Genomic DNA, 72,089 nt, shown 5'->3' on the forward strand with positions numbered 1-72,089 from the left:
GGAACGAAACCAAAAAAAGATTTCCTCATGGTGTTTGGTTACACTGATAAGGAAAACATCCATTCATGCTTGGGTGACGAGAGTTCATTTAGATACAGACAACAAGATAGCCGAGCACTTTGGTGAAGCACAAGGTTAGGGTTAGGTTAGGGTCTTGTTGTCTGCTTATTTACATACTGTAGATACTGTGGAATAACTTTTTTAAACGGAGTTTTCTATAGGCAAAACAGCTGTGTTTACAGACTGACCTCATTTATACCATTAAACTAAAAACTCCACAAACAAGTGGCTACTACTGTTAGTCCCTCAGCTCTAACCACTAGACCCCACTGCCTCCCAGTCCCTCAGCTCTAACCACTAGACCACACTGCCTCCCAGTCCCTCAGCTCTAACCACTAGACCACACTGCTTCCCAGTCCCTCGGTTTTTCTAAAATTGCCACGTATAAATTAATTACTTAATAAATACTTCCAATATTCCCCTGATAATATAATGAATTCACAGCCCTCTCCATTTTACTTTTACAGTACCAGCAATCCTAATCCAAATTGGGACTCCATCAGTGCCAGTTAGGATTGCAGGCTGGCAGAACTCAATCTCTCCACACTGATGGGGGGAAGTTACCTTATGAGTGTCCAGTGTGGAGGACGTGAGAGGCAGGTTTGAAATGTTATATATATATATATATATATATATATATATATATATATATATATATATATATATATAAGTGCGTAGCGTTTTTTACTTTTCTGTAGTTGCAGATTGCAGACTTGTTTCATGGTGCAGATGGAAATGCTTCAGTATACAAAGGAACACTACTCCTTTAAAACCCCAGCGGTGAGGAACAGGATGTTTTACCGTGACATGCCACAGTCACGTGACTAACTTGACACGGTGCAGCAAGCTTCTCAGAAAGCAAAGGACCGGCTGTTACTGTTAGCAGGGTTATTTAGTGACTCTGCCTGCCTTAATGTTAGCACTCTGTTAAACTCAACAAGACTACTGGACATTTCAGAAAGTGAGTGGTACTTTATAAAATCTGCCTCTACTGTTGTTTCTGATTGCTGCCACTGGGAACTTTGTCAAACTTTTTTTTTTAATTTCCTCTAAGGAAGAGAAGTTATTGGAATTCTTTCTGTTTGATTTCTGTTGCAATAATTCCACAGTTAGAGAAATTAGACAAACTTTTAATTATTGATAAAAGTGTAAATATGTTAGAAACAAGTTTTTAAAGACTGATTTAACCGAGTCTCATTAAATCCATGTATTGGGTTACAATGATCACTTTATTGTGCTGATAATCTTTTACTCCTTCACTTGTTATTTAAGATTAGTCTTGTGCACTGCTTAGATAAACTGCTTCATCCTGGTCTTGTGCTGGCATGGTCTGACTGGAGCTAGACTACTGACTTTGAACTACAAACCGCTTATCCAATTGTCATTAAACTTGGTATTAACAGTATTTGGCATTATTGATAAGATCAGATTCTGGGGACATAGGGGGTGTCTGTCTGTCGTATATCTGTCCATCTGTATGCCACTCCTAAATTTTTGCATTTATATGGAGAATCTCTTATCCACTATGCCAGAGAGCCAGGCTCGCCTGCAGGGGTGGTTCTAGAGTTTTTCCCTCAACCCACTGACGGGTCAGAATCTGTAACAGCAGCGCAACACCTAACCCTGTCTGCTACACTCCGCTAAACACAGGCTTACTGATTTTATTATACTCATTTATAAGAGTTCAACATTAGTTATCAAATAATGTCACTCAGTATGCCATTTAATTTAATGACACAAAAGAAAAAATCAAATAATGTCACTCAGTATGCCATTTAATTTAATGACACAAAACAAAAACAAAAAACTACAGTAAATAATACAGCAATAAAAAACGGGTAATAAATTCCCTCTGTTTGTTTAACTAAGTTTACTAATACTAGTGCTAGTGCATGTAGTCACAGCACAGCTGCTGAAATGTACTTAGAAGCTTCCTGTGATGTGGCTTGGAGCTAAATGATGGATTTATAGGTTTGTTATTCCAGAGCCTCATCGTATAGGGAGAGGGGAGCGGTGCTCATCACAGCTCTGCTTTACGGAGCGCACACACTCTCAGATGATTAGCGCTGGGTTTGTGGCGTGTTTTGGGGAACAGTATAAAATCTGTTTTGTTCCCCATTGTTATAAAACATTCACATTTTCAGATCAATCCAACAAGGCGTTCTGAAGTTAAAAGGGTCACAAACAAACAGCAAACAGACATAACAAGAACACACCTGTAAGCAGTGCTGTATGTTCTGGCAAAGCGTCCTCCTGGGTGTATTTTAAGGTCTGAGTGACTCACAAGGACAGTATCAGCAGTATCAGCAGTTGTTTGTTCCAGCCTAAGTGCTTTTTCTAAGTGTGTCTATTGCAGATGCACTACTGCACTCACACAATGTCTACTACAAGGAGTAAGTGGCTTTTAGTTTGCTTTTCCTTTTGATATGAGCGATTTCACATAATGAGACTTGATCTATTTGAGGCACAAACATATTTCTGGGGACTGTTAGCTATGTGCAAAGCATTACACATTTCACAGTAATTGCATCAGAAGAGCCAATGCTTTTTCATTTAAAATGGTAGTGTTTTCACAAAATTGTGTTTTTTTTTCTGTTTCTACTTTTAAAGTTTAATGTATACAGCTATGGCCAAAATTTTTGCATCACCCTAGAATTTTAGTATTGAGACATAATTTTTTAAAAAAATGTATATGAACATAACTTAGATATTTTATTTAACATCCTTATGAAGTGCAATGATGGCTGAGCGTGTTCTGAAGTTACACAATCTATGTAAAATCATGCTTATAGCTTAAATCTACTCGTTACCACTTCTAATTGTCACCTTTTGATTACTTCTAACTGAGAACCACTGGAAGATTTGTGACGTCTTTATGGAAATTGTGTGTTTTTCATATTAGATTTCAAATTCACTTTTTCATTAAGTATATGGAAAACTACAAAGTGGTATGTAATTGCATATGTTAACGTGACATTATTCAGCAGGTTTCGTTCGACTTTATAAGGCAAAATTAAATCATTCTTGGGTGATGCAAAACTTTTGACCATAGCTGTATTTATTGTTGCTTGGTGTTCACTTACCAGTTTCAATTTAAAGTAATTGTAGCTGAGAAAATAATTCCATACCTGTGGATCTGGTAACCAGGACCAGGGGGCTCCATTGGGAATGAAGTGGAGACAGACTCAGGCCAGAGGGAAGGAGACACACACACATAGTGTGAGGGGATGAAATGTGTTATCTCATGTTAATGATGATGAATCATTGGGACGCTTTAAAAAATGACTTGACAAACTTCTGGATTCAATCTTCAATGATGGGCTGAATAGTCTCCTCTCGTTCGTAAATGTTCTTATGTTCTTAAAATGACCTGCGTTGCTGTTCAGACGAAAAAGAAATTAAGCGTCTGTAGACATGGTTAAAATCAAACAATCCTCGCAATTAGAAACAAAAAACACTTTGTTAAATTCTGTGTGATAAATATGGGTCACATTTAGTTAATTATAAAGCACCTTTCAAACAATGAACCACTTAAAAATGTTCTGTTGTGAACATGTATTCTTATACTTTGAAGACATTTTTTGGTATAAGAACAAATGTTCCCCATAAAGCTAGATTAAATCAAACCTATGGCAGCGTCTTAAGTTTGGCTCAATATATGGCTCAGTGAGTTCCACAACATGTCTCTGTTTGATTTCGAGGTAAAGTATCAAGGTTCACAGTGGGCTCTAAAAGCCTGTAATGAGAGATAGTTGTCTTTGGCAGAAGCAGGCACAGTGGCTCTACCGTTTTGCCCTCCAATTAAAATTATATTTGTTTCCCTTCTCTATAATGATGTGTACTTTTTAACTGAATACAAAATGCTCGCTGTGACTCCGAGCGTCCACCTGCATTCAGGTTGTTGCTGGGAAAAAGGATTGTCTTCATTCAGAAAGCTCTTTTTCATATTTAATAAGCTGTTTTATTGTTGTGCTGCTTATTCATGATGTTAAAGCACAGAAGGGTTTTACACAAACAGACAAAACCTCATAGCTGGAAATAGCTAGCAGCATTGAATCAACAGGCTGAAAGCTGCTTTATTCCTTTTAGTTTAGAGAAAGGACAAGCAGGTACTTTGAAAGAAGATGTCTTTTATGCGAGAATGTGGCCTGATTGGTTGACCAATCAATTATGTAGTTTAGCTCACTTATCTAGCTGCATATAAAAGGCTAAAGAAGGCTTGCTTACACTGTAAGCTGTTTTGGCCCAGCAGTGTTGAGACTTTGTGTAGCTGGACCAGGGAAAGTGGGGTCTTCCCTTAAAAATATCATTTTTATTTGACTTTGATTTACCAACAATAAAAGGTATGCTTAAATCTATTATTTTGTGTGACTGCTGATTTTCATCTGCTCCACCATATCTTGTCCCAGGCAGGTATACACAAGAGTTAGCGGTGGTTTGACACAAGAGTTAGCTGTGGTTTGACAGGGCACCCACATGTTCTTGGAACTTATGAAAAACATGAAAATGAAACGCTTTTTCAAAGAAAACCCGGTTAAACTGTTCATAATGAAAAGTGGGTTCAGGGGTCTCAGTCGTGTCGGAGTGTTTCTTAACTGTGTTTCTCTGCTTGTAGGTTTGTATTGATCTCCTCACCCTCGTGGAGATGACAGATACCATCTTTGGCAATGGGACCGACCAATGGGTTTGTCCCAATGACAGACAGCTTGCACTGCGAGCCAAGTAAGTATCTAAAGACGAGGACAGTAACAGCTGTCTAATCCAGCCCCTCTACATACCGGCATCTTGTATAATTCGGCATGATTTCTGAATCCCAAACAAATCCCTGTGTGATTGGTGTGATACCCTCTGAAATGGAATACAGCTATGCATTACGTAATATATAAAAGATGCATCTCCCTGTTTCAGTGACAGCAGTGCTTCTGTATACTGCAGAAATGATTCTCAGATTAGAGAGGGTAATCACTGAGGGATGGTATCCAGCCTCTTAAAGTGGTTGTATCAGACTGAGTACTCTTATAAAGTCTTGCCTGTCAAACAAACTCACTATATAAGCCTTAAATGTGCCGTTTTGAAACAAATACTGTACATGATAGTGTATCACACACTTCTGTTTCCATGTAAACCCCCTGGTACTACATCAGGTGCATGCACATGTTTACTTTACTTGTTAGAAATGTATGGAATTATTGTGATCGCTACAATCCCTTTAGCAGTGTGACAGGGGTTCTGTTATTGTGATCGCTACAATCCCTTTAGCAGTGTGACTGGGGTTCTGTTATTGTGTTCTCTACAATCCCTTTAGCAGTGTGACAGGGGTTCTGTTATTGTGATCGCTACAATCCCTTTAGCAGTGTGACAGGGGTTCTGTTATTGTGTTCTCTACAATTTCTTTAGCAGTGTGACAGGGGTTCTGTTATTGTGTTCTCTACAATCCCTTTAGCAGTGTGACAGGGGTTCTGTTATTCTGTTCTCTACAATTTCTTTAGCAGTGTGACAGGGGTTCTGTTATTGTGTTCTCTACAATCCCTTTAGCAGTGTGACAGGGGTTCTGTTATTGTGTTCTCTACAATCCCTTTAGCAGTGTGACAGGGGTTCTGTTATTGTGTTCTCTACAATCCCTTTAGCAGTGTGACAGGGGTTCTGTTATTGTGTTCTCTACAATCCCTTTAGCAGTGTGACAGGGTGTGGAAGGGTGGTGGGTAATTCACTGACACAGGACACAGAGAGATGAGTCTGAAAACACCGCACAGGTGCCCAGTTTTATTAGAAGCTGATTCTGGGTTCAGCCCGCAGAGGGCGCTGTTGTCTGTGGCTTGCCGTACCAGCTATGGTAGCGACAGAGCCACAACTATACCAGAGCGGTACAGGGTACAGAGGTTAAAACAAAACAAAACACTAATCAAAAGGCGAAAGGAACAGGGAAAACAAAACACAGTAAACAAAACTACAAAATAAAGAGTGCTGCGCTCGGCAGCTTCACCCCGACCGTCGCTACCCGCACGGTCCGGGTCTCCGTCCTACTCTAGCAGCTCCCTCAGCCTGCTATACACTTTATCGGGGTCTGCCCAAGAGTTCTCCCCGCTACCGCTAGTTCTTTGGTTTCTGTCTTTTATTATTTCTTTATCTTGCTGGGATTTTTCCTCCCGGCTAATTGTCCTCCAGCGCTTCCGCACGCCGGTTACATCTCCGTGGGCAGACCTGAGGGAACAGCAGAATAAAACTTATAGGGTCAGCAATTCTCCCAAGACCCGCCTCCCAGCCACTCGGAGAGAAGGAAAGTTCGCACACCCACTCTCCCCCCTCTCCGTGTCACCGCCATGCCTGACAGGCGGATATTGACGAGCTGCTGCCCTCTCCCTGCAGCACTATGAACACGCCAGACGAGTCAGCACAGATCTCCCCTGTTACATATCCTCCCCCTTAGAATGGCACCACCGGTCCATTCGAAAATCCTACACCCCCATGCCTTCCCGAGAGAAAAAATCTGCGTTTTGATGCAGCTTTCCTGCTCGGTGGACAACCCTGAAGGCATAGGGCTGCAGGGCCAAGTACCACCGCGTGATTCTGGCGTTGTTATCCTTCATCCGGTGAAGCCATGCCAAGGGGGCATGATCTGTAACCAGGGTGAAGTGTCGCCCCAGGAGGTAGTACCGGAGTGACTCGACTGCCCATTTTACCGCGAGACACTCCTTCTCGATGGTACTATAGTTCTTTTCGCGGGGAAGGAGCTTCCTGCTGATATACAGGACCGGGTGCTCGCTTCCCCGCACCTCCTGGGACAACACTGCCCCGAGACCTGTCTCTGACGCATCCGTCTGCAGGGTAAACCTCTTACCGAAATCCGGGCTGCATAGCACTGGCTTGCTACACAACCTCCGCTTCAAAGCGAGAAAGGCCCTCTGGCACGGCTCCGTCCACTGAACCGTATTTGGGGCAGCCTTCCGGGTGAGGTCTGTCAAGGGAGCAGCGAGCGTGGCGAAGCTCGGGATGAACTTCCTGTAATAGCCCGCTAGTCCCAAGAAAGAGCGCACCTGGGTTTTGGTTGTAGGGACCGGCCAGTCAGCCAAGGCTTTCACCTTAGCAATCAGCGGTCTGATCTGGCCACCCCCTACTCGATACCCCAAATACTCCGACTCACTCTTCCCAATGGCACATTTCTTTGGGTTAGCAGTGAGCCCAGCCTCCCACAAGGATTGCAATACTGCCGCTACCTTACACAGATGACTCGGCCAATCCTCACTGTGGATAACCACGTCATCTATGTAAGCAGCGGCGTACTGCTGATGGGGCCGCAAAATGCGATCCATCATCCGCTGGAAAGTGGCTGGTGCTCCGTGCAACCCAAAGGGCATGGTCCTAAATTGGTATAATCCGAAGGGAGTCGAAAACGCCGTCCTCTCTCTGGATTCCGGGGTCAGGGGTATCTGCCAGTACCCCTTCGTTAAATCCAGTGTCGTCATAAAATGAGCCGTGCCTAGACGCTCCAGCAATTCATCTACCCGGGGCATGGGATAAGCGTCAAATTTCGATTTTTCATTAACTCGCCTGAAGTCAATGCAAAATCGAGTTGACCCGTCCGGCTTATCCACTAAAACAATTGGACTATTCCAGTCACTTTGGGACTCTTCTATTACCCCCAGTCTCAGCATTTCATCAATCTCTGTTTTTATTACCTGTCTTTTACGTTCAGGTACACGGTATGGCCTCTGGCGAACTAGCGCCCCCGGCTCAACTTCAATGTGATGATGGGCTACCCGAGTCTGCCCCGGGACGGGAGAAAACACATCAGGAAATTCCGTCACCAGCGCCCGAGCCTGACATTTCTGTGTAGGTGTCAGATTCTCTGCAATCTGTACCGACCCTGTTTTCGCCAACACAGAAAGATCAGGTCCCAGGTCGGTGACGTCATCTGCCTGCGCCACTACCAATGCCTCCGGTTGCAGCCAGGGCTTCAGGAGGTTAACATGATAAATGTGTTTCTCTCTCCGTCGCTCCGGCTGGCAGATCTCATAATCCACCGCCCCAACCCGGCGTGTAACCTCAAAGGGTCCTTGCCACTTAGCCAGGAGTTTTGACTCAGAACTGGGTAATAATAGAAGCACTTTATCCCCCGGCTGAAATGTGCGCAACCGGGCTCCTCTATTGTATTGGGTCTCCTGTCTGTGTTGTGCCTGCTGCAAATTGTCATGCGCCCATTTCCCCACAGACTCAAGACGTTTGCGCAGGTCCAACACATACCGGACTGCATTAGTCGAATTATCCTGCTGTTCCTCCCACATCTCTCTGACCAGATCGAGCACACACCGGGGTCTTCGCCCATACAGCAGCTCGAATGGCGAAAATCCCGTGGAAGCCTGGGGTACCTCTCTGATCGCAAAGAGAAGGGGAGGAATCAGCTGGTCCCAGTAACGCACATCACTGCTAATAAATCTGCGCAACATGCTCTTAAGGGTCTTATTAAAGCGCTCCACAAGACCATCGGTCTGAGGATGAAACACCGAGGTCCTAATGGTCTTAATCCCCAAAAGCTTACATGTTCCGCGGATTAGCCGGGACATAAAGTTGGTGCCTTGGTCGGTCAGTATCTCCCTGGAGATCCCCACCGGGAGAAAACCTTCACGAGCTCGTTGGCAACAGACTTAGCGGACATAGATCGGAGGGGAATGGCCTCTGGATAACGCGTCGCGTAATCCAAAATGACCAATAGGTGTGTGTATCCCGCCGCACTCCTTTCCAATGGCCCGACTATGTCCATCCCAATACGCTCAAACGGAGCTTCCACTAGGGGCAACGGCACCAGTGGTGCTCGTGGGACGGCTCTAGGGCTAGCTTTCTGACACTCCCCACACCGTTCACAAAACCGTCTGACGTCACCATCCAGCCCCAGCCAATAGAACCGTGTCACAAGCCTCGCTTTGGTTTTGTCCCTACCTAAGTGACCAGACAGGGGAATAGCGTGAGCAAGCTGCAACAAATCCTCCTTAAAGGGTTGAGGAATGAGCAACTGATGACGCACCTCCCCCGTCTGGGGTAATTTGTCAACACGGTACAGCAGGTCTCGATTAATTTCAAAGTGAGGGTACGTGGCGGCGCGTCTGGGCTCGACCACCCGACCATTAACCACCGCTGCTTGGTCAAAGAGCCTGCCCAGCACGTCGTCACGCCCTTGCTCGAGTCGGAAGTCACGGGAACGAGCTAAAAAATCAGCTCCCATGGCTTCCAGCTCTGGGTCGGGTCGGTCCGGAGCGGAGGCAGCCGAGCAAGACCCCCGTGCCGGCTCCGCAGCCTCCCCCCCCCGACTCTTCACCAACCGCCCCCACCTGAAACCTCTCGGACTCCTTCCATCGCCAGCCCTCATTCTTAGCGGCCCGACGTTCCCGTTTAGTTTTTCGGGGTCTAAATCTATGGCAAAACAAATTCGGGTCACAGAAGGGGAAGATCTCTCCAATTACTTCCTCCTTCTTGGCCAATAGGGTGGGCGGGGCTGTCAGAGCAGCTAACCAATCCTTAAACTGCCCACAGTCCCGCCCCAGAACTACTGGTACTGGCAATCGAGGACATAACCCTACATGCACCTGCGTCCCCTGCTGGCCAATCGTTATATTCACACTTATTTTAGGGTAGGAGCGTACATCCCCATGAATACATTTAATATGCACCTGTCCCAATAATCGTTTATGCCCCAGTGAGATTAGGCTATCCTGTATTAGGGACTGACCACACCCTGAATCCAGGAGCGCCTGGGTTTTTGTACCATCCACTGTCACAGGAATAACAAAACCCGTCTGCTGAAGTGACTGAGGTAATTGAACAGGCTTACCTGGTCGGCTGAGGTCACACTCCATCACGGGGCAATCCCGCGCGAGGTGTCCCACCTCCCGGCACGTCCAACACCGCAGTGGGCTAGTTTCTCGCCCTGGAGCCTCGGCAAGAGGTGGAAACACCGGAGCCATCAAAGGGGCTCGACGGTAAGGGAACCGTGCGAGACCCCGGTCCGACCCCGCAGCAGCCCGCGGGGAACCCCACGCTGCCCCGGTCCCCGGGCCGGGAGCTCGCACAGCCCCCCCCCCCGTCCAAAACCTTGTACACCCCTTCCCCCCAGTCCCTTCGCCCTATCCGGGGCCGGTGGGGCAGATGATGCCGCAGTGCTTCTCCCCGGCAGCCTGGCTGGCGTTGGTTCGGCTGCCCGGTACTGCTCTGCCAGTGCGACCGCCTGATCCAGGGTGGCGGGTGCCTGCCGCTGTACCCACAGCCGTGGTTCCGGAGCTAGACACTCCAGAAAGCGCTCCACCACAATCACCTCCACCAGCCTGGCTTTCGTGGTCGCATCCGGCCTCAACCACCCCATGGCATACTCGTTCAGGCGATGGGCAATGGTTCTGGGGTGCTCCTCGGGCGGGAAGCGCTCCTCTCGAAACCTCCTCCGATAGCCCTCCGGTGTGGCCCCCACGCGATTCAGGATGGTAGCTTTTAGTGTGGGGTAGTCCATCATCCGGTCGGGCGACAGCGTCCTCGCTGCTGCCTGCGCCTCCCCCGTTAACTGGGGCAAGAGGTAACTGGCCCATTGGGCCTGATCCCACCCGGCAGAGGTCGCCAGCGCCTCGAACACCTCCAGGTAGGCTTCGGGTCGATCCTCTGCCGTCATCTTGGTGGGTCTCATCAACCGGGGGTCAGGTCCCGCCGGTCTAGCCGCCCCTTGCACCGCTGCCGTCAGGGTCTGGCGCAGGAGATTCATCATCTCCGCAAACTGGGAGGCATCCATGCTGGTGCGCACTGCTTGAAGGGGGCAGTGCCAGTGAATCCCACTTCTGACACCACGTGTGGAAGGGTGGTGGGTAATTCACTGACACAGGACACAGAGAGATGAGTCTGAAAACACCGCACAGGTGCCCAGTTTTATTAGAAGCTGATTCTGGGTTCAGCCCGCAGAGGGCGCTGTTGTCTGTGGCTTGCCGTACCAGCTATGGTAGCGACAGAGCCACAACTATACCAGAGCGGTACAGGGTACAGAGGTTAAAACAAAACAAAACACTAATCAAAAGGCGAAAGGAACAGGGAAAACAAAACACAGTAAACAAAACTACAAAATAAAGAGTGCTGCGCTCGGCAGCTTCACCCCGACCGTCGCTACCCGCACGGTCCGGGTCTCCGTCCTACTCTAGCAGCTCCCTCAGCCTGCTATACACTTTATCGGGGCCTGCCCAAGAGTTCTCCCCGCTACCGCTAGTTCTTTGGTTTCTGTCTTTTATTATTTCTTTATCTTGCTGGGATTTTTCCTCCCGGCTAATTGTCCTCCAGCGCTTCCGCACGCCGGTTACATCTCCGTGGGCAGACCTGAGGGAACAGCAGAATAAAACTTATAGGGTCAGCAATTCTCCCAAGACCCGCCTCCCAGCCACTCGGAGAGAAGGAAAGTTCGCACACCCACTCTCCCCCCTCTCCGTGTCACCGCCATGCCTGACAGGCGGATATTGACGAGCTGCTGCCCTCTCCCTGCAGCACTATGAACACGCCAGACGAGTCAGCACAGATCTCCCCTGTTACACAGGGGTTCTGTTATTGTGTTCTCTACAATCCCTTTAGCAGTGTGACAGGGGTTCTGTTATTGTGATCGCTACAATCCCTTTAGCAGTGTGACAGGGGTTCTGTTATTGTGTTCTCTACAATCCCTTTAGCAGTGTGACAGGGATTCTGTTATTGTGATCGCTACAATCCCTTTAGCAGTGTGACAGGGGTTCTGTTATTGTGTTCTCTACAATCCCTTTAGCAGTGTGACAGGGGTTCTGTTATTGTGTTCTCTACAATCCCTTTAGCAGTGTGACAGGGGTTCTGTTATTGTGATCGCTACAATCCCTTTAGCAGTGTGACAGGGATTCTGTTATTGTGATCGCTACAATCCCTTTAGCAGTGTGACAGGGGTTCTGTTATTGTGTTCTCTACAATCCCTTCAGCAGTGTGACAGGGGTTCTGTTATTGTGTTCTCTACAATTTCTTTAGCAGTGTGACAGGGGTTCTGTTATTGTGTTCTCTACAATCCCTTTAGCAGTGTGACAGGGGTTCTGTTATTGTGTTCTCTACAATCCCTTTAGCAGTGTGACAGGGATTCTGTTATTGTGATCGCTACAATCCCTTTAGCAGTGTGACAGAGGTTCTGTTATTGTGTTCTCTGCAATCCCTTCAGCAGTGTGACAGGGATTCTGTTATTGTGTTCTCTACAATCCCTTTAGCAGTGTGACAGGGGTTCTGTTATTGTGTTCTCTACAATCCCTTTAGCAATGTGACAGGGGTTCTGTTATTGTGTTCTCTGCAATCCCTTCAGCAGTGTGACAGGGGTTCTGTTATTGTGTTCTCTACAATTTCTTTAGCAGTGTGACAGGGGTTCTGTTATTGTGTTCTCTACAATCCCTTTAGCAATGTGACAGGGGTTCTGTTATTGTGTTCTCTGCAAGGTCGTACTGTCCGAAACGATAAAGTCTACCAAAAGATTTCACACGAATTGAGAAATATGTATTTGTTTTTCACTTGGTGATGAATGCAAATGCAAACTGAATAATTTCATTTAATATTATTAAAGTTAGATTAAATACTACTAATAATAACTTTAAAAAGTTAGATACATATATAAAAAAGGTCAGTAAACACTGTATTTAAAGTAGGCCTATTAAAAACAAAATCTAAATGTAACATTAAAGACATTTTTCTTTACAACTTGTTTTTACATGCAATGTGTGTGTTTGTGTTTAAGGCTGCAGACAGGCTGGTCTGTCCATACTTTCCGGACAGAGAAACAACGGAAGAGTCAGAGTTTAAATTACAACGAGTTGGAGATTATTCTGAGAGTCATAAAGAGAGCTGAAAGACTGGAGCAGAACGAACAGCTCCGCATTGGGTAAGTACAGACTGTCCAAAAACATTTGACATGTACAGAACAGCCAAGAATAAAGGGACCAGCCATAAGTAGGGCTAGCACCGAATAGATCACTAGTCAAATAGAAGGTGACATTCGGCCTCAGAAACTGAAAGTCGACTTTCGCATGCCACATGATTGTGATCTCATTCTGAATCCTGTGGTTTAGATTGTGAAGTCATTCTGAATCCTGTGGTTTAGATTGTGATGTCATTCTGAATCCTGTGGTTTAGATTGTGATGTCATTCTGAATCCTGTGGTTTAGATTGTGATGTCATTCTGAATCCTGTGGTTTAGATAGAGAAGTCATTCTGAATCCTGTGGTTTAGATTGTGAAGTCATTCTGAATCCTGTGGTTTAGACTGTGATGTCATTCTGAATCCTGTGATTTAGACTGTGATGTCATTCTGAATCCTGTGATTTAGACTGTGATGTCATTCTGAATCCTGTGGTTTGGATGGATGGCAGTGCTTTTACAAAAAATAACAATATAGTGCACAAAAAAGTGTAATGAAACATTCACGAACAGCACCAGACATTATCAAGTACATGACCAATATATATATATATATATATATAGTAAAGGATCTACCTCTTCCGGGTTCTTTCAGCAGCGTTTACGACCACACAGACACACAGAATTGAAGTTTGAGCGCTATCGCAAACTTTTACTTTTCAAAACAAAATAAACAAACAAAACCCAAGCTCTGTTCGAGCACTAACTAAAACTCACTGGAACGCCCTTCCTGGCACGGGACGGATACCCCGTTTACTCGTAAAAACAAACACACGTTTTACAACACTAAACACAGCACTTACACAAATGACTGCTCGGACACAGTGTACCACTTCCCATGTCCTTCTACTCAGCAGTCACAAGTAGACTGACTGCTGCCTTTTTATTACTGTCAGCTGGCTTCAATTTACAATAATTGCCAGCTGAAATTAATTAACAAATAATAAAGCAATTAACAAATACTACTGTGAAAAAGTATTTGCCCTGTCTAATTTTCTGCATTTTTGCATATTTTTGACACTGAATGTTATCAGATCGTCAACAAAAACCTAATATTAGATAAAAGGGACCCTGAGTGAACAAATAACACAAAAAATTGATACATATTTAATTTATTTATTAAAGAAAGTTATGTAACTCCCAATGCCCTGTGTGAAAAAGTAATCGCCCCCTTAGATTCAATAACTGGTTACACCACCTTTAGCAGCAATAACTGCAACCAAACGCTTCCTGTAGTTATTGATTAGTCTCTCACAGCGCCGTGGAGGAATTTTGGCCCACTCCTCCATGCAGAACTGCTTCAACTCAGTGACATTTGTGGGTTCTCGAGCATGAATTGCTTGTTTCAGGTCCTGCCACAACATCTCAATGGGGTTTAGGTCTGGACTTTGACTAGACCATTCCCAAACTTTAAATGTCTTGTTCTTCAACCATTCTGATGTAGACTTGCTTGTGTGTTTCGGATCATTGTCTTGCTGCATGACCTAGCTGCGCTTCAGCTTCAGCTCACGGACGGATGGCCTGACATTTTCTGATACAGAGAAGAATTCATGGTTCCTTCAATGATGGCAATTCGTCCAGGTCCTGATGCAGCAAAGCATTCCTAAACCATGACACTACCACCATGCTTGACCATTGGTATGAAGTTCTTACTGTGGAATGCAAACAAAACATACACAAAGAAAAGGGCTGTCTGGCCAAACCAAAATAAACACAAATAAACACAATTCCAATTACTTTAAGCACACGAATACCTTGTTCGCTGGCTGGTAACATTCGTTCTTAATGCCTTACTTTTCACAACTCTCTCAGCAATAGCCAAGGCAGTCTCTTTTTTATAATGTGGCTGGGGCCTTAACTACCCATTGATCAAACAATTACCTTATTAAGGCTCCAGCCACAATCTCCTGTGTTTATTTGCCAAATAATAATAATAATGACGGCTTTTTGCCAGCCACAAATAATAAACAATAACGTTGTCCGTCCACACACAAATACAATTATAATAATAATAACAATACTAATTATGATAATAATACAACACAAATACATAAATAGTAAAAGGGGGGGGGGGGGGCATCTTGCCACACTGGTACAACACCAACTTTCTGAGTGAAGACAGCAGTCCACCTGAAAAAAAATACAAATAAAATAAGGGCACCGGCAAGAGTAGACACATAACAGGAGATGAGGAACAGCTAAATGAAACAGAAGAAAACAAAGATTGAAAAAACACACACAAAAAGAAAACTACAGCGTGGGCTGTTAATGAACTTAAAGACTGGTTTAAAGAAAAATATGGACATTCATTTTAAGGAAATAAGTAAAAAAAAAATCTTAACAACATAAGGGGATTTTATGCCATTGCAAAAAGTTCAACTGGGGACCAGTATTCAGTCTCCAGTGTTATAACGCTGAGCTGGATTAAATAGATATTTTAACAGTAGAAGTTTTAACATATCTGCTTACCGCAGGTTTAAACCCAACAAGAACATATTCCTGTCAGTCATGAAAACTTTGAAAGGAGGTAAAGACAAGGCCAGACACCACCCCCTGACTTACCAGCCTGGATTTGAAGCGTCTGCGGGAAAGTGAGGCACTGTCCCCTGACACCGCGGTTGGCTTGGTGCGTAAAGTCTGTTGTGATCGTCGACTTAATCTGGCACAACTTGAACGCGAGGGTGTCCAACAACTAACAAACACATCTTTTGAGATCCGAAAGGATGAAAACAGACTTGAATATGTGTGCCTTGCATATAACGAGGACACAAACTCACCTGAAGATGCAGCTTCAGCATCCATGGGAGCTTTTCCCTACTTCCTCGGTGTATATATATTTCCAGACATTATCACGTACATGATTAATACAGGCCAACTTCACTATAACGAACCCCCCTGGGACCTGGAGAAATGTTTGTTATATCAGGTTGTTCACTATAATAGGGTTTGGCATTTTTCTGTATCAGAATAATGACAAAACGGAAAATTTTAATTGAACATAATATATAGTATTTTTATGTAGATTCCTTCAAATCGATCAACATTTAAACGGTATTGTAACAAGGTACTCGTGTCACAGACAGAGGAGTTGGAGTTGAAACGCCAGCACAGGTGCGCAAGATTTATTAAACACAAAACAGAAAGTAAACAAACGGGTCATGTGACACTGATGGTAACGCACAGAGGACAGGCAGCAAGTCTCAATTGAGCGCCCGTCTGTAAACAATCATTTGATCAAACATAACTCCAAAAAGCACACAAAACAAACCTGTTTCCACACATAATTTACACCGACACTAATTCCCCCCACAGGTATGTTTAAAAGAAAACAGTAAAGAAATGAAAAAGGAAAGAATGTACACTTACATGCTGAATACATTAACTACATGTCCTTTCTCTTGAAAAAACTATTCAGCGTAGTTTGCTCCTCACGCCTGTTGCCTGGTTGCAGTTTGTGTGAAGATGACTGACAGGCAACGATTGCATTCGTCATGCATGATTCGTACTATAATAGGTCATCTTTGAATTAGCGTTGTCTTTGAATTAGTCAACCATGGTATTTGTTTTCACAGAGAATAACACATTTGACACTGGAGAAAGTTCAGTGTCAGTCATTACTGAGATTGTTGTATCCGAGTCGATCCTGTACGTGATCGTTCTAATAGGGCTAATTTGCATTGAAAAAATCTGTTCTTGCTGTTGGGATTGTTTAAAATGGGTGTTCATTATAGTGGAGTTAGCCTGTATATGTGTATACAGTATATATATAATGTCGACCTGTTTGACTATTTTTACCTCAGCTTTGTCAATTGAGTCCTTCTATCCCTAATGTAAAGATATGATATCTACAAAGGGGGCACGTTAGAGACAATCAATATGAGCCCTATGTAGAGCTAATGTAACAGTGATCTAATGTTAAAAAAAGACACCATTGGGGCAAACTTGCCCCCCCATTTATTTTCCATAATCCTTTACAGTGGTGCAGAGGTCTCAGATATGCAGTTTTGAAAGGAAGACACTTAGTAAACATGTATTTAAATCATGAAATGTGGCACTACACCGGTTCGATAAAGTCCTCTCAGAAAGCCTGTTGCTGTTTCACTTCCCAGGTCATGTCACCTCAGCAGTGTCTTCTAAGTCATGTTACTGTCTGAAAGCTTGTCACTCATTACAGGAATCAGTTGATTGGTTATTTACAGGAGAGAAGCTGTTGGGGACACTCTTCAGGTTACCGAGAAAGTGCACCACTGCTTGCAATCATGACTTACTCAGTTAACCTAGCGGTGTATCAGGGTTACAATTAAAATGTGTTGAATTTGCTTGCTCACCTGGAGGGTAAAATTGTCACCCCCTTCAATGGCTTCTTTCTTGTCATTAACCAACCAGCTGGATCCCATACTGGCTGTCATGCTTTCAGCCAGCTTTGACCCAGAAGACACTGCTGAGGTGAAATGACTCAGGAATTGCAAACAGATAACCTGAGAATGAGGCATAGAAACTGAGAGCTACCTACAGAAGTATCAGATACCATGTTTTAAAATGTTTTTAAAATGGAAATACTGTGTTTCTTTCAAAACTGTGCATTTGAGACGTTTTATAGTGAATGAAAGTGCAGGACAGGGGAGATTTATGTTGTGTGATACACTGCCGTTACAGATTCTGTCCTGTCCCCTGTCGATGAGATGAGATGAGGGTAAAAGCTCTAAAACCATGAATGCAGACGAGCCTGACTCTTTTGCATTGTGGTTAAGGTGCTTGTTTGTGATGCGCAAGGTCATCAGATTGCACCCAGCCTCCGTCCTGTTACATTATTAGTGTTGTGTTAGCTACAGTCCCTTTCAGGAAGCTGTTCTGGCTGTGTTGCAGGAGGCTAGTGGAGCGTCTTGAGAACATGAGGAAGAATGTGATGGGGAACGGCCTGTCTCAGTGCCTGCTGTGCGGGGAGCTCCTGGGCTTGCTGGGGACCCCCTCTGTGTTCTGTCAGGACTGCACCCAGGTAAGCAGAATATAAGAAAAGCAAAAATATAAGAAAAGTTACGAAAGCTAACTGATTCCAAAGCTACATGGCTGAAATCGTGGTGCACACAGGAAGGCTTCACCTTTCTTGAACATTGGAGCACTTTCTACAACAAGGACTATCTATACAGGTGGGACGGACTGCACTTAAACAGAAAGGGAACCAATCTACTCGGAGAAAGGATCCTTCAGGCGGTACAGAAGCATTTAAACTAGAAAGGAAGGGGGGAGAAAACAAAAAAACAGAAGGGAGACTACATCAAAACAAGAGCAACAACTCAGGTAAGACCACTATTAAATGTATTTATCTTAATGCTAGAAGTCTCAGAAACAAAATGTTAGAACTTGAAGCTACTGCACTAACAAGCAACTACGATGTGATAGGTGTTACAGAAACTTGGTTGTCTGAGAGTGATGGAGACGAATATAATATTAGTGGGTACACACTGTATAGGAAAGACAGGCAGGACAGAAGAGGCGGAGGGGTAGCGCTATACATAAGAAATAGCCTTGAAGCCCAGGTGTTAAATCGGGACAAAGAAAACAATGCAGAATCAATATGGGTCAGAATAATGGACACAAATTCAAAGGGCATAATAATAGGAGCATGCTATAGACCGCCAAATTCAGACGCTGAGCAAAATAATCTGTTATACAATGACATTCGAAATGCGTGTAGAAAAGGTGAAGCCATACTAATGGGGGATTTCAACTTCCCCTGTATAAAATGGGAAAACCCAATGGGGGGCACGACGGACGAAATTGAAATGGTGGAAATGACTGCTTCCTAACGCAATTTGTCAAGGCACCGACTAGAGGGGAGGCATGCCTTGACTTAGTCTTTTCAAATAATGAAGACAGAATAACTAAAACAGAGGTCAGAGAGCCATTGGCAAACTCAGACCACAACATGGTCTCATTTGAAATATTTTTTAAAACCCCAAAAGTAATGACTAAAGCTAAGGTTTACAATTTTAGAAAAGCAAACTACGAAGGTATGAAACAGAGACTAATAGAAGTAGATTGGAGTAAAATAGAGAAAACATCCACAGAAAAAGGGTGGCTGTTTTTTAAAAATGTAGTACTAGAGGCACAAAACAATTACATCCCAAAAGTAGACAAATCTAAATCTAAAACAAAATGGCCAAAATGGTTTAATAGATCAATTAAAAAAAATATTCAGCGAAAAAAGGCACTTTACAGAGCGTTTAAAAGGGACCAAAAACAAAGCACACAGAAAGAGTACTTGGAACTGCAAACACAAGTCAAAAAGGAAGTTAGAAAGGCCAAGAGAGAGATAGAAATCAATATTGCTAAGGGGGCTAAAACCAATTCCAAAATGTTTTTCCAATATTATAACAGCAAGAGAACATTCAAAGAGGAGGTTAAATGTCTAAGAGACACAAATGGCAAAATCATAGATGAAGAAAAAAAAATAGCAAATATATTAAATGATTACTTTTCACAGGTTTTTACAAAGGAGGACACGGACAACATGCCCCACATGTCGACCTGTTCCTATCCAGTTTTAAATAACTTTAGCATAACAGAGGCAGAAGTGTTAAAGGGACTAGGAGCTCTTAAAATAAACAAATCCCCTGGGCCGGATGAGATCCTCCCAATAGTACTCAAAGAAATGAAAGAAGTTATTTACAAACCGCTAACCAAGATCATGCAACAGTCTCTTGACACAGGGGTTGTACCAACAGACTGGAAAATAGCAAATGTAATACCAATCCACAAAAAGGGAGACAAAACCGAACCAGGTAACTACAGACCAATAAGCCTGACTTCTATTATATGTAAACTTATGGAAACTATAATAAGATCCAAAATGGAAAATTACTTATATGGTAACAATATCCTGGGAGACAGCCAGCATGGTTTTAGGAAAGGGAGATCATGTCTAACTAACCTACTTGACTTTTTTGAGGATGCAACATTGAAAATGGATAACTGCAAAGCATACGACATGGTTTATTTAGATTTCCAGAAAGCTTTTGACAAAGTCCCGCATAAAAGATTAATTCTCAAACTGAACGCAGTAGGGATTCAAGGAAATGCATGCACATGGATTAGGGAGTGGTTAACAGGTAGAAAACAGAAAGTACTGATTAGAGGAGAAACCTCAAAATGGAGTGAGGTAACCAGTGGTGTACCACAGGGATCAGTATTAGGTCCTCTGCTATTCCTAATCTACATTAATGATTTAGACTCTGATATATTAAGCAAACTCGTTAAATTTGCAGACGACACAAAAATAGGAGGAGTGGCAGACACTGTTGAAGCAGCAAAGGTCATTCAAAATGATCTAGACAGCATTCAGAACTGGGCAGACACATGGCAAATGAAATTTAATAGAGAAAAGTGTAAAGTATTGCATGCGGGCAATAAAAATGTGCATTATAAATATCATATGGGAGATACTGAAATTGAAGAAGGGAACTATGAAAAAGACCTAGGAGTTTATGTTGACTCAGAAATGTCTTCATCTAGACAATGTGGGGAAGCTATAAAAAAGGCTAACAAGATGCTTGGATATATTGTGAGAAGTGTTGAATTTAAATCAAGGGAAGTAATGTTAAAACTCTACAATGCATTAGTAAGACCTCACCTAGAATATTGTGTTCAGTTCTGGTCACCTCGTTACAAAAAGGATATTGCTGCTCTAGAAAGAGTGCAAAGAAGAGCAACCAGAATTATCCCGGGTTTAAAAGGCATGTCGTATGCAGACAGGCTAAAAGAATTGAATCTATTCAGTCTTGAACAAAGAAGACTACGCGGCGATCTGATTCAAACATTCAAAATCCTAAAAGGTATAGACAATGTCAACCCGGGGGACTTCTTTGACTTGAAAAAAGAAAAAAGGACCAGGGGTCATAAATGGAGATTAGATAAAGGGGCATTCAGAACAGAAAATAGGAGGCACTTTTTTACACAGAGAATTGTGAGGGTCTGGAACCAACTCCCCAGTAATGTTGTTGAAGCTGACACCCTGGGATCCTTCAAGAAGCTGCTTGATGAGATTCTGGGATCAATAAGCTACTAACAACCAAACGAGCAAGATGGGCTGAATGGCCTCCTCTCGTTTGTAAACTTTCTTATGTTCTTATGTTCTTATGTACATTCAGTGGGCTTTTGAAGGACTTCAAGGATACAGCAGCAACAGCATGGCTTGGAAACTCATTCTACACAGCTAACATATTTATATATATATACTGTACCGACACCAATTATTTACAGAACGACTGGGGGTGGGGATTTTATTGCCCATGTTTCGTCACTTAGACCCCTTACTTACTAAATATATTGGTACCATGAATAGATAATCCATTTAAAAAATATGCAAAAGATTTTAACAGTGGCAGCTGGTGGCCAAAAAATGGGGAAGCAGAAAAAAGGCAGGGAGCTTCGTGTCCCGTTCAGCCCCCAGCAGCAGAAGAATCTCATTCATGTATTCTGACTGACAACGCACTTCATAGCCTCTTCACGCGTTACCTGTTAAACGCATTTACTCACTACCAGCAGGGAAAAGAAAAACAGGAGCCCATCATAGTTTATTCTGTTAAACGTAACTGTTACACAGTGCCAGCGTATGTTTAAAAATGCACTGTACAATATTATATTGCATTTAGATTTCAAATTGCATAAAATATTTTCTAAACAAAGTTGTTAAGGCAGGAGAAAGGTAGACAAAAATCAAACAGTTCTATAATTTGCTAAACTTAATAAATGATCTACAAAATAATTACATACCGCTCTGTACATATGAAACGTATCCATTAATAAAAAGGAAAACCTTCTACCACAAGTGATTTTCAAAGAAACAAACAGAAAAAGTAATTACTTATCATTTTAAAATGGTATCAATCTCTAGGCATTCGCTGCATCCTTCTAAACAGCATTCTGTTCCTTTCACGTCAGTATCAGCATCCAAGGTCATCAATGTGGGAAGGCACGTGTCCAGTGATTGGCTAAAACAGAGAAAAGGGGAGGTGAGGCATGCCACCCATGGCTATTTTTTAGACGGCTTTACTCAACATTCCATGCAAGCCATCAGAAGAAATGGAAAAATATTACTAATCATAGCTATATAGCAAGCTAATCATAACTACAGAGGAGGAGACCAGAGTGGTGACTGAGTGTAGAATTTGGATTGGATGGCTGATAACTACTTGCTCATTAAATATATTGGTATCCCTGTATAGATAATTGTCGCCTCTTTAAAAAAAGCATTTTAATGTTCAGTGGTACCCTAAATATGATCCTCTTACACTAATGCAGAATGACTGGGTTTTAAATGTTCTCTTCATTTCACCCTTAAAACTAGGTTCCTGGCTAAGGACTGCCAAGGACAACACTGTATTGAATATTATTATTATTATTATTATTATTATTATTATTATTATTATTATTATTGATTTCTTAGCAGATGTCCTTACCCAGGGTGACTTACAGTTGTATACAAAAAATACATATCAAGAATTACAGTACAATTAAGAGCAAGATACAAAATACAATGACTTCAGTCCTAATAAGAGCAAATACAAAACCCAGTACAATTTGTTATCAGGGCAGTTCAAGAGCAGATAACAATAATTTTTTGGATAAAACAGAGAACAAATGCTCCACCCAGTCATTCAGCATTGTGAGTACGTGGATCATATTTAGGGTACCACTGAACTTGGTGGACAAGCTGTTCAGTAAAATCTTTTGTATATTTTTTAAAGGAGACGGTTATTTATTCAGGAATACCAAGATATTTAGTAAGTAAGGGGTCCAACAAGAAACACGTCTAAATGCTATAAAATAACTGTTGCTAGGCTGCTGCTTCTAATCCGTTACCACGACGACCAATTACCATAGAAAACCCTCACAGCACCCCCCCACCCTTCTGCGGTATCTCACGCTAATGAGATCAAGGTCTAGACCAGCAGAGGAAATGAAAGCTCTTGAGGGGACTGTGTTTACATGGGTCTTTAATATCAGATTGAATCAAGGTGAGCCGACCAGGCTGTTTAATAACAGCAGGTCTGACTTTCTGCAGGATGCATTCTGGCTTTGTCTCTCCTAGCTGGCCAGTATGAGTTCATATACATACACTCTGTGTCTGTGCTGGGCAGAACAGGTGCCAGTCCAGCAAAGAAACAGATAGGCAACACACTGGGCTGACCACTTCTGCATTCTGTCAACAAGCAACGACTACAGAATGTCACAATTGTGTACATGTTCTAGTAATTGTAGCTAACAAAATTATTTCATTAGCTTCCATTAGCTGTATACATGTTCAGTTTTTAAAGAAACACATGTTGTAGCACACATGTATTTTTATTTTATAACTAGGTACTGTACATAAGAACATAAGAACATAAGAAAGTTTACAAACGAGAGGAGGCCATTCAGCCCATCTTGCTCGTTTGGTTCTTAGTAGCTTATTGATCCCAGAATCTCATCAAGCAGCTTCTTGAAGGATCCCAGGGTGTCAGCTTCAACAACATTACTGGGGAGTTGGTTCCAGACCCTCACAATTCTATGTGTAAAAAAGTGCCTCCTATTTTCTGTTCTGAATGCCCCTTTATCTAATCTCCATTTATGACCCCTGGTCCTTTTTTCTTTTTCAAGTCAAATAAGTCCCCTGGGTTGACATTGTCTATACCTTTTAGGATTTTAAATGTTTGAATCAGATCGCCGCGTAGTCTTCTTTGTTCAAGACTGAATAGATTCAATTCTTTTAGCCTGTCTGCATACGACATGCCTTTTAAACCCGGGATAATTCTGGTTGCTCTTCTTTGCACTCTTTCTAGAGCAGCAATATCCGTTTTGTAACAAGGTGACCAGAACTGAACACAATATTCTAGGTGAGGTCTTACTAATGCATTGTAGAGTTTTAACATTACTTCCCTTGATTTAAATTCAACACTTCTCACAATCTATCCGAGCATCTTGTTAGCCTTTTTTGTAGCTTCCCCACATTGTCTAGATGAAGACATTTCTGAGTCAACATAAACTCCTAGGTCTTTTTCATAGTTCCCTTCTTCAATTTCACTATCTCCCATATGTCTCAGTGGCTTGCTTTGCCCTCCAGAAGTACTGCTTTACTTCCTTGGTCATTTTCACCTCAGCAGTGTGGGTCATTGTGGCAGGGTGCCCCGTCCCTTTGCGTATTTATGTGTTTTATGTTGTATGTGGCATGTTAATGTTGGTGTATATGTATTGGTGCATGGGATATAATGTGGGGCTATGTAGCACGGGTGTTGTTGAAATGTATATTTGTATTTAGGCACAGGGATTGCACAATCACTCCACGTGTAGATTAAAGTATGGAAGTGTGTGTTTCTTCCGGTCACCGCTCAAGCCAGCTTGCCACAGTCATGTGACTGGCTGAAAGCATGTCAGTCAATAGGGGAAGCAGCTGATTGGTTATTGACCGGAAAGAAGCCAGTGAAAAAGAAGCCAGAGATTCGTTTAGAGATTGATTTAGCATTTAACCAGATATCATGCTTTTAAATGAAAATTTCAAAACTGCACATTTATATAATGAATGGATGCGCCTGGCAGAGACAATGTATGCAACTATTTTGTAGTTACAATTACTTAATGACAACAGGCCCTGGTCACAAACCATGGACAAAGTACAAGGGTCTATAAGACGGGAATTCTTCTTATCGTATCTTAGTTCTTATCTTAGCTACGTACACACACACACTGCAGTTGGCTCGGTTGTTTGTTGTACACACACACCTTTCATTACTGAAGTGAGTGTCTCCCTGTTTAAACAAACCACTGAACTCGGGCCATCATTATGCTCATCATGAGGTTTTATGTTACAACATGGAGGCTGTGTTTTTTTTATGCTTTTGGAAGAATGTACTACGTAAGAACGTAAGAAAGTTTACAAACGAGAGGAGGCCATTCAGCCCATCTTGCTCGTTTGGTTGTTAGTAGTTTATTGATTATTATTATTATTATTATTATTTATTTCTTAGCAGACGCCCTTATCCAGGGCGACTTACAATTGTTACAAGATATCACATTATTTCACATTATACAGATATCACATTATTTTTACATACAATTACCCATTTATACAGTTGGGTTTTTTTTTTTTTTTTTTTTACTGATCCCAGAATCTCATCAAGCAGCTTCTTGAAGGATCCCAGGGTGTCAGCTTCAACAACATTACTGGGGAGTTGGTTCCAGACCCTCACAATTCTCTGTGTAAAAAGTGCCTCCTATTTTCTGTTCTGAATGCCCCTTTATCTAATCTCCATTTATGACCCCTGGTCCTTTTTTCTTTTTTCAAGTCAAAGAAGTCCCCCAGGTTGACATTGTCTATACCTTTTAGGATTTTGAATGTTTGAATCAGATCGCCGCATAGTCTTCTTTGTTCAAGACTGAATAGATTCAATTATTTTAGCCTGTCTGCATACGACATGCCTTTTAAACCTGGGATAATTCTGGTTGCTCTTCTTTGCACTCTTTCTAGAGCAGCAATATCCTTTTTGTAACGAGGTGACCAGAACTGAACACAATATTCTAGGTGAGGTCTTACTAATGCATTGTAGAGTTTTAACATTACTTCCCTTGATTTAAATTCAACACTTCTCACAATATATCCAAGCATCTTGTTAGCCTTTTTTATAGCTTCCCCACATTGTCTGGATGAAGACATTTCTGAGTCAACATAAACTCCTAGGTCTTTTTCATAGTTCCCTTCTTCAATTTCACTATCTCCCATATGATATTTATAATGCACATTTTTATTGCCCGCATGCAATACTTTACACTTTTCTCTATTAAATTTCATTTGCCATGTGTCTGCCCAATTTTGAATGCTGTCTAGATCATTTTGAATGACCTTTGCTGCTTCAACAGTGTCTGCCACTCCTCCTATTTTTGTGTCGTCTGCAAATTTAACGAGTTTGCTTACTATATCAGAGTCTAAATCATTAATGCAGATTAGGAATAGCAGAGGACCTAATACTGATCCCTGTGGTACACCACTGGTTACCTCACTCCATTTCGAGGTTTCTCCTCTAATCAGTATTTTCTGTTTTCTACCTGTTAACCACTCCCTAATCCATGTGCATGCATTTCCTTGAATCCCTACTGCGTTCAGTTTGAGAATTAATCTTTTATGCGGGACTTTGTCAAAAGCTTTCTGGAAATCTAAATAAACCATGTCGTATGCTTTGCAGTTATCCATTTTCAATGTTGCATCCTCAAAAAAGTCAAGTAGGTTAGTTAGACATGATCTCCCTTTCCTAAAACCATGCTGGCTGTCTCCCAGGATATTGTTACCATATAAGTAATTTTCCATTTTGGATCTTATTATAGTTTCCATAAGTTTACATATAATAGAAGTCAGGCTTATTGGTCTGTAGTTACCTGGTTCGGTTTTGTCTCCCTTTTTGTGGATTGGTATTACATTTGCTATTTTCCAGTCTGTTGGTACAACCCCTGTGTCAAGAGACTGTTGCATGATCTTGGTTAGCGGTTTGTAAATAACTTCTTTCATTTCTTTGAGTACTATTGGGAGGATCTCATCCGGCCCAGGGGATTTGTTTATTTTAAGAGCTCCTAGTCCCTTTAACACTTCTGCCTCTGTTATGCTACAGTTATTTAAAACTGGATAGGAACAGGTCGACATGTGGGGCATGTTGTCCGTGTCCTCCTTTGTAAAAACCTGTGAAAAGTAATCATTTAATATATTTGCTATTTTTTTTTCTTCATCTATGATTTTGCCATTTGTGTCTCTTAGACATTTAACCTCCTCTTTGAATGTTCTCTTGCTGTTATAATATTGGAAAAACATTTTGGAATTGGTTTTAGCCCCCTTAGCAATATTGATTTCTATCTCTCTCTTGGCCTTTCTAACTTCCTTTTTGACTTGTGTTTGCAGTTCCAAGTACTCTTTCTATGTGCTTTGTTTTTGGTCCCTTTTAAACGCTCTGTAAAGTGCCTTTTTTCGCTGAATATTTTTTTAAATTGATCTATTAAACCATTTTGGCCATTTTGTTTTAGATTTAGATTTGTCTACTTTTGGGATGTAATTGTTTTGTGCCTCTAGTACTACATTTTTAAAAAACAGCCACCCTTTTTCTGTGGATGTTTTCTCTATTTTACTCCAATCTACTTCTATTAGTCTCTGTTTCATACCTTCGTAGTTTGCTTTTCTAAAATTGTAAACCTTAGCTTTAGTCATTACTTTTGGGGTTTTAAAAAATATTTCAAATGAGACCATGTTGTGGTCTGAGTTTGCCAATGGCTCTCTGACCTCTGTTTTAGTTATTCTGTCTTCATTATTTGAAAAGACTAAGTCAAGGCATGCCTCCCCTCTAGTCGGTGCCTTGACAAATTGCGTTAGGAAGCAGTCATTTGTCATTTCCACCATTTCAATTTCGTCCGTCGTGCCCCCCATTGGGTTTTCCCATTTTATACAGGGGAAGTTGAAATCCCCCATTAGTATGGCTTCTCCTTTTCTACACGCATTTCGAATGTCATTGTATAACAGATTATTTTGCTCAGCGTCTGAATTTGGCGGTCTATAGCATGCTCCTATTATTATGCCCTTTGAATTTGTGTCCATTATTCTGACCCATATTGATTCTGCATTGTTTTCTTTGTCCTGATTTAACACCTGGGCTTCAAGGCTATTTCTTATGTATAGCACTACCCCTCCGCCTCTTCTGTCCTGCCTGTCTTTCCTATACAGTGTGTACCCACTAATATTATATTCGTCTCCATCACTCTCAGACAACCAAGTTTCTGTAACACCTATCACATCGTAGTTGCTTGTTAGTGCAGTAGCTTCAAGTTCTAACATTTTGTTTCTGAGACTTCTAGCATTAAGATAAATACATTTAATAGTGGTCTTACCTGAGTTGTTGCTCTTGTTTTGATGTGGTCTCCCTTCTGTTTTTTTGTTTTCTCCCCCCTTCCTTTCTAGTTTAAATGCTTCTGTACCGCCTGAAGGATCCTTTCTCCGAGTAGATTGGTTCCCTTTCTGTTTAAGTGCAGTCCGTCCCACCTGTATAGGTAGTCCTTGTTGTAGAAAGTGCTCCAATGTTCAAGAAAGGTGAAGCCTTCCTGTGTACACCACGATTTCAGCCATGCATTTTGATTTTGTATTTCCAGCTGTCCATATGGTCCTTTGCAAGGCGCCGGCAGTATCCCAGAAAATACCACAGTTTTGGTCTTGTCTTTTAATTTCCTTCCTAGCTCTCTGAATTTGTTTTGCAGGGATCTTGGCCTGTCTCTTCCAATGTTGTTTGTACCAATGTGGACGACTACTACCGGGTCATCTCCTGTTCGTTCTAGGAGCCTGTCCACATTCTCAGTGATGTGCTTGACTGAGGCTCCTGGAAGGCAGCACACTGTTGTAGTAAGGGGGTCGAAACTGCAAACTGAACTTGCTGTGTTTCTCAGTATGGAGTCCCCAACAATCATGACCTCCCTTCTTTTTGCTGCCTGGTCAGCACTGTTTATAGGGTTTCTTTCATTCTCGTGATGTTGGTTTTGGTCATTTAAATGTTGAAGTGGCTCAAATGTGTTGGCTGTCTGGATTTCTGGTGGTTGTGTTTGACGAAGTTTCTTTTTTTCCCTGCTTCTGCCTATCTGAACCCAGCTGTTTCAACTCTCTTCCATCTCCCTGGTGGCTTTCAGTCTGCTAGGGGTGCAGACTTCCATGAATTGTGGGTGTGTCAGCTCCTCAAGCTCCTGTTGCTGTCTCATTTCCTCCAGCTCCTTTTCTAGCAGGCTTAATCGCTGAAGCAAGTCCTGGATCGTGAGGCACTTTACACAAACTTGGTTGAGCTCTGTTGGGTTTTCTCGGATTTCCCACATCATGCAGTTGTCACAGATTACTGGCTTGAATACCATTTTTTTGTTTTTTTTGTTTAGTGTAGCTTCTGCAGCTGTCAACCTGCTTTCAACCTGCTTCTAACTGCGTTGTACTTGTCCACTCGTACTTCTCCCACGATGTCGCTTCCACACGCTGTCGCTGGGAAGTCTGCCTGCCTTTTGTTTGTTTGTGTTTGTGCTGCGTGCTCCGCTCCTCCCCCGTGTCCCAGAACGCCGTGGGATTTGAATCAGCTGCTCCGAGTTTCAGCTGATCAGAAAAATACACGCAGCTGCACGGCTTTACGCTGCAATGTTTTCTGATTAAAGGAACTCCAGATTTAAAGATGTAATTCCTCCTTTCTGCTTCTAACTGCGTTGTACTTGTCCACTCGTACTTCTCCCACTGTACGTAATCGATCGAGAGCTCGTCAAGCACAGCTGTGCTCTTTTCTGCAAAACCAGCGGAGACAGCGTTTTGCTTTTTCTGCACTGCTAAATACAGTGGTGACGATCTGCAGCACCATGATGGTAGATCGAAACATTTCGGCGATCTTCCGATCAGAAAGCTGCTGGGAATGACTTGAGTAGTCTCCAAATGACTGGATTAAAAATGTACACATGTCTAAGGAGTCATATGTGTCTTTATTATTTACTGAGACGTTTCCTGGAGTGCCAAAACACACAGATGAGACGTTCGTTATCGGTGGAAAAATGAGTTGCGGTTGCACTGTGGCGTTTGGGGATACGAATTGTCCCATATTGTTTTATTTAAGTTGCAAAACCAAAAATACATTTTTTTTTCTTACAACAATATATTATACAACTGTACTTTGATTAAATAAAAACAGTATATTATATGTAGGCACTATTTACCATTGTTATGAATTTACTATTCATCAATATTACAAAATCAACTTGGCTCTGCAGGCACCTCTATATATTATTTAGCCGTGTTTATGACATCATTAGTTGCGCAGAAATCCACTGAGTACCAACTGCGGTTGTGTTAGTGCGGTTGTAATACACACACACAGTTAGTGCGCATTAACCAACCAAACTGAATTAATAACCACACTCGATACTTGTTCCGAACAGGATTAACTAGTGCAGTTATCACTGCCCTTTGTAACCGAACTGTGTGTGTGTACAAACCGTATTAAGAGCAAAAGGAACTCACAACCAAATTTAGCCTGTTTGTGTACGTAGCCTTAGTTTCCTTTACTCCCCCTTTACCTTTTTATGATGTCTTTTGCAAAGTGTCTGTGTTCAGGTGCATTGACTGGGATCCCAGGAGCTGCTCTTCAGTTCTAGTTACCTGCCATAGGCATCTGTAACACAGACTAGATCAACAAAAGCATCTTTATAAAAATAAGAGCCAGCTAGTGATCAAGTTTAGATTAAGTTTCTGTTTTTCTGGCAGTTCAGAAATGTGCACTAAATGGTGCTGGCGTGTACTAATATAAAGAGCTGATCCAGCCTAAATATGTCAATGACGGGCATCTAGAACTGAGGAGCAGCTCCTGCACTCCTAGTCAAAGCACCTTTACATAGACTTTCTGGAATCTGCCAACAAGAGCTTGGAACTCAGGCACCATTTTTTTGGATTGAACTTAACACTGGACACTGCAATTTCTTACTTGCAGATATTATGTAAAGCCCTTTATTTTAGAAGACAGAAAATTTCACATGTATATTTTTTTAAATGTAGCGACTTTTATTTTGGCGTTTTTCACCTACAAATGTGTTTATTTTCATGATGCACTGGACTCTGCAGCTATACAGTTTAATGTTTGTTCTGTGAAAAGATTTGAAATATCAAAACGGGGGCATACTGCAGCAGCATTGAATTGTATTTCACCAGTCATTAAATATGTTAACTGCACTTCTTGATTCTTTAGTGTGACTGTGTGCTGTGCTCTATCTTTGAATTTTAAGCATGCCTAATTGTAAACATAATCTATCTACATCATGTTAAAAATACCCCCTCCTCCCCACCTCCCCACATGCATTTTTGTCTTAATGACAGCTTTACAACCCTGGGGGCGTTACACAAATAAGAAATGGAGTAGTAAAAAGAACCACTCCTGAGTGATTCTACTATGAAATGGGTCCAGCAAGAGTATGCAATCCCTCTGCAATAATACCTATATGAAATGGGTCCTGCAAGAGTATTCAATCTCTCTGCAATAATACCTATATGAAATGGGTCCTGCAAGAGGATGCAATCCCTCTGCAATAATACCTATATGAAATGGGTCCAGCAAGAGTATGCAATCCCTCTGCAATAATACCTATATCAAATGGGTCCAGCAAGAGTATGCAATCCCTCTGCAATAATACCTATATGAAATGGGTCCTGCAAGAGTATTCAATCCCTCTTCAATAATACCTATATGAAATGGGTCCTGCAAGAGGATGCAATCCCTCTGCAATAATACCTATATGAAATGGGTCCAGCAAGAGTATGCAATCCCTCTGCAATAATACCTATATGAAATGGGTCCTGCAAGAGTATTCAATCCCTCTGCAATAATACCTATATGAAATGGGTCCTGCAAGAGGATGCAATCCCTCTGCAATAATACCTATATGAAATGGGTCCAGCAAGAGTATGCAATCCCTCTGCAATAATACCTATATGAAATGGGCCCTGCAAGAGGATGCAATCCCTCTGCAATAATACCTATATGAAATGGGTCCTGCAAGAGGATGCAATCCCTCTGCAATAATACCTATATGAAATGGGTCCTGCAAGAGTATTCAATCTCTCTGCAATAATACCTATATGAAATGGGTCCTGCAAGAATATTCAATCTCTCTGCAATAATACCTATATGAAATGGGTCCTGCAAGAGTATTCAATCTCTCTGCAATAATACCTACTAGGAAATGGGCCCTGCAAGAGTATTCAATCTCTCTGCAATAATACCTATATGAAATGGGCCCTGCAAGAGGATGCAATCCCTCTGCAATAATACCTATATGAAATGGGTCCTGCAAGAGGATGCAATCCCTCTGCAATAATACCTATATGAAATGGGTCCTGCAAGAGTATTCAATCTCTCTGCAATAATACCTATATGAAATGGGTCCTGCAAGAGTATTCAATCTCTCTGCAATAATAGCTACTAGGAAATGGGCCCTGCAAGAGTATTCAATCTCTCTGCAATAATACCTATATGAAATGGGCCCTGCAAGAGGATGCAATCCCTCTGCAATAATACCTATATGAAATGGGTCCAGCAAGAGTATGCAATCCCTCTGCAATAATACCTATATGAAATGGGTCCTGCAAGAGTATTCAATCCCTCTGCAATAATACCTATATGAAATGGGTCCTGCAAGAGGATGCAATCCCTCTGCAATAATACCTATATGAAATGGGTCCAGCAAGAGTATGCAATCCCTCTGCAATAATACCTATATGAAATGGGTCCTGCAAGAGTATTCAATCCCTCTTCAATAATACCTATATGAAATGGGTCCTGCAAGAGGATGCAATCCCTCTGCAATAATACCTATATGAAATGGGTCCTGCAAGAGTATTCAATCTCTCTGCAATAATACCTATATGAAATGGGCCCTGCAAGAGGATGCAATCCCTCTGCAATAATACCTATATGAAATGGGTCCTGCAAGAGGATGCAATCCCTCTGCAATAATACCTATATGAAATGGGTCCTGCAAGAGTATTCAATCTCTCTGCAATAATACCTATATGAAATGGGTCCTGCAAGAATATTCAATCTCTCTGCAATAATACCTATATGAAATGGGTCCTGCAAGAGTATTCAATCTCTCTGCAATAATACCTACTAGGAAATGGGCCCTGCAAGAGTATTCAATCTCTCTGCAATAATACCTATATGAAATGGGCCCTGCAAGAGGATGCAATCCCTCTGCAATAATACCTATATGAAATGGGTCCTGCAAGAGGATGCAATCCCTCTGCAATAATACCTATATGAAATGGGTCCTGCAAGAGTATTCAATCTCTCTGCAATAATACCTATATGAAATGGGTCCTGCAAGAGTATTCAATCTCTCTGCAATAATAGCTACTAGGAAATGGGCCCTGCAAGAGTATTCAATCTCTCTGCAATAATACCTATATGAAATGGGTCCTGCAAGAGTATTCAATCTCTCTGCAATAATAGCTACTAGGAAATGGGCCCTGCAAGAGTATTCAATCTCTCTGCAATAATACTTATATGAAATGGGTCCTGCAAGAGGATGCAATCTCTCTGAAATAATACCTACTAGGAAATGGGCCCTGCAAGAGGATGCAATCTCTCTGAAATAATACCTATATGAAATGGGCCCTGCAAGAGGATGCAATCTCTCTGCAATAATACCTATATGAAATGGGTCCTGCAAGAGGATGCAATCCCTCTGCAATAATACCTATATGAAATGGGTCCTGCAAGAGTATTCAATCTCTCTGCAATAATACCTATATGAAATGGGTCCTGCAAGAGTATTCAATCTCTCTGCAATAATACCTATATGAAATGGGTCCTGCAAGAGTATGCAATCTCTCTGCAATAATACCTATATGAAATGGGTCCTGCAAGAGGATGCAATCCCTCTGCAATAATACCTACTAGGAAATAGAGTTGCTGTCTTGTAAAGTCATGGCCTCTGAATGCTTTCTGTTCTGCAGTCAAATCCCAATACAGAGGAGATTATAACCTAATCAAGAAAAAACCCAGGAAAGCAAACTTCGTATTTGTCTTTTATAGCACAGTAATGAACAGCCAATCACTGCCTAATTAAAACAACAAACTAATTAAAATGGCTTAAGAAAATGACTGAAGTGAATCTGGTATGTAAAGTAAACAGCTGGACTATTTGTCACACTGTGTTAACCAAAATCTATTATTGTAGCTCCTTATAAAAGCTTCCTCTAGTAAAAGCATAGCTACATTTAAAGGATAGTGAAAGCATGGTAAAGGTTGGGCAAGCTTCGTAAAGCCCAGAGATGTATGGTGAAGCATATTAAAAACATGCACACTGTAAATGATGGGAAATGCATAGTAAAGGCATGGGAAACTGCAACATGATCTTTATAAAGGAAACACCAAAAACACTGCTTTATAAAGGAAACACCAATAACACTGCTTTATAAAGGAAACACCAATAACACTGCTTTATAAAGGAAACACCAATAACACTGCTTTATAAAGGAAACACCAAAAACACTGCTTTATAAAGGAAACACCAATAACACTGCTTTATAAAGGAAACACCAATAACACTGCTTTATAAAGGAAACACCAAAAACACTGCTTTTTGGTACCTAATCACTTTGTGTACTATGTGACTACAAAATGTAAATGTAGAATTACTAATACTAACAGAATTGTTTTGATAAGCTTACTAGAAGTCTTTCTCAGTGTCTTCACTGTGTCTTCCACAGTGTGGTATGAATTTTGGTTAACATGGTGAAGTGCGCTCTTAAATAATCTCTTACACAAGTATCATTCGTGGTATTAGGGTTATTTTATCACATCCTTGAAACTTATTTAAAGTATGAGCTCAGCATGGTTCATTGCAATATCTAGTAAACACCATTACAAAATGTTTCTAGTTAGTCCCCCAGAAGGTCTTTTTGCATCATCAGGACTAAAGGTGAGAGAATGAGGCTAATTAGATTATTAGTCTTCAACACTGTGCAAATCCTGTAATGAAAAAAACAGAAAAACACATCAGACTCATTGCATGTTGTTAGCAGCAGCAGTAACTCAAGCAGCCCGTCACAACACACCTGTCAGCAGCGAAGCTCACACAGGTGTTGAAGATGAGAACAATAATCTAATTAGTGTCACTCTCAAACTCTCTGAATGGATGGCTCAGGTAAGTGATGGAAGAAGCTAATATCATTGGAAAGGATTGGATGGCTCAGGTAAGTGATGGAGGAAGTTAATATCATTGGAAAGGATTGGATGGCTCAGGTAAGTGATGGAGGAAGCTAATATCATTGGAAAGGATTGGATGGCTCAGGTAAGTGATGGAGGAAGTTAATATCATTGGAAAGGATTGGATGGCTCAGGTAAGTGATGGAGGAAGCTAATATCATTGGAAAGGATTGGATGGCTCAGGTAAGTGATGGAGGAAGCTAATATCATTGGAAAGGATTGAATGGCTAAGACAAGTAAACTAGGCTGGGTTGGTTGGGGGGTGGAGGGGAGTGGTGCTGGGACTCCAGCATTACTGTGTTGCCTTCTGAGGTGCTGTGGGCTAGTCTATGAATCACCAAAGATGGGAGTTGCCAACCTTACCTGGAGGAAAAGTGCTGACCATTGATATTGCTATGAACATTGCTGAGGCAAACATTTTAAAGTAAGTATCAGGGATGTCATTAAAACAGAAAAAAGAATTGGGAACCGAATACTGTGAATGATGCATAGGTGAGATAATGATTTCATTTCAGTCACACTATTTATTATATCTTTAATGGTCCCATTAAGTGAAAATGTGCTTGCATGTACCAAAGTTTAATTATAGGTCCATTATTGCAAAGTCCTCTCAGTCAAGTGCAGGGAAGAGGATGTCAAATTCAGTTAAAAAAAAAAAAGTTATAAGCAAGTGTGGCAATGTGCTCCACCCCTGTGTGCATTTCTGTGTTGTATGTTGCGTGTGTTAATGTTGGTGTATAGGCATTGGTACACGGGATATAAATGGGTCTGTGTTTCACGTGTGATTTAAAATGTATAGTTGTATTTAGGCACGGGATTGCACGTCACTTCATGTGCATTTAAAGTATATAATATGTGAGCACGAGGTTGCACGTAATTAATTCACATGCTGGGATTCAAGTGAATAATTAATTGGTAATTGAATCCCGGCACAACAGTATATATAGATGCACGTTTTACTCACTCGGGGTTGTGTGTTCGGTGAGTGGAGAACGGCTGTGGAGAGGAGAGTAAAAGAAAGTAAACTAAAATATTAAGTATTTGTTTATTTTTACTCACCGTGTTTGTGTGTCTGTCCGTCCACCGTTTGTTTAAGTGTTAGTCCGTTTTGTTTGTCTGTTTATTTTGGCTAAAGTGCCGTGTCCTGTGTTTTGTCAAACCTTTTTATTTATAATAAACCGGCACAAGCAAGCGCCTTCATCATTTCACCTCATTTGTCCTGTGTGTTATTCATTTCCTGGATCTGACGGCACCACTCAGCCAGCCGTGTGACATATGGTGTCCTGCGTGGGATAACAGCGCCTCCAAGCGTCAGACCAGGAGAGGTGTTTTTGTGTTAAAAAAATACATATATATTTTCCCTTTTGGGAAAAAAGAGAAAATGGGAAGGGCCACAAGCAGCAACCTCAGCAACAGCAGGAGGAAGTGAAGGACACAGAGGAAGTCTGCCTGAAGGCCAGGAACCCAGGGCAATATGACCAGCCATCGCCGGTGTGCCCCCTCTGCAAACAGAAGCATCTGTTTGCAGACTGTCCTTTCCGTTATGATGAGGAGCAGGAATGGAGAGAGGTCCCAGAACATCCACAGCCCAGGAGGGAGGAGACAGAGCCTTTCCCATCCTCTGAGGAGATGCTGAACTTGGTGTTGGACAAGGAGTGGAACTTGGAGGACCTCCCAAAGGTTGTTGCCCTGCTGTGGGCCAGAGATGGGGAACATTGGGAATGCTGGGAACAACACTACTACCCAGTGCCCTTTGTGAACCCGGCAGCCATGGTGATCAACTACTTGGCTGCCGATATGGGACTTCCCCAGCAGGTTGACTTCCAAGTAGGAGGCCACACCTACTTGCACCCTCACTGGGCTCGAGGGAAAATGCCTGCTGTCCCCATCTCCACCAGCAGAGGAAGAATGCCTGCTGGTTTCCCCTTCCGAGGCAGAGCCGCACCAGTCCCCTGCAATAGGGGGAGCGCCGCACCAGTCCCCTGCAATAGGGGGAGAGCTGCACCAGTCCCCTGCAATAGGGGGAGACTACACGCTGCTCCCACCTTCGTCGCCAGGAGACTACACGCTGCTCCCACCTTCACCGGCAGGATCAGAGCAGCAGGAGCTGACTCTCCCTCCTCCACCGCCAGGAGTAGAGCAGCAGGAGCTGCCTCTACCTCCGCCACTTCCACCAGCAGAGGGTGAATGCCTGCTGGGTCCACTTCCACCAGCAGAGGGTGAATGCCTGCTGGGTCCACTTCCACCAGCAGAGGGTCAATGCCTGCTGGGTCCACTTCCACCAGCAGAGGGTCAATGCCTGCTGGGTCCACTTCCACCAGCAGAGGGTCAATGCCTGCTGGGTCCACTTCCACCAGCAGAGGGTGAATGCCTGCTGGGTCCACTTCCACCAGCAGAGGGTCAATGCCTGCTGGGTCCACTGCCACCAGCAGATGGTAAATGCCTGCTGGTATCACTTCCCCGACCGCCATCTTCACTCCCAATAGGAGAGGAGCAGGAGTTATCTCTGCCTCCATCACCACCAGGGGAAGAGGTGCAGGAGCTGCCTCTCCCTTCACAAGAAAAAGTACCAGGACTTGATGCTGGCATTCCTCAGCAACCACTGCATAGTCTGCTGAGGGGAGAACAGCGGAAAACAGCCCGGCCGCAGCGGCTACGAAGAGGACCAGCACCGCCGCAGCCACTGCCACAGTGGCCAACCACAGCACCACGACTGGTCCTGACTCCGGCACCGCCCAAGGATGCTAGCCTCGCTTCGCCCAAGGATGCCAGCCTCGCTTCGCCCAAGGATGCCGGCCTTGCTTCGCCCAAGGATGCCAGCCTCGCTTCGCCCAAGGATGCCAGCCTCGCTTCGCCCAATGATGCTTGCCTTGCATCGCCTGGGGCTGCCTGTTGCTCCGCATTGCCTGGGGCTGCCTGTTGCTCCGCATCGCAGCAGGAAGTACTGTGGCCGGAACCCCAGCAAGTGGAGCTGTCGGCTTTGAAGAAGTGGGGGGAGGTCCGGAGACCACCAACCCCAGCAGCAGTTTCGCTGCCAGAGATCGTGGGAGAGGTCAGGAGACCTGCTCCCACTGCAGCACTTGCGCTGCAGGAGATACTGTGGCCAGAGCCCCGGAAGAGGGAGCTGCCGGCTACAAAGAAGGGGGGAGGTCAGGAGACCACCCCCCAAGCAGCCTTTCCGCTGCCAGGACTACCCTGGCTGGAGGAGCCAGACTGGGGACTATTAATGTCTCTGCTGACAGCATTTCCGCTGTCAGCTGGGAAGCTGCCAGCATTGCCACCAGCAGCAGAAGAGTGGCAGGAGTATGCCACCCCGTTGTCAGCATTGCTGCTGACAGCCTTACGACCTGTGGGCCCCTTGAAGCCTCCGGTTCTAGCCCAGGACTTTGTGCTGGACTTTTGGGCTTTTAAGGGGGGAGGTGGCCGTTGAGGCCATGTGTGCTGTATATGTGACAATGTGCTCCGCCCCTGTGTGCATTTCTGTGTTGTATGTTGCGTGTGTTAATGTTGGTGTATAGGCATTGGTACACGGGATATAAACGGGTCTGTGTTTCACGTGTGATTTAAAATGTATAGTTGTATTTAGGCACGGGATTGCACATCACTTCACGTGCATTTAAAGTACAGTGCCTTGCGAAAGTATTCGGCCCCCTTGAACTTTGCGACCTTTTGCCACATTTCAGGCTTCAAACATAAAGATATGAAACTGTAATTTTTTGTGAAGAATCAACAACAAGTGGGACACAATCATGAAGTGGAACGAAATTTATTGGATATTTCAAACTTTTTTAACAAATAAAAAACTGAAAAATTGGGCGTGCAAAATTATTCAGCCCCCTTAAGTTAATACTTTGTAGCGCCACCTTTTGCTGCGATTACAGCTGTAAGTCGCTTGGGGTATGTCTCTATCAGTTTTGCACATCAAGAGACTGACATTTTTGCCCATTCCTCCTTGCAAAACAGCTCGAGCTCAGTGAGGTTGGATGGAGAGCATTTGTGAACAGCAGTTTTCAGTTCTTTCCACAGATTCTCGATTGGATTCAGGTCTGGACTTTGACTTGGCCATTCTAACACCTGGATATGTTTATTTGTGAACCATTCCATTGTAGATTTTGCTTTATGTTTTGGATCATTGTCTTGTTGGAAGACAAATCTCCGTCCCAGTCTCAGGTCTTTTGCAGACTCCATCAGGTTTTCTTCCAGAATGGTCCTGTATTTGGCTCCATCCATCTTCCCATCAATTTTAACCATCTTCCCTGTCCCTGCTGAAGAAAAGCAGGCCCAAACCATGATGCTGCCACCACCATGTTTGACAGTGGGGATGGTGTGTTCAGGGTGATGAGCTGTGTTGCTTTTACGCCAAACATAACGTTTTGCATTGTTGCCAAAAAGTTCGATTTTGGTTTCATCTGACCAGAGCACCTTCTTCCACATGTTTGGTGTGTCTCCCAGGTGGCTTGTGGCAAACTGTAAACGACACTTTTTATGGATATCTTTAAGAAATGGCTTCCTTCTTGCCACTCTTCCATAAAGGCCAGATTTGTGCAGTATACGACTGATTGTTGTCCTATGGACAGAGTCTCCCACCTCAGCTGTAGATCTCTGCAGTTCATCCAGAGTGATCATGGGCCTCTTGGCTGCATCTCTGATCAGTCTTCTCCTTGTATGAGCTGAAAGTTTAGAGGGACGGCCAGGTCTTGGTAGATTTGCAGTGGTCTGATACTCCTTCCATTTCAATATTATCGCTTGCACAGTGCTCCTTGGGATGTTTAAAGCTTGGGAAATCTTTTTGTATCCAAATCCGGCTTTAAACTTCTCCACAACAGTATCTCGGACCTGCCTGGTGTGTTCCTTGTTCTTCATGATGCTCTCTGCGCTTTAAACAGACCTCTGAGACTATCACAGTGCAGGTGCATTTATACGGAGACTTGATTACACACAGGTGGATTCTATTTATCATCATTAGTCATTTAGGTCAACATTGGATCATTCAGAGATCCTCACTGAACTTCTGGAGAGAGTTTGCTGCACTGAAAGTAAAGGGGCTGAATAATTTTGCATGCCCAATTTTTCAGTTTTTTATTTGTTAAAAAAGTTTGAAATATCCAATAAATTTCGTTCCACTTCATGATTGTGTCCCACTTGTTGTTGATTCTTCACAAAAAATTACAGTTTCATATCTTTATGTTTGAAGCCTGAAATGTGGCAAAAGGTCGCAAAGTTCAAGGGGGCCGAATACTTTCGCAAGGCACTGTATATAATATGTGAGCACGAGGTTGCACGTAATTAATTCACGTGCTGGGATTCAAGTGAATAATTAATTGGTAATTGAATCCCGGCACAACAGTATATATAGGTGCACGTTTCACTCACTCGGGGTTGTGTGTTCGGTGAGTGGAGAACGGCTGTGGAGAGGAGAGTAAAAGAAAGTAAACTAAAATAATAAGTATTTGTTTATTTTTACTCACCGTGTTTGTGTGTCTGTCCGTCCACCGTTTGTTTAAGTGTTAGTCCGTTTTGTTTGTCTGTTTATTTTGGCTAAAGTGCCGTGTCCTGTGTTTTGTCAAACCTTTTTATTTATAATAAACCGGCACAAGCAAGCGCCTTCATCATTTCACCTCATTTGTCCTGTGTGTTATTCATTTCCTGGATCTGACGGCACCACTCAGCCAGCCATGTGACAGCAAGTAAAATGCAAAAAAAAGAAATTACAGGGTATATAGAGCAGGTTAAAAAAGGTTGTGAAATTTTGTGAATCTGGATCTCAGTTTATCCTATCATACAGAGGGCCACAGTGTCTGATTTCTGCCAGAAGGTGGCAGTAGAGATGTGGGTCTACATCTGCAAGCAGACAGAGGATATTGTGGAGGAAGGATACAGGTTGTGAAGTTCCTGCTGAAAAAAGACTCTCTCCCTAGTGCAGAAAGCAAGGGGGAATCGAATATGTGCAGACCAACATGGAGATGCTGTGTACTGAAGAATAAAGAAACAGCGGTCTGTAAAGGCATGACCACATGATGCATAGGGTCCTGGTGCCAAGCTGTCAATCTCAGAATCAGCAGGGATTGTGTCCCCTCAGTACAGCGACCCCTCAGTACAGAACCACAGTGTTGCCTGTTTTACCCCAATAAATATATTGGTATCCATGAATAGATAAGCATCTCCTCTTCAAATATTTGCTAATGGTTTTATAGAGCAAGTAGGCTGGTGTAATATGAACATTTGCTAGCTGCAATGAGCTACAAGCAAAATAATCTGTTTTCAGTATAAAAATCATACTCAATTTGGTGTAGTTCAGATTCACTCCTGTATCCTGAAATCGTACCTCGGTGTTGTAATAGACTCATCACTGTCAGCAACCAGATAGTGTGAGGAAGCCATTACAAAGACAAACAGAATGCTTGGGTATACAGCCCAGAGTACAAATCCAAGGAGGTTATGATGAGGTTGTATAATACACTGGTGAGACTGCACTTGGAATACTGTGTCCAATTCTGCTCACCTCAGAACCAAAGGGACATTGTGAAGAGCAACCAGACTAATCCCAGGGCATAAAGGACTGGGCTTCGAAGACAGGCTGAGAGAACTGAATCCATTTACCATGGAACATAGAAGGATTGGGGTGGGGGGGTCATGATTGAAATCTTTAACATCTTAAAAGGCACTGACATAGTTAGCCCTAACCAAGTGCAATACAGAAACCAGGACCAGAGGACACGTTGGAAATGATGTGGGATTGAGACACTTCCTCACACAGAGAGTAGTGAATGGGCTTCCTAGTCTTGTTGGTGCTGAATCACTAGGATCCTTTAAGACCCAGCTTGAAGTTCTGAGATCAAGCAGCTGCTCCTAGCCTCCTATCATGCGTTCTTCTGTTCTCATGTGTGATCTGCAATCCGACTTAGTGACCTGCAGCAAAGGAACTAGGATGCAGCACCTTATTTAAATATGTGTCCCCAGCACAATGGGGAGCGGCAGTAATGATGGCATTAAAGCTCAAAGCAACATCAGTGGCAGGAAAGGCTGAGAGAAATGAGATTAACTCAATATTGAGCAGCAGAACCCAGAACCAAACACCATGTAATAGTAAGGAAAATAAACAATTCAAATGACAAACTACCCTTTAATAAAAAAACAAATATATTAAATAAAAACAATAGTAATACATGATTAGATTGTAAGATATTTAGCAAGAGCAATTGGTACAATTATTATATGTGCGTTTGTCTTCACAACATAAATCTAAGCACAAATGTAAATATATTCTTTTAATTCTGTAATATTTTTTTGTAATACGTATTTGTATTAATGCAATAACAATAAAAAGATGCATTATAAAGGGGAAAAAACGTATCTGCAGTTTTCCCATGATAAGCGTTTATGTGGTAACAAGTTTTAGTATAAGTGTCATAAGAGAAATGATTTGAAAAAAAAAAAAAAAAAGCTCTGCACTTTTTCTTTGTGGGTCTTTACTGAGTCAGTAGCATAGTAGTCCACCAGAGGGCAGTGTGCTCTTATAGTGTGTCTGAACTAACCTTTTTGAACCTAACTAATACAGAAGATAAACAAACAACAAAGACTCAGTAAAACAGTAGCCCACTAAATCTGCCCCTGACATTTTTTGGCACATTGATCCCAGAATCTCCACATAGACCAGACGGAGACACGGACACTGATTACAGTTCAAGTATTAGGCAGTGTGGCCTGGTGGTCAGATCTGAGCAATTCAGAGGCAGTGCGGCCACATTGTTAGAGCTGAGAGACTGGGAGGGCAGCAGTGTGGTCTAGTGGTTAGAGCTGAGGGACTGGGAGGGCAGCAGTGTGGTCTAGTGGTTAGAGCTGAGAGACTGGGAGGGCAGCAGTGTGGTCTAGTGGTTACGGCTGAGGGACTGGAAGGGCAGCAGTGTGGTCTAGTGGTTAGAGCTGAGAGACTGGGAGGGCAGCAGTGTGGTCTAGTGGTTACGGCTGAGGGACTGGAAGGGCAGCAGTGTGGTCTAGTGGTTTGAGCTAAGAGACTGGGAGGGCAGCAGTTTGGACTAGTGGTTAGAGCTGAGGGACTGGGAGGGCAGCAGTGTGGTCTAGTGGTTAGAGCTGAGAGACTGGGAGGGCAGCAGTTTGGACTAGTGGTTAGAGCTGAGTGACTGGGAGGGCAGCAGTGTGGTCTAGTGGTTATGGCTGGGGGACTGGGAGGGCAGCAGTGTGGTCTAGTGGTTACGACTGAGGGACTGTGAGGGCAGCAGTGCGGACTAGTGGTTAGAGCTGAGGGACTGGGAGGGCAGCAGTGTGGACTAGTGGTTAGAGCTGAGAGACTGGGAGGGAGTCACTGTAGTTTAGTGGTTAGAGCTGAGAGACTGGGAGGGAGGCAGTGTGGCTTAGAGCTTATAAGTAGCGTAGATAATGTAGTTCTACTGGGATTGTACTCTGCTGAGTTATGAGGGCTGTGTCGACGTGTCTCTGATGTGTCAGGAGTAACATGAGTTACTAGCAAGCTAAATAATCCAACCTGGCTTTGTGACATGAATGTTATAGATTGGAACTGTGCAACAATGCGTGGTCTGAAGCATTTGACTGTTAAAATGAATTTGATGTTTGCTTCACAAATCAGTGTCTTGACTCTCTAGTGCCTTCTGACCCTTAACAAAAATTCAACCCATTTGCACCATTCTGAGAGCAAGACAGATAATGCACAGTCCTGAGAGTAAGCAAGATAATGCACTCTTACGTGATTCAAGAGGATAGTTAGTAAGAGAAAGAGGTGGCACTAATGTGTCCGTGGAGAGGAGAAGACATGTTGCCTCTGGTGGGAATTGAGATGGCTCCATTAGGCTGTTTGGAATAGTCACTTTTAACAAAAATAAATGGTTTTAGAACCAGTTTCAGTTGGTTTGATTATGGTTTATATATAGGATCAAAACAGCTTATTAAGCAGAAACAATTTATGCGAAAACAAAAGTGTTATCATCTGTCCCAAGGCCATAGCTGCACTCAGAGTTATGAAAAGCCAGTCACTCCCTACATGGGTGTATTTGGGGTGTATTTTTGTGCCAAGCTAATGAGCTACAAGGTCAGGGAACTACATAGGCAAACATCCTTACAGTGTTGTGTGCTGCTGTCAGTATTATTAACTCATCAGCCGCTAGGAGGAGATCCTTTACAATACACTTGATGTAGGTCATGACAATGTGTTGTTCTTCATACTGATGGCTTTAACTTTATTGGCTAGACAACCTTAGTGTAAGCTAGTGAAAAACAAGCCAAGATTTGAAGATGTCCTCAATGAATAACCCAGGGTTTTTTAAGAGGCTGCAAAACTTTCAGGTACATTTTCAAGTACAGTTCTAGACAAGATGACAAGATTATTATCTTTTAGGACATACTGTCAGCTATCAAGTGACATAATCCACAGACAAGGAGTGAACTTCCATTGCTATGCTGATGATATCCAGCTATATTTGTCCCTAAAGCCAGGAATTGGGGGAATTTGGGGGTGATCTTTGATCCTGATCTATCATTGAGACTCATATTGGGGAAGTTACGAAAGTATCTTTTTTACCATTTGAGAAATACAGCCAAACTTAGACCAATTATTTCCGTATCTGATGTCAAGAGACTAATGCATGCCTTTGTTTCATCTAGAATTGATTATTGTAATGCACTTTTTCTGATCTGCCAAAATGAGTGGTATCCCGCTTGCAGCTTGTTCAGAATACCAGCGCTGAATTCTGACTAAAACAAGGAAAAGTGAACATATTACCCCTGTTTTGGCCTGTTTACACTGGCTCCCTGTGCAGTATAGAATTGATTTTAAGATCTTGCTGTTAACTTACAAGGCCCTGAATGGATTAGCACCTAGTTATTGCAGGAGTTACTGACCCTGTATCTTCCAAACCGCACTCTGAGATCACAGGATGCGGGGCTGCTGGTTATTCCTAGGGTCAACAGAAGCAACACAGGAGGCAGGGCTTTTTCTTGTAGAGTTAAATTATGGAGTGCTCTGCCTTTGTTTGTCAGGGAAGCTGGGACCGTTACAGTTTTCAACTTTTATAAAATGGCTTTCTTCTCTTAGTGAGTTTTAATGTAACTTTAAAATTGTTGTATAATGTGTACACTTGTTTAAATCTGTTATTTACATGGTCTGATTGTGGCAGTTGTATGTGTGACATGCTATACAAATGTATTGTGGTTTGTTCTTTTTTCTACTATGTACTGTACAGTGCTTTACGATACTTACAGTGAATAAATAAATAAGAATATGTTTCAGAAGTAACAAGGACTCAACTAAGGGGCTCCAATTGGATTTGTCTTCGTTTTGAACCGTCCCCTTACATGTGCGTGATGTTTGCTATCATTCTTATTGCAATTACTCAAACACTGATCTTTATTGTTTGAGAAGTCTGTGTTAAAGTAATTGAGCTAACAAAATAGTTGCATCACTTTTTCTGCCAATAACATGACCCAGAAGACAATGCTGGGGTGAGGGAGGAATTTAAGAAGTGACCAAAAAAGAAGAATGAGCTCCTCTGTTTAATATCTCGCTACCAAATGCAAGTCAGTGCCATTGGCTGAACAGCCTCTGGGGTTCCCTTGGAGAGGTGCTTAATGGTGCTTTGGTAGATGGCTTCACACAGTGAATACATTTCTCTCTCTCTCTCTCTCTCTCTCTCTCTCTCTCTCTCCCTTTCCCTGGTACAGAAGGTGTGCATCAAGTGTGGAATTGAAACGACCGGCAGCCAGAAGCGTTCCCAGTGGCTGTGCAAGATCTGCAGTGAACAGAGAGAGGTACGAACTAGCGATGCTTCACGGTGTAATAACTTTAAAAAACATTTTCTTCAGGTGGCACTCCTAATAAACTGCATGATTTAAATCGCATGAAATGTAATGGACACTGCAGTGTTTACTGAAATCTGTACACTAGTAACTATTGTAGTACATTGTTTGATGTATAAAGGATATTTTTAGATAGTATTTACTGCAACATGTACAAGTTAATATGTCTTACTGCATTGCTATGTAATACAGTGTTGGGAAGCCATTAACAAGGCAAACAAAATGCTTGGGCACATAGTCAAAAGTCCAGCTCACAGGAGGCTATGCTGAGTTATAGGATGCACTGTGACCACACTGTGTTCAGTTCTAGTACCAAAAGGGCACTGTGGCCCTAGAGAGATTCCAGCGAAGAGCAACTAGACTAATCCCAGGTTTAAAGGAATTAGCTAGGAAGATATGTTGATGGAACTGTGTTTATTTAGAACAAAGAAGAATTAGGCTTGATTGGAGTCTTTAAAATCTTAAAAGATTTGACAAAGTTAACCAATACTTTAGGCACAGCACAGAACCCAGGATCAGAGGACACGGTTCAATATGTGTAGTACATTTGTGTGGTATTTTAATATGAACAAATCCCATTCAAACTGCAATTAATAATATGTATAATTTGCATGGGGAATTTTAAGAACAAAATATACATTTTAGTGAAAATTCCCCATTTGTTCCATTCTTAATATCATTAAACTCAAGATGGTTTATTGTTATAGATGAACTGTATTATAAAGGTACAACACTGAAACAATATTCATATTCTTTAAAATAAACTCCCCTCACAGTCTACCAGGAGAAACACAAGGATGAAAAGTTCTAGTTTAACATAAAAAATATGCAATATTCCTGGGTGATGTAATACAAACATGAGGAACGTAAAGAACACAGTTTCCTTGTGCATATTAAACAGATTTGCAAACACATATTGAGGAAAAAGGGTGGAAATCAGAGCAAGCAGCCTAGCATAGTAACTTCACAGGACTGACTTCATCCACTTACTGTGGATATTTTTTGTGATAGCAAGGTCTGGTTTAGTACGCTGCAATCAGTACAAAATGGGATCTACTTTAACTGATGATCCCAATAACCTAATCAACTTTAGCAATGGAACTAACATTAGACCAAGCAAGTGGATCAAACTCACTTTATATCCATATTTGGCGCATCAAGTGGACTAAATCTGGCATGCAGCAGCTGCCACATTTCTTTCTTTCTTTCTTTCTTTCTTTCTTTCTTTCTTTCTTTCTTTCTTAATTTAACAGTCTACTGTTTATAAATAAGGAGCATACAAGTAAAGCTAGGACATGGGTTTCACATTGACATTTACATACATACATACACACGGATATTGTAATACAGTTGTTACAATGAACATGATAGCGTCAGAAAGGGGAAAAGGCACTATGTATTACAAGAAATGGTCAATCGTGTAAAAAGAGACAAAGGCTGCCACTTTTTTTATTCATGTTGCTTCTAGTTCCTACTGCAATACAAATGTGGGGTCCAGTTTACACTCCCAGCCTTCTATAAACGTTTCAGATCTGATTAAAGATCAGACCTCAAAAAACACTAGACACTTTCAAGCAAAATTCAGGAGGGAAAGGGTTAAACTGTGATTTGAATTGGTGTATTGGTAAGGTAATGGAAAAGGCTTTTAAATCTTGATTAATTCCTTCCATTTCTGAAAAGAGAGTTATCTTTAAACAAAAAATGAACAGAAAATGGTGTTCTTTCAATTCTTTGGAATTACAACCTGAACCTGCAGATCTCAGAGGAAGGTTACATTCTAGTTCAGATTCATCAGAATCAGCAAACCCTTTTTGTGGAGCGCGAGAGCATGCAGAGGGTTTTCTCATTCCAGATGAAATGAAAATGCACTTCTTTTGTTAAGACTGTCTGAACAAATAAATGTTATATTGTAGATGAAAGTTACTGAAGCAAAGTCTTTGAGTACAGCAAAAATAGAGGAAGCAAGCTATGATATTCCTGAAACTAAATCTGCTTGACGCTGTATTTTTTGTTTTCTCATTTACAACACATTTCAAAGTGTTGTAATTAAGGCAGGGCTAATCTAATATTTCGGCTGTCATGCATCACAAGAACCCTACTGTAAATAAAGCATGCATTGCTTACATTGTAAAATTTCAGAATGATATTACAGAAACGTTCCCATTTACTTACCGAATCGTGGCACCCGGACTTACAGCAGATTGTAAGTGGGGAAGCTTGTATGAGTTTGCAAGCCTGGCAAATATAAAATAACTATAAACATGACAAATAACTGTAACTTCAACACACACAATCAGAAAAAAAACAGAGTGATTCAAAACAACATACTCTAAAACATTAAATGTTTGCTAGCAAGAAATATTCACTAATTTTGCTTTTCAGTGCCAGGGAAAATGCATGATTAGAGGAATTCACCAAACAATTAACTATAAACAAGCTGTGTATTGGGTTGGGGAGTTCTATCATAATTTTAAAAACTTAATAAATGTATAATGAAGTGTTACATACATGGTATACATGTATTATAACTAACAACTTCACAAGGCAGGAGCCAGGCCTGCGTAAAGGGACTACTAGAATAAAGACAAAGTGCTTGTGACTTAGGAATAGAATAGGGGTTTCCCCTTGACTACTCAGAGAACTGCTCTCGCAGAGGTGAGGCTGAACCGATCGACCTCCAAGGCCGGGAGGCAACGGGCTTCCCCCAAGGGGAAACTAAGGAAGGATAAGACAAACCAAGGTCTCCCTGGCTTACTGAGTCGTCTAGTCGAGAGAGGTCAGACTCAGCTGACGCTCTGAGGCTGCATGGAGAGCCTCGCGATCTACGCAGGAAGAACAAAAGTGCTGGAAAAGATAATAAGAAATAAACACATAAAGAGAGCCAGGGGTTGTCCACCCCCAGCTGTAAGAGCCACATTCGATAAGTTGAGTCAGATGACTAGCTTCAAAGTTGGGAGCAAGCTTTGCTCTCCGAAGGGGGAGACTGGAACGGGTGCAAATGAATAGATTAGCATGAGAATGGAAAACTAAATATAGTTAAGTTACTTGGCCGGGGGTCCTCTCTGGCCAGCGGGAAACTTCCTCTCGGAGGATGAAGTGACGTAGTCGGCCTCTAAGGTCGGGAAGTGAGCTTCACTTGCCCTCAAAACAGGACCCCTGGCTCCCCGCAACTGCGACTAATCTAACCGCTCGGCGTTCAATGCCTCTGGTGGTCAGAGTAGAGAGATAGCCCCCACTCCGGGCATGCTAGCTGTACGTTGTTGAGCAGAAAGAATATCGGGGAGAGCGGAACGAATGTAAGATTCCACTGCAGAGTTAATAAAGAGAGGATTGGATGGGTTAGAGGGGTTGCGATGGGAAAGAGGATAAAGAGGAACAAGGGCAAGGAGGAGAGTTGAGTTTGCACAGCTGAATGAATTGTCCCTGACGTAGCTGATCTGTTTTAGAAATGCAAAGGAAAATGAGAGTGAGAGTCGAGAATGAGAGAGAGGTTGCAGGAACAGAGACCCAGAGATGGAAAACTTGATGGGGAGGGGACAGCAGACTCAGATCAGCGAAGAAAACCGAACAATGCAGAAAGACATAGGGATGCAATGACTAGATCGTCAAAAGGAGAAAAACAGCCTTGGCGCAGAATTGAGATGAGGCGATAGAGAATATCTGAAGTGATAGGGAGATGGGAAGGAGAGGGACTAGGGAACATTTTTGCCATTCCCCTAAATACAAGGTGAACAGCAGGGATAGAAGAGAGAGGAGGGCAGGGAATGCAAGCTAGGCAATAATGGTGTTGAATTCCTGCTAGATAAGTTTTGATAGTTCCCAGGAAGAGATGCAGTTTGTCTTTTGCATGAACGTTAAAAGAAAGATCCTGGTTGAAGGGAGAAGGGGAGATGTGATGTTGCTTGCAGAAGGTTGTGAAAGTGGACCAGCCGGTTGAATAGGAGGAGAGGGTAGAAGGAGCAAGGGCAGCGGCCATATAATCTTGAGCTGAAGACAGAAGATTGCAAATGGATGAATTTAGTTGGAAACCGGATCACTGAATGGAGGAATGGTGTGGCGGAGTGTCCCCCCCCCTATTTATTATTATTTGTATTATTGTTTGCGGCGTGGATAACAGCGCTGCATATTTCTTATTATTTATAATTTAAAACCTGTGAGGATGCGTGACTGATCAGCTACTGATTATTTAACTAGCTGACAGTCACGCATCCTTACCAAACGCGTGCAGACTGTGGCTGAGGGGTAATAAGATAATTAACAGCTAGTTAACCCCTCGGCCAGAGTATAAGAACCTGCAGCTGTCCGTGCTGTGGGGTTGAGTGTAGAGAGGAGAGTACGGGAGAGCGGAGAGAGAGCGAGGAGAATATAAAAAACAATTGCTATATTTAAAAATATACTTGTTTCTGTTTGTTTGGCCATCGCGCCTTTTTGTTTTGTGTTTTGTTATTGTTTAAATCTTTTGTTTTTGGTTTGTTTATTTAATAAATCCATGCTGAGTGCCGTTATTATTATTATTATTATTATTATTTATTTATTAGCAGGCGCCCTTATCCACGCTTACAATCGTAAGCAAATACATTTCAAGTGTTACAATACAAGTAATACAATAAGAGCAAGAAGCTGAATGCCGTTGCATTCAGCTTCACCCGCCCATCCACTGTTTTGGTTCAGTTACTTCCTGGTCCGTGACGTCACCACACCTCACCACTGCGAGCCATCCTGCCACAAATGGGTAGAGGAAAAGTTTGAGCTGAAGAAGCCAGACGTCTGAAATGAGCAATCTGTAAACGAAAAAAAGCACCCACAGTGTTATTATTATTACCTGGAAGGTGTTGAGCTTTCAAAATAAAATATTGATAACTGAAATGCAGACTAGCCGGCAAAGAAGTTGCATAATTAGCATGGAATAGAATGCCTTTATTAATATATGAATAGTAGATTGATTAACACAAAGATAGTAGTTTCTTTTGTTTGTTTGTTTTTGCCAATGATGACTGTATTTACATAAGAGGGCAGATGGAACGTGAATGAGCATCTCCACATGAACTGCACATATCTAAAAACGGCATCCTTTGGCAATGCAGAATGAGGAATTGAAATTATTGCACAGCTGTCTGCCACCGGAATATTTGATGTGTTTTCCATGAGAATCTTTTCTTGTTGAAAAAGCAGGCGGAGCTGAAGTATGAATAGGAGAAACTGCAGACACAGGATTCCTGAGGAAAACAGTGTTGTTGAGAGCAGCGGAAGAATAACTTGAGGAGACTGACGAGGAGGCTGAAGATGAGGCTGATGAAGGAGGCTGACGAGGAGACTGACGAGGAGGCTGAAGAGGAGGCTGATGAAGGAGGCTGACAAGGAGGCTGAAGAGGAGGCTGATGAAGGAGGCTGATGAAGGAGGCTGAAGAGGAGTCTGAAGAGGAGGCTGATGAAGGAGGCTGATGAAGGAGGCTGAAGAGGAGTCTGAAGAGGAGGATGACGAGGAGGCTAACGAGGAGGCTGATTAAGGAGGCTGAAGAGGAGGCTGGAGGAGACTGACGAGGAGGCTGAAGAGGAGACTGAAGAGGAGGCTGATGAAGGAGGCTGACGAGGAGACTGAAGAGGAGGCTGATGAAGGAGGCTGAAGAGGAGACTGACGAGGAGGCTGACGAGGAGACTGAAGAGGAGGCTGATGAAGGAGGCTGATGAAAGAGGCTGATGAAGGAGGCTGAAGAGGAGGATGACGAGGAGGCTAACGAGGAGGCTGATGAAGGAGGCTGACAAGGAGGCTGAAGAGGAGGCTGGAGGAGACTGACGAGGAGGCTGAAGAGGAGACTGAAGAGGAGGCTGCAGAGGAGGCTGAAGAGGAGGGTGACAAGGAGGCTAACGAGGAGGTTGATGAAGGAGGCTAACAAGGAGGCTGACGAGGAGGCTGAAGAGGAGACTGAAGAGGAGGCTGCAGAGGAGGCTGACAAGGAGGCTGATGAAGGAGGCTGATGAGGAGGCTGAAGAGGAGACTGAAGAGGAGGCTGAAGAGGAGGGTGACAAGGAGGCTAACGAGGAGGTTGATGAAGGAGGCTAACAAGGAGGCTGACGAGGAGGCTGCAGAGGAGACTGAAGAGGAGGCTGCAGAGGAGGCTGATGAAGGAGGCTGACGAGGAGGCTGAAGAGGAGGCTGAAGAGGAGGCTGCAGAGGAGGCTGACAAGGAGGCTGATGAAGGAGGCTGCAGAGGAGGCTGAAGAGGAGGCTGACAAGGAGGCTGATGAAGGAGGCTGCAGAGGAGGCTGAAGAGGAGGCTGACAAGGAGGCTGACGAGGAGGCTGCAGAGGAGGCTGCTTTTGGACTCAGAGAGGTAGAATGGGCGGTGGAAGCACAAACTCAGTAAACGTTAATATATATGCATACTAGGGGTGCAACAATTAATCGATGCATTGATTATTAATCATCTGTCCTTAAATTTCCCATTCACTGCTCTCTGGTCCTATGTCGAACCAGGTCCGACATTACAATTTTCCCTTTCCGGTCCAATATCGGACTCTGTCCGACATCATCAAAAAGACGTAAAGCACAGGTCTCTAGTCGTTTTTTCTCTGGAAAAAGCCGAGAAAACCATTCAATGGCCGAGTGAGACCGATAGGAGCCGAGAGAAGCCGGAAAAAAGGGGCGGATCTGAGCAATATACATAGCCCCGGCACCACAGAGATAACACGGCCATAAACAAACAAGATAGCTGCTTCTGCATCCAGCACTCAAAGAATATCACTGACATTTGCAGAGCTTTTTGAGATGTTATAGTAATAAAATAATAACTTGGATCGCATTATTGAGGAGTTTGGTGATAAAACGAGTGATCAGGAGATGATTTATCGGTATGCACTACTATGTAGAGGTATGTGAAAAATACAACGAACAAGGGGTGGGGCGGGGCTGGAGATGCAGTACTGAGTGTCCTGTTGATATGCAGTACCTTTTAAACCTGTTTTACTGTGAAAAAAAATACTTTAAACAGCATGTCTAAAATAAACTGCGCGTGTGAAAATAAATTGGACCTGATGCGCCTGAGACGCGCTGTTTTTAAGGGTTAAACTTGAATTGCTGAGCCTACAAAACTCTGGTTTCTGTAATTGGTCTCTGCTAGATATTGACTGAATTGCATACATTGTATTTATCTTGCTCTTAATTGTATTATTACTTGCACTTTGAACTGTAAGTCGCCCTGGATAAGGGCGTCTGCTAAGAAATAAATAATAATAATAATAATAATAATAATACAATAAACAAGTCACAAAGATTTCAACAATGTCTATAAACCGGCAAAAATTGCTCAGTGAGAAAGAAGTATTAGAAATAATATTGAATTCAGATTCCAATTAAAATAAAAAAAAACATACAATTCTTCCAATGAATCAGATGTCAGCGAGTGTGTCAGTGAAGACATAAGTGAAAAATATTTACCGTCAACATCAAGTGACAGGCGTCCAGCGAAGAGGCGGTGCCAAGCTCGATGCTTCAAGGAGTATCATATGCTGAAGCATTAGACACTCTCACTCCCTCCACCCCCACAACCTGTTTACCCGGATATGATTTATTCATCTCTCTCTCTCTCTCTCTCTCTCTCTCTCTCTCTCTCTCTCTCTCTCTCTCTCTCTCTCTCTCTCTCTTTTTGTTAGGGCGTGTTGTTATGGTTGTTCCACCTTATTGTTTATTGCCTACCTGTTATTTTTTAGTCAAAACCTTTCCCTATGATAAAATAAAAATGTATATTTATTTGTTTTATTTATTTGCTGTAAAAATGATATGTGTATAGTGATGTAAATTAACTGCTACTAGGCTGTGGCAAAGTGGTTTGCAGTGTGCAGGTGTGGAGGTGATGCAGTGCTCAGCAATGAAAGACACAACACAGTTCATAGTCCAACAGCTCTTTATTTGGCTGGGTTGCTTGGTGTCAACAGTAAATAATAATAACTGGCACTACACAACAATGTGTATTAAACAGTTAAAAACCACAAGGTTCAGTCCCGAAAAAATAAACACGAATAAACACGCAACAAACACAAACACGATCACAAGTCCAAAGTGAGTGCTCTATGTGCAAGTGGTGAAATACAGTTTATCGTGCACAGTGGTGAAGTGTAGTCCGGGTTTGGTGCTGGCTCCAAGCGACAGCTCCTGGATAGTTTAGCCATCTAGCAATGACAAACACAATAATTACTAGGCAGACAAAACAACACGAAATACTCACAGTAAGTTTATACTTCTTCAGCGGTCCTTCCGTAACCATAACAAAGGAACAGATCGCTCCGCCACATCCAATGATATACCCTCAGTCACGCCCCCTTCGGTAGCGAGTGCAATAGTTTTTGCTTTGCCACATCGCCAACCGCATTAACCCTTTGCGGTCCTATGTCGGACCTGGTCCAACATTGCAATTATTCCTATCAGGTCCAATGTCGGACCCAGGTTTTTAGTCATTTTTTCTACGGAAAAAGCCGAGAAAACCATTCAATGGCCGAGTGGGAGCAACAGGAGCCGAGACACGCCGAAAAAAAAAAAAATTAAATAAAAAAGGGCGTATCTCATGAATAGTCATACTTGCCCCTGGCATCAGATAGGGGTGGTCATAAGGAAACAAGCTGCCTGTTACTGAATCAGCGCACAGAGAATAACACAGACATTTGCAGAGCTTTTTTGAGATGTTATAGTAATAAAATAATGACTTGGATCGCATTATTGAGGAGTTTGGTGATAAAACGAGTGATCAGGAGATGATCGATCGGTATGTACGACTATTATTATTATTATTGATTTCTTGGCATATGTGAAAGCTATAGCGAATGAAAGGGTGGGGCGGGGATGGAGATGCCTAGTGAGTGCTTTGTTGATATGCAGGGCCTTTTAAACCCGTTTGACTGTGGAAAAAAAATACTTTTAAACAGCGCGTCTAAAATTAACTGCGCGTGTGAAAATAAATTGGACCTGACGCGCCTGACACACACTTAATAAATGGACTGCAAAGGGTTAAAGCGATGACTTCTGGTATTGTGACTCCGCCCCCTTTCTTGGTGGCCGACTCCCAACTTTCCCTGGAATTAATTGCCAACCCATCCAGTCCGGGGCACACTGTTCCTGTTATACAGCGCCCTCACAGGTCGGGAGGGAGATTTATGACTTGGATTCACTCGCTCTCTGTCACATAGGCCTACTAACAAAATGTATCAAGATCTGTCTATGGGATGTGTGTAAATAGTTATTTAATTAATTGTTATCAATACATTTCTCTTTTGTCTGTATTTCATCTGTATTCATTACATACATATAAACATATACCTTTCAGCTTGTTTGTACACTGTAATAATCAATTGCATGCATAAGACTCACTCCCGTAGGGCCGGCAGGGCATTTTAGAACTTACTACTCAAAGGGTTAAGTTTGGAGAGATCTAATAATTGCTATGAACACCCACACTAGACACAAGAGAAGTTCAATTAATAGCAGCAATTTATTGGATACAGAAATAGGAAAGAACATAAATAAATCTTAAACATATGCTATGTATCAAAGATGATACATAGTATCAAACCTTCAATCTAAGCTATCTAAATATACTTGTCTAACAATAGCAAGCTAACTGAAGTAACTAACTGGAGTTGATTCTAACTTTTCAGTTACTTATCATGGTTCATTAAAAGTTATGTATCACAAGTTATGTAACTCTAGTTAAATGTCTTTAGTTGTGTTTCATGTAATTAGGTTTCATGTTGAGAATGTACACAGATTATACTCAACAGTCCAGGGCAACACTGACTCATTCACTGTCTAGTTGTAGAACTTGTTTAGTTGAATTGTACTATGAAGTCCTCTCCACGATGATTCTTCAATCCCAATGGGATCAACACAGTCTTTATGTGTTTCCTCTTTTTTAATTCTTCACAACTGTGGTCCAACACAGTCTTTAAGTTCTTTTGCAATCCAGTAGATTTAGACGTGTTTGTCTAACAGTCCTCTTTGATACACAGCAGGTATATCTCTCGCCCTGGTGCGGTCTCTGCTTCTTTTATTTATTTTATTTATTTATTGCATTTAATAGTGCTTTTTATACAAAAGTATCGCAAAGCACTGTAGAGGACATAGCAGAAAAATATAATATATTGCCATATAGAGACAGGTTGCCAGTAAGGAATTCTGCTTTATTAGTTAGCTTGCCAGAAATGAAGTGATTTGTCTGGAATACCTCCTACATATATATACTTTAAGAACATTGAATCGGATACTCAACTTCTAAACCAAAGAGGCGTTGGGGAGTTTAGTGAGCCATCGATTGGATAAACCTGCCTTAGATCCTGCCCCATGGATGCTGTGTTTATAGTTTAGTTTATTCACTGTGCCCACAGGGCCAGCACCGGTACATCTCAATAGTACAGCACTAACACAAAGAGAGACCTAAGTAGACCATACTCAATAATAAACAATATAACAATTATTATACATCCAAAGTAATATCAATAAAAATACACATATACACACGCGTATAGATACAATACATGTACATATATTAAAAAGATACATTTATATTTTAATAACAATTTCATTATAACTAAAACAAACGCAGATGACGCTAAACAGCAGGTTTAAACCCGGAGAGGCTTAACAATGACACAATGGAACCCGAAAGGGCATTCCAGAACCACAAGTCTGTGCCAAAGAAAGAATAACGACTCAACTGAAGATATAAGGACTGATGGTCAGAGCAGCTCTGTGGGGACTCTCAACCCAGGTCTTTTATGAGCACAGACTGACATAGAGGTAGAGTACAGTGAATGCAGAATGTTATAGAAATGAACAAGAATAAAATAGGACCTTCTGCCACTTACTGGTTTGAGAGAAGATCGACTAAGAAGGTTATCAATTCCAATCCAGTCATTCAATACAATCCCAATTTAATGGCCAAACACTCTTTTTCGACTACGGAGTAGTTACATTCCCGAGGTAACATTTTTTTGCTCAGGTACAATATCGGGTGTTCTACTCCAGCTACTTTTTGGGACAAGACTGCACCCAAACCTACATCCGATGCGTCGGTGTGGAGGATGAATCTCTTGGTGAAATCTGGAGTAATAAGAGTGGGGGCCTGGCAAAGTTTATGTTTAATCGTATCAAACGCCCCCTGACACTCAGCTGACCATTTAATTACATTTGGAGCACTCTTTTTGGTGAGGTCGACTAACGGGTTAACCACTGTGGCGTACTCGGGGATGAAGCGGCGGTAATAACCGGCTAATCCCACTAGTGACCTCACCTGAGTCTTGGTTTTGGTGATCGCTGCGTCTCACCTTTCCATTTCCCATTAAAAATCCCAAATATTGAGTCTCTGTTTTGGCAAACGCACATTTCCTCAAGTTAGCTGTCAGCCGGGCTGCCCTTAGAGACTGAAGAACGGCTGCAACCCTAGCCAAATGCTCTCGCCAGGTGGAGCTGTAAATCACCACGTCATCAATATACGCTGCTGCATATTCATGATGTGGGCGTAAAACCTGGTCCATCAGTCTCTGAAAGGCAGCGGGCACACCGTGTAGCCCAAATGGCATAGTTTTAAAGTGGAACAGCCCTTCTGGTGTTGAAAATGCGGTTTTCTCTCTGGAGCTGCGGGTTAAAGGGATTTGCCAGTATCCCTTCGTCAGGTCCAGAGTGGAAATAAACCTCGCTTTTCCCAGTCTGTCTAAAAGTTCGTCGACCCGAGGCATGGGATACGCATCAAACTTAACAATAGCGTTTACCTTTCTGAAATCCACACAGAAGCGGTTGGTGCCGTCCTTCTTAGCCACTATGACAATAGGACTGCACCACTCGCTCCTGGAAGGTTCAATCACCCCAAGCTCGAGCATATCCCATACCTCTTTGCGAACGCCACTCCGTCGACTTTCCAGGATCCGGTACGGTCTGTCTCGCACTGTGACACCTGGTGGAGAGATAATGTCATATTCAACTAAGTTTGTTTTGCCGGGCACGTCAGAAAAAACATCGCTGAACTCCTCAATAAGCTTACGCAGCTCTCTTTGCTGATCCAGAACCAATTGTTCCCCCATTGAGATCACTCTTGTGCTCGGGGTCTCTGGACAGGGGCCTAAATCATCCTCCATATTGCCTGGGGCTATAAATAAGACCTCCCTTGCCTGCCAGGGCTTTAACAAATTAACATGGTAAATTTCACGTTCATTTCGGCGATCGGGCTGTCTAATTTCATAATTTACTTTCCCTATAGCCCGAATCACCTCATACGGCCCCTGCCATTTAGCACACAGTTTTGATTCTGATGAGGGAAGTAGCAGCATTACCTTGTCCCCTGGTTGAAAGGTTCGAATCCGTGCATTTTTGTTGTAATGCTGCTGCTGTCGGTGCTGAGCCGATCTGAGGTTGTCTTGGGCCAAACAACCGACCAAATCCAGACGATCTCTTAGTAGGAGCACATACTTCACTACATTTTTGGACGAGCCTTTGTGCTCCTCCCACCCCTCTTTCAGCAGGTCGAGAATGCCGCAAGGCTGCCGGCCGTACAGGAGCTCAAAGGGGGAGAACCCTGTTGAACTCTGCGGCACTTCTCTCACCACAAAAAGGAGGTAGGGAAGAAGCGATGCCCAATGTTTCTGCTCCTGTGTTACGAATCGCCTCAGCATCGACTTTAAGGTCTTATTAAAACGTTCAATCAGACCGTCCGATTGTGGATGATAAACGTACGTCCTGATGGGACGTATTTTCAATATTTTGTACACCTGCTGTAACGTATTGGACAAAAAATTGGTCCCGTGATCGGTCAAAATCTCCTTGGGGATCCTACTCTAGCCATAATCTGCGCTAACTCGGTGGCTATTGCAGCGGCACTAGTGGACCTCAATGGAACGCACTTGCTCAGGAAGAATCGGCAAGTGCGTGCCAGAGTGGAGATGTGCTGGGAATAAGAGAGGCAGGGGTCCAGGTTGACTCCAAGGTTCTTAGCTGAGGAAGAGGGAGAGAGTGTGGTAGATTCCAGAGGAACAGAGATAGAGAGATCAGAGGAGGGGAGGAGAAGGGAAAGAAAAGGAGGTCAGATTTAGAGAGGTTGAGTTTGAGGTTATGCGAGTGCATCCAGGAGGAAATAGCAGACAGACAGGTAGAGATACGGGAGGAGATGGTGGAGTCAGAGGTGGGGAAGGAGAAGAAAATCTGAGCATCATCAGCATAGAAATGGTATGAGAAACCATAGGATGCGATGAGGGAGAGGACCCAAGACTGACCCTTGGGGGACTCCAGTTAAGAGAGGGTGAGGTGTGGAGGTTGCTCCACGCCAGGTTACCTGGTAAGTGCGGTTGGAGAGGTAGGAGGAGAACCAGGCCAGAGCAGTGCCAGAGATCCCCAGGTCAGCAAGAGATGATAGTAGAATAGAGTGATCAACAGTGTCAAAGGCAGCAGAGAGGTTGAGGAGAATTAGGACAGAGGAGAGAGAGGCAGCTCGGCCACACTTAAGTGAGTTGGTGACAGACAGGAGGGCGGTTTCAGTGGAGTGAGCAGAGCGGAAGCCAGATTGGAGAGGGTCAAGCAGAGAGTGGTTGGACAGGAAAGCAGAGAGCTGGCGGTGTACAGTCCGCTCGAGGGTTTTGGAGAGGAAGGGTAGGAGGGAGACAGGACGGTAGCTCTGGAGGGAGGTGGGGTCGAGGGTAGGTTTTTTGAGGAGGGGAGTGATAGAGGCCAGTTATTTGCACCAATTCTTTGAATTTTGGCCAGTCTCGGCCCAGAATAACTGGGTGTGGCAACCTTTCCGCCACCCCGACTACAAGGTGAAGTTTTATCGGTCCTACCGATAAATATACTTTTAATGTGGGGTATGCCGCCGTGTCTCCATGGATACAGGAGATGGCCACCTGACCTCGTGGCCGCCACGACACACCGCCCAGGAGAGCTGTCCTAATCAAGGTTTGCTCACACCCTGTGTCCACTAATGCGTGGGTTTTCACATTCCCTAAAACAACATTAATCAAGCAAGGCCCCTCCCGACCATTTTCCCCACGCTTACCAGTTTCAGGTGCCCAATTGCACGCGGCCACGTCACACTCTATGGCAGCGGGGCATGACCTGGCCAGATGTCCCGGCTGGTGGCACCTAAAACAGATAGGAGGGACAGAGGGGGCATAGGTTAGAAATCTGTCCCGCTGCTGGTATGGCAACGGGGCAGGGGCAGCACCTCTACCCCAGCTGGAGGCCAACCTTGGTCTCCATAGGGGGGAGGCAAGGGGGCCCAATGGGGTCGGTGCTCTAGGAGGTCTAGGTCCCGGGAACGAGGGTGGTGGTGGTGTTGGAGGAGAGGGAGGGAGAGGTCGGCTGCTCCGAAGGGCAGGGGCGGACAGGATTCCGACCCGGGCAGAAGTCAGGGAGTCTTCGAAGTCCTCCGCCAATTTGACCGCCTCCTCCAGGGTGTCGGGGTTGTGGCGCCATATCCACGCCTGGGTCTCGGCGCCGACCACATGGCAGAACTGCTCTACCACAATGGCTTCCCTCATCTGCTGGGCGGTCTTCTTCCCGGGGATCAGCCAATGCACCATGTGGTCGCACAACCGCTCTGCAACCACCCTGGGGCGTGTCTCTGGGGCTCTCCGGTACTCCCTAAACTGCGCCCGGTGGGTCTCTGTAGTAATATTCAGGCGGCAGAGGATAGCCTGCTTGACCAGGTCGTACTCGGTGGCGTGATGGTCATTCATAGCTTGATAGGCTGCCTGAGCCTCCCCGATCAGGCAGGGTCCCAACTGGCTGGCCCAGAACTGCGGCCAAGCCGCCGCGGTAGCCAGCCGTTCGAACGCCACCAAACACGCCTCCGGGTCATCCTCCGCCGACATCTTCATTGCCCGTGCCTTCGGGGGCGACATCAGCGGTGTTGTGGTAGGGGTCGTCGCTGCAGCAACGGCCAGCCCTACCCGTTCAATGAGCGCCGTGTAGCGCTCCTCCCTCCTTCTGTCCTCTGCGTCGCGTCTGCTCTCCAGTGCCTGCAGCAGCTGCGCCTGCAGCAGCTGCGCCTGCAGCAGCTCCGCCAGCGCGTTACGGTCCATAGTCCCATGTTCTGACACCACGTGTGGCAAAGTGGCTGGTAAGGGGAACAGGTGTAGCGGTGATGCGGTGCAGGAGTGATAGGCAGACAACGGTAATCCAGTGAAAAAATGCTTTTATTTTATTTCCTGGTCTAGTGACCGTAAATAATAAGCCCCGGCAATTCACAACGATGTGTAGAGCGCGGGGATGAAAAACACAGGGTAAAGTCCTGAACAAAGAAACAAAAACACGTTCACCCATCTCGGGTGCGTGCAGTCGTGCTGGTGGTGCGTGAATACACTTTATTCTGTGACAGTTCGTGATGTGGTGATCTGGCTTGTGCTGGCCCACGGCGACAGCTCCGGATGTGCTTTAGCTGTCTGGTGATTTCAAAAACACAGACAGTTATTTTACAGCGACAAACAAACACAAACACACACACACGCAACTCTTTACAGAGTAATACAGTAGCTCTCTATTACGTCCTTCTCGGTCCTTGGCTTAACCCAAACGAAGGAAAAGAACAGCGTTACCCTGGCCCCTATATGTAATCCTGCATGATATCTAGGCAAACGGTTGCAGCTGCCTTATTACTTGCAGCTGCCCCTCGTTTACCTGTCAAATCAATACGGTCTTACAACAGAGTCTCGCTTCTTTCCAGGCTGACCCACTTCCCGGTCCCGGAAACGAACTGTCAGGCCAGCCCTTCCAGATACTTCTCCTCCCGTTCTTTAGCGCCCTCACAGGTCGGGAGGAAGATTTATCACCGGAACTCATTGTATTTCTGTCACAATCCTCCAATAAAGATTTTGGCGAGGGTGTGCCAGAATCAAACAGAGTATCAACTGGATTAAAAGAAACAAAATCCGTATTGAAAAGATTGGCTATGTCAGCTGGAGTGTCTGTTGAGACTTGCCTGTCTGACATACAACAAGGCACTGTCCCCTTCCAGAAATGACCTTTATCAGACACCAAAACCTCTTATTATTTGAAAAGTTTTGAGGAATACTTTCTAACCATTCCATTTTGGCTTTCCTTAGTAAGCTAGTTCGTTTATTTCTAGAAGTGTGAAAGGCTACCCAAGCAATGGGTGTACCCAAGTTGTTTGGCCCGTCTAAGCAATCTAGTTTTAACCCATGCTTATAAGTTCAGCAGACAAGCGTGGTTTAGAAAATGCAGTACAATGTATCAGTTTGGATGAATAATAAATAATAGATGCTTAATTTAGCCCAGGAATCCTCAACATTAGAGGAAACCCAGCTGTGGAATGGCAAGTTATTTAGCAGCTTGTTAGCAAGACCCCAATCAGTCAATTTATAGAAGCAGATAGAACGATTGTGTGAAAGTGCTGCAGAAGATATATGACTAAAACCCAGACTAATTATACTATGATCAAAATAGTACTGGGTGAGAGCGTACAATGGGTGGGAAATAAAAAGTGTCAGACCGATATTGGCTAGCCAGTTTAAAGAGAGAATGAGAGTGAAATCCATTCAAATACAAGTTTGCTCTAATGGAAAACTCATAGGAACTAGGGGGCATATTGAGATATTCGCTATTCTCAGAGATGTAAAAGGTAGTCAAAACAACAAGAGCCAAAGTAATGAAGACATCATTGAAAAGAGAAAAAGCAATAGATTTAGTGAAAACAGAATACCAAAACAGATGAATATAAATAAATACATTGTTAATTTAACTAAGTATAAAACCCAGAAAAGTTAAAATGAAGTCAATTTTGTTAGCTAGGCCTCAGGTGAATTCAGTCTCTCCCTATACCTGCTGCTGCTGGTTATAATGTGGATCCAGGCCTCAGGTGAATTCAGTCTTTCCCTATACCTGCTGCTGCTGGTTATAATGTGGATCCAGGCCTCAGGTGAATTCAGAGCTGCTTCTCCCTGCTGCAGCTGCTGCTTCTGTAGCACAAGCCAGATATATGTCAGTGTGACAGTGACAGGTGCTTTGACTGCGAGTTCAATAGCTGCTCTTCTGTTATAGTTGCCTGCCATAGACATATGTAACGTAGGTGGCCAATTTATAATCTCAAGCACCATCTAGTGCACAGCTGTGCCTCTTTGATCACAAATGCTGGTTTTACATGCCGGTCACAAAAATGTAGGATCCAAATACCAAATGGGCTGTAAGAACTAAAATAGGCCCACCAAAGTGTTGTGATAGACTCATCACTGTGAGCAAACAGAATGCTTGGGTACATAGCAAAAAGAGTTCAAATCCAAGGTTGTATAATGCCCTGGTGAGGCTGCTCTTGGAATACTGTGTCCAGTTCTGGTCACCTCAGAACCAAAGTGACATTGTGAAGAGCAGCCAGACTAATCCCAGGGCTTAAGGGACTGTTAGGCTTGCTAGCGAAGATTAAATACAAATAAACAAAGCACTCGTACTAATTGAAAAAATGTTCAGATAACATCAACGGCGATTTGGCTACGCTAAACTTCAGTCTAATGTTTAAAAAATGGAATTCTGACAGAATTCTCATTCTAACGCATTATTAGGTCGAATAAAGCAATACAATTTGCGGATTATAAAAAAATGATTGTAAATTACTTCTTTAATACGAATTCACTTAACACAAATTTCCTGTTTCTGTGAATTATTTTGGAGCCCCCCAGGGAAGAAAAAATTGAATAAAACTAATCGCCCTTGCTCAAACAGCTGAGTGTACAGGATATTGGGAAATGCATTCACCTGAATCCACAATAGCGCCACTGTTCTTGGAGACAGCCAGTGCAGGGAGACAGACAGCTCTTATCTCTGCACAGCCAGTGCAGGGAGACTGACAGCTTATCTCAGCACAGCAAGTATGTGGAGACTGACAGCTCTTATCTCAGCACAGCAAGTGTGTGGAGACTGACAGCTCTTATGTCTGCACAACCAGTGCAGGGAGACTGACAGCTCTTATCTCTGCACAGCCAGTGCAGGGAGACTGACAGCTTATCTCAGCACAGCGAGTGTGTGGAGACTGACAGCTCTTATCTCAGCACAGCAAGTGTGTGGGACTGACAGCTCTTATCTCAGCACAGCAAGTGTAGGGAGACTGACAGCTCTTATCTCTGCACAGCCAGTGCAGGGAGACTGACAGCTCTTATCTCTGCACAGCAAGTGCAGGGAGACTGACAGCTCTTATCTCAGCACAGCCAGTGTAGGGAGACTGACAGCTCATATCTCAGCACAGCAAGTGTAGGGAGACTGACAGCTCATATCTCAGCACAGCAAGTGTGTGGAGACTGACAACTCTAATCTCTGCACAGCACAGTGCAGGTAGACTGACAGTTCTTATCTCAGTACAGCAAGTGTGTGGAGACTGACAACTCTAATCTCTGCACAGCACAGTGCAGGAAGACTGACAGTTCTTATCTCAGTACAGCAAGTGCAGGGAGTCTGACAGCTCTTATCTCAGCACAGCGAGTGTGTGGAGACTGACAGCTCTTAACTCTGTACAGCGAGTGTGTGGAGACTGACAGCTCTTATCTCAGCACAGCGAGTGTGTGGAGACTGACAGCTCTTATCTCAGCACAGCGAGTATGTGGAGACTGACAGCTCTTATCTCTGTACAGCGAGTGTGTGGAGACTGACAGCTCTTATCTCAGCACAGCGAGTGTGTGGAGACTGACAGCTCTTATCTCAGCACAGCGAGTGTGTGGAGACTGACAGCTCTTATGTCAGCACAGCTAGTGTGTGGAGACTGACAGCTCTTATCTCAGCACAGCCAGTGTAGGGAGACTGACAGCTCTTATCTCAGCATAGTAAGTGTGAGGAGACTGACAGCTCTTATCTCTGCACAGCCAGTGCAAGGAGACTGACAGCTCTTATCTCTGCACAGCAAGTGCAGGGAGACTGACAGCTCTTATCTCATCACAGCGAGTGTGTGGAGACTGACAGCTCTTATCTCATCACAGCGAGTGTGTGGAGACTGCGCTGGGAACTATGCTGCAGTAACAGAATGTTTGAAGCACATTCAGCCACCTGTGCAGTCAGGCTTGATACAGTGTGGTGACTGCTAGAGGAAGGATCTGTTGTAGATTCCTGCAGAATTACTCAGTAGAGCATTTTTCTGTCTCTTGTATTCAGTAACCGCCAAGCTGTCTCCTGCAATTATCTGAGGATTTGAGAATGGAGTCTTTAGTTCTTCACAATTAGTAGTAAACGTTTAGATCTGTATAAACTAGAATCATGTATTCCGGTATCTGCAGCCCTTACTGTACATAAAAACCAGTGCAGACACATACAGAGGGTCCTCATAACTGCGTAATAAACACACAGTAAGTGAAAAATTACAGTCACATGAAACCAAAAACATATGAAGGAGGCTAGGATTGAATAATAAAAAAGTTTGGTGAAGTTTCTTGTTATATAAACTTTACTCCAGTCTTTAACTCCTATTTAAAAAAAAAAGATTGCCTTTACAAACCTAGTATCAAACATGTACGTCATATCATTGAAGAACCCTTTACATTCTCAAGGTCTCTGTTTTTCAGTTTTGTACGTTACTGTTGAATTTTCATCTTTCAAAAAATAGGAGTTAATTAAAGACTGCAGTGAACACTTTGAAAATATGACCCTTTGTGTGATACAACATTACCAGACTGATGTAAAGAAGATATAAACATGTTCATGAAATAGTTTTTTTTTTTTAACATAACTTCCATGACCCCTGGCACAATAACTGTAATAATCACATTTACATTGTATTCTGTCTCTGCTGTACTGTATCTAGTCTTTAATCAAATAAAGTACCATAAATAAACAAATAAACAGATAGATAAATAAATAAATAAATTAATTAATAAATACAGGTTTGGTGTAATAAGCAAATAACCCTTATTCCGGCTCCATGCACACCCACATCTTAGTGCTATGTGGGGCCAAATGATTTTGGATGTGAAATTTACTAACTCACATATGGTTTTAAAAAATATATATGTTTTTATTTTACCTATGATACAGGTACATATATGGGGCCTCATTTACAAAATGGCGCTAAAGTTTATGGTGCGTGATAATTGAATTTAGTGTGCATGTTCATGATTGCAGTATTTACTATTGCAATTTTATTCATTACGGTGTAAAATAGTGGGCAAGTTATGGCGCACCCTGATTTTATTGTGCCACACGATGGTAATCAGAATGAATATGTGATTTGCATGGTAATGCATGATAATGTATTTAAATGAGGCACCCCGCTCTGAATAACGTGTTTACTAAAGGGCGATCATTGTAGTGTGCACCTTAAAGTGAGTGATAATTAGTGTTTAAACCTCGTTTTCTGGCCTGAAAACTAGTGATGTGCAGTTTGATTCTTTTTACTGACTGGATTCATTTGTTTCATTCAGTTTAGTGAATCAATTCAACAAATTGTTTGTCTGATTCACTGATTCACTAACGTGAAATAAATACATCTTGCTGAATTACTTGGTTATGAAAATTTGTTTGAACTGAAAAAGTCCAGAAATTATCATTGATTGTCTTGGTCAGGGGTGTCAAACTCATCTGGCAGCAAGGGCCATTGAAGTTAAGACTGTTCACTTGGTGGGCCGCATTGTAAAAAAAAGTTATGCATCGTAATGTATCTGAAAATGTCTATAGAAATTGTATGTAGGACAATATACTCAAATATACTACTTTACACAAAACACATTGCCCCCACTGCATGACTCCTAGACATCAATAAGTACCACTATGAAATGTACCTTTTCATGACTTCTGTCCTGACATGTGGCACTTCTTTTCTCGCACACTTGATCACAATGCTCATGACGTGTTCTAATTCTGCAACTTTTCCACATAATGCCTGTTGATGCAGAATCCAGTGTAAGAAAATTGGTACTTCTGCATTTCTTTCTTTAATTTCCAGCACTCTGCTAGCCGGTCCACTCTTTTGCCCAGTCATATATGGTGCACCCAGCTAGTTTCTTCCAAGGTAATTCTGCACTGTCCATGGCTTCTTGAAGTTAAACAAAGTCCTTTCCTGTGATTGTGTTGTTCATGCTTAAACTTAAAAGCTCTTCAATAACATTAAAGTTAATCTTACCTTCGGTAATACGCTCAGCAACCATGTTACGAGACAGACTGACGTTAAAAACATTTCTGTTTTTTCAGCTGTTTTAACCATGCACCTTTTAACAAATTCACCATCTGAAGAAGGTTTGGCAGCACATGCCATCTCTTTGCTAACACTGGTATCCACATCACTTTCATTTTTTCTTCTCATTTTCAGAAACACCTTTCATTGAGACTCCATAGCTTCTTCCATTCCCAATAAACTCAGAATATGTTGCTTTGTGCAGTTTGTCACAGTGATGTTTTCATAACTGCACTGCAAATCAGATATATTGCCTTGCCATCAAAATTATTCAGTGCAAAAATAATAATCATCTTGCTAACGATTTTGAATCTTCTGTGTTTGCCTCCACCTTTGGCGTCCGTGACATCCCCAACTGCTTTTTGGCTACTGATTTTAAATTTAAAAACTAATTTTACACAAAGTAAAATAAGTAGTGTAAACAAGCTTTGCTTCGCTATCCTATTAAAAATGATGTATTCTGTGCTGTTACACATGTGCAAGAGGAAACGGATCCTGTGCGCCATTTAATTGGCTATTTTACTACCTCTGTGAGCTGTGATTGGCTTAATGGGAATGTCACTTGTACAGTGCAGACTGCACATGTTGAATACACATGGTATATTAAAGAAGCAGTTGTTTTAAAGAATAATTCCAAAATGATACATCAATGCAATTTTAGAAACAAATGGGCGGGCCACCAGAAATTGTCCCGTGGGCCGTATGTTTGACACGTCTGCTTTAGAGTATTAACTATTTATTTTAACATATGTCATTCAGCTTTAACTGCAACCTATTTAATAATCTGTAATTTACCAAAAAAAGAAAAATAAAAGCTATAATGTATGAAATCAAGAAGCTGTTCTTTCAGCACCACGAAATGGAGCTTGGGAAAGTGATAATTAGTATTGTCTTGGTCCGGAAACATTAAAATGTATTTAAAAAAAATAGGGAAACTGCTGCAATGATTATTCTTACTGATATGTGGACTGTGGAGAGGGAGTAATACTTTGATGTAGGTTTTAAAACGATCAGACCCCATTTGTCTTTGCAAATCAAAAACAATATGGTAACTGCTATACAGCCATTCTTTTTCATATGTAGACTATAGGGAAGGAGAAATAATTTGATGTAGGTTTTAAGGTGAAAATAAAAATGTAATTCTGAATAGGTTAAAGTTACAGCAAAGTTACAGGATCTAGTACAGTTAAAGGCTATCCTTTTATATCTCTTTGAAACAAGTATTCATGTTGCATCTTTGTCCAGATTACACTACACCGAGCAACATTATTTTGGACAACAAAGACAGTTAATCTTACTGTGGCAGAGCAGGGCTCTGCCCTTGTAAATATTGGCAGGGATGGGGTTAAATTCACCTCCCTGCCCAGGTTTATTGTGTCAGGTGGGAGTAATTAACAATCAATTAGCACCCAGCCACCTGACATAAAAGGAGGCCTCAGCTCCTCAGTAGGTAGAGGTAGCTGAGGAAGGAAGGAAGGAAGGAAGGAAGGAAGGAAGGAAGGAAGGAAGGAAGGAAGGAAGGAAGGAAGGAAGGAAGGAAGGAAGGAAGGAAGGAAGGAAGGAAGGAAGGAAGGAAGGAAGGAAGGAAGGGTGGGTTTTCTTTGTGTGCTGGGTTTTGGTTAATTTTGCAATCCAGTGAAGGCAAAGCTCAGCCTGGAAGCCTTATTTCTGTAAGTTTTCAGTTTGTGTTTATTGTTTGTGTTTAAGAACCTTTTTGTTTGGCCCTTGTGCCTGTTTATTTTGTGTGTTTTTATTTTTTTGTGAAAATTTTTTTATTGTTTTTAGACAATGCACTACAATACTATTCAATATAATAATAGTAATAGCAAACTATTTACAATGCTGGCTGGGACACAAAACATATACAGAATTAAACCTATACAGAATTAAAGTAGGTCTCTCACAGCTGTGACAATTTCCGACCATGATGACATAGATTTGTGCTTAGCACCGTGCAGCTTGGCTGTAGGTCTTTCTAAACGTGCGATGGACTGGAGATGTAATAACCAGGTATGATATAATGGAAGGTCGGGATTGAACCAGGACTGTAGAATAGTTTTGTTTGCAGCGGTAAGAGAAGCTAGCAGGAGCCTACGATTAACTAAGGATAGACAGAGTTTGGAATCATCATTCAGTAGAAATAAAGTGGGTGTTGGTTTAATTTCAGTCTTCAATAATTTAGAAACAGTAATAGCCACACGTTCCCAAAAACTGCACACTGCTGAGCACTCCCAAAACATATCTAATGTAGTACCCATTTCACCTTTTTTACAAATGAAACAAAATGGGTCTGTTGATATTTTCATTTGAAAACGCTTGAGTGGAGTGGTGTAAGCTCTATGTATAAGTTTAAAATGAATGAGTTGGTGTGCTAAATTTTTTGAAGAGATAAAAGTATTTTCCCACCCTTTATCCCAATTAGGAGTGACACCATATTTACAGAGTTCTCTATCCCAAATAGTTAAAACTGTCAGAGGTTTTAAAGTATGTTTTATTAAACGATCATATAGAAAAGACACTAACCCTTTGGTCAAAGAAAACCACCCTACAATTGGATGGGAAGGTAACCCAGTGTCCAGAGGTATTCCACAAGCACGGACAGCCGAACGGAGCCGCAAGTACATAAAGTAGGACGAACCGGGGAGAGAGTAGGTGTCCTTAAGGTCCTGGAAACTGCGTAGGCCCTTATCGTTAAAAATGTCATTCAAAGTGAATGTGCCTTTGGATGACCAATCTGCATACTTAAATGGTTGTCCCCCAGTCATTAACAAGGGATTATTCCATATCGGAGAGCAGCTGTTAAATTTTGAAAAAACTCCAAGATTTCTTTCAGCCATTTTCCAGATCTTCAAGGAATTAACTATAATAGAACCTGCTCTAAGATTAAAGACCCTAGACTTATGCCCTGAAAAGGGAATATCTTGAAGCCTCAGTGGTGAAACCAGTGAGGCTTCAATTTTACGCCAAGGCACCAAAGATTCTGGGTTCAACCAAATCTGAAAGGCTCTTAACTGGAATGCCCAGTAATACAATTTAAAATTAGGAACCGCCAAACCACCAACCCATTTAGGACGCTGTAAAACTGAGAGTCGAATTCTTGGTCGTTTGCCTCTCCAGATAAATTTAGAAATGATGGAATCAACCTGTTTAAAGTAATTAATTGGTGGAGAAAGAGGCAACATGAAAAATAAGAAGTTAATGCGGGGCAGGATATTCATCTTGATAATTGAAATTCGACCATGTAAGGATAGAAGTAAGGGTGCCCATCTCTCTAAATCATTTTCAATTTTCTTTAATACATCTACAAAATTATCTTTAATAATCTGATTAAGCGTGGGTCGGATTTTAATACCTAAGTAAATGAAGCCGTTAACATTACATTGAATTGGGAAATTTTGGGGTAAGGAGAGGTTCTTAGCTTTTGTATTTAGAGGCATAAGAATAGATTTATTCCAATTTATCTTGTACCCTGATAAATTCCCATATTCCGTAAACAAATCCAGCATCTTTGTGATAGATTTAGAGACATGAGAAATAAATAGCAGGATGTCGTCTGCATATAATGAGATATGATGTTCAGAATCGTTAATACTAATGGGAGTAATATCTGAGCTTTGTCTTATAGCTTGGGCCAGCGGTTCTAACGATAAAGCAAATAATAAGGGCGACAAAGGACAGCCTTGCCAGGTGCCTCTTTCTAAAATAAAAGGTGAGGACCTATATAAGCCAGTTTGTACAGATGCTGTAGGAGTATTGTACAAAGTACCAATCATTTTAATAAATAATGAGCCAAAGCCAAATTTTTCTAAAACTAACCACAAAAAGGACCATTCAAGATGGTCAAAAGCCTTTTCAGCGTCAAGTGAAAGAATTGCGCACGAGTCAGGTTGACTCCCAGTATTGTCTAATATATGAAGTAGACGCCGTAAATTGTCTGAGGCAAGCCTGCCCTTCATAAAGCCTGTCTGATCATGACAGATTAAAGAGCCTATATACAGTTCAAGCCTCAAGACCAGAGCCTTTGCATACAATTTAAGGTCTGAATTAATTAACGAGACCGGTCTATAGCTTGAGCAATCAAGGGGGTCTTTTCCTTTTTTCAGTAATAAAGAGATTAAGGATATCTTTTGGTCTCTATGAAAAGAACCCATGTCCATAGCATAATTAATAGATTTTAGTATTAATGGCCCCACCAAATCCCATATTGTTAATAATAGTTCTGGAGGCAAACCATCTAAACCAGGAGACTTCCCTTTTTGCATAGAGTGTACAGCACGTTCCAGCTCCTCTAAAGTTAGTGGAGCCTCCAGCTGTTCACTCTGTTCCTTACTGAGTCTAGGTAACTTGAGATTATCCAGAAACTCTTTAACCCTGTCTGTGTTGGATTGATTATCAGACATATACAAAGCAGAATAAAAGTCCTTAAAAACACCATTAGTCTCTTCAGGATCAGATGTCAAGACACCATCAGAAGTTCTTATTGCGCTTATGCACGCTAAACGTTCATTATTCTTAAGTCTCAAGGCTAAAAGCCTACTAGGCCGATCTGCGTTTACATAGTATAATTGTTTGCTTTTGTGTAACAAGAATTCTGCTCTAACTGAGGTCAAATCATTGAATTTATTTTTCAAAATTATTAGTTGTCTAGCTGTCTCTGTCAAATATTTACTTTTCTGCTCTTTTTCAGTATTTAGTATTTCTTTCTCTGATTGAACTATTTGTCTATTGCGAGAAGAATTTAAGTGAGAAGCAAATGCTGTACAGTTGCCTCTTAAAAAACATTTAGTTACTTCCCACAATATTTGTGGATTGTCAGTCGAGTTGGAGTTCAACTGGATAAATTCAATCAGACCAGAACGCAGCTGTTTAAGGAACTCCTCATTCTGTAGTAAATAAGTATTAAATCGCCATCTATTAGCGTGAGACGATTTGGGTACAAGGCTGAAAGAATATAATATAGGGGCATGGTCTGAGATTAAAATCGGTAAAATATCAGTACCCAGCACAAACTGAAATATATCTGGAGAAACAAAGACGTAATCAATACGTGAATATGTTTTATGCCTGGCTGAGAAAAAAGTATAATCCCTAGTATTGGGGTTCCTCATCCGCCAGGCATCCCATAAATTAACCTCCTCTATGAAATGCGATAATGCTTTAGAAGTAGAGGATATGCATGTTTCTGGGATAGATTTATCTAGATTAGGATTAACCACAGCATTGAAATCACCACCAAGAATAACATGATAATCTGTGAATTCTGACAATTTAGCAGAGATATGATTTAAAAATTGGGGGTCAAAAGAATTGGGTGCATATACTGATACAAAGCAGAACTTAGAGTTATTCAATTCACACCGAACATAAGTAAA

The 72,089-nt window shown here is 42.5% G+C and overlaps 1 protein-coding gene across 1 annotated transcript; it reads left to right on the forward strand.

Annotated features, from left to right (window-relative positions):
• Positions 1–894: 894 nt before the first annotated feature.
• On the forward strand, positions 895–30,988 carry LOC117963291 (rab effector Noc2-like). Its single transcript, XM_059000685.1, has 5 exons — positions 895–1,021; positions 4,676–4,782; positions 12,809–12,952; positions 17,853–17,982; positions 28,245–30,988. Exons 2-5 carry the CDS (start codon positions 4,706–4,708, stop codon positions 28,320–28,322), a joined length of 429 nt encoding a protein of 142 aa, XP_058856668.1. The 5' UTR covers positions 895–1,021; positions 4,676–4,705; the 3' UTR covers positions 28,323–30,988.
• The last annotated feature ends 41,101 nt before the right edge of the window (positions 30,989–72,089 follow it).

The sequence above is a fragment of the Acipenser ruthenus genome, chromosome 26, assembly GCF_902713425.1.
Source record: "Acipenser ruthenus chromosome 26, fAciRut3.2 maternal haplotype, whole genome shotgun sequence".
Lineage (NCBI taxonomy): Eukaryota > Metazoa > Chordata > Actinopteri > Acipenseriformes > Acipenseridae > Acipenser > Acipenser ruthenus.

Bases quoted from the DNA above. Each gene is read 5' to 3' on its own strand.
- LOC117963291 (XM_059000685.1), top strand. From the start codon at position 4,706: ATGACAGATACCATCTTTGGCAATGGGACCGACCAATGGGTTTGTCCC. The intron at 4,783-12,808 runs GTAAGTATCTAA...TTTGTGTTTAAG, and splicing joins CAGCTTGCACTGCGAGCCAA to GCTGCAGACAGGCTGGTCTG. The intron at 12,953-17,852 runs GTAAGTACAGAC...GCTGTGTTGCAG, and splicing joins AACGAACAGCTCCGCATTGG to GAGGCTAGTGGAGCGTCTTG.